Source organism: Helianthus annuus, chromosome 11 (genome assembly GCF_002127325.2).
Source record: "Helianthus annuus cultivar XRQ/B chromosome 11, HanXRQr2.0-SUNRISE, whole genome shotgun sequence".
Lineage (NCBI taxonomy): Eukaryota > Viridiplantae > Streptophyta > Magnoliopsida > Asterales > Asteraceae > Helianthus > Helianthus annuus.
Window position 1 is genome coordinate 73358300 of NC_035443.2, and position 72089 is coordinate 73430388.

The following is a 72089-nucleotide window of genomic DNA, read 5'->3' on the forward strand; positions in this document are numbered from 1 at the left end:
ATAACCATGTAAAAAGAGTTTGTATAAGATTTGTTGTTTGTAAATCAATGTCTTGTGAAAAGCGTGTTATTTGTATAAAATGCTCTATGTCTCAAATTGAAATGATTCAAATAACGCTACGATATGTAATACCATACAAACACTTATATATAGGAAGTACCAGCGGCGTATCCACCATGCTTGTATCATATTACACACGCCTCGTTACTTAATCACTTACTCAAACCAAACCATCAAGATGAAATGTTTAACAACGGTAGAAATGTTCATGTATAGTCAAATGTCTATTGTCAAATGTAATTCATGTCAACGGATGCAACTGGTTTACACGGTTCAATGGTTACAGACGGTTCATGAAATCAAAAGGGTAAGACGGTCCACATAGTCAAATGGTTACAACGGTTCAAAATGTAGTATAATGTGTTCATATGCTGGATGAGCATATGCAACAGAAATGCAATGTGAAACAATGTACTACGTATGCACACAATGGGCGTACGTAGCATGAAATGTATTGTAGAGTACAACGGTTCAAAATGTAGTGTAATGTGTTCATATGCTGGATGAGCATATGCAACAGTAATGCAATGTGAAACAATGTACTACGTATGCACACAATGGGCGTACGTAGCATGAAATGTATTGTAGAGTACAACGGTTCAAAATGTAGTGTAATGTGTTCATATGCTGGATGAGCATATGCAACAATAATGCAATGTGAAACAATGTACTACGTATGCACACAATGGGCGTACGTAGCATGAAATGTATTGTAGAGTACAACGGTTCAAAATGTAGTGTAATGTGTTCATATGCTGGATGAGCATATGCAACAGTAATGCAATGTGAAACAATGTACTACGTATGCACACAATGGGCGTACGTAGCATGAAATGTATAGCAATGTACTAAGTACGCACACAATGGGCATACATAGCATAAACACAATGAAATCATGTACTATATATGTACTATCGAACATAGTAGTATATGATGTGAAAACCGGAAAGCATAAAAGTAGCAAGTAGGCACATGTGTTTCACCCCAAAACAGTTTGGAAAACAGTAAAAGAGGGGTTCAATGTACTCACCTGAGATTGCTTTGAATTCCTTATATAATAACCAGATAATGCTAGAGGTCACGGGATATCAAACGGCACCTAATAGGTAGCTATATTAATATACCGGACCAAAATCGGAGGGTCGGATAGTATGCGGGTTCGTAAACCAAACGAGTATGGAGACTCGTGTAATATGGTTTAACAAAGCCTACATACTAAAATGAAACCTAACCTAAGTGCTTACGCCCCATCATGACCCGTTTAGGTAGCTTAGGCTACCCTAACGCGTCGTTTGCGTAGAACGCGTCTGGAACGCCTAACATCGTGACCACAAGGTATAACCTCAGAAGGTTATAGCTATGGTCACCTAATGTGTTTGGTCGGGTCCTAATGACCGACCAAATGGGTCGGGTTCGAAAGGATAAGCGATGGTTTAGATCGCTTACCTTACGACCCTATATAACCACTAAACTAAAAGTAACGAGCTAAGCATGTTAGAACATGCTTAACTAAGTTTAGAAAAAAGGTTTGACATCAAAACAAACGGCTTTGATGCTCACGAGTAGTTTGGTTACAAAATATGCAAGAATGCACATTTTGGCCGAAACTACGACTCGTCACTGAGCCTAGATAACGTGCTGATCAGTAGGTATAGTCACTACGGACTATAACCATCGTGATCACGCTCACGTTATGAAGTTCCATGAACTTCGCATCGACCATAAGCTGGTCAATGCAGAAAGTCAACAAAACGTTGACTTTCGGACTAAAAAAGAGATAAAAGAGCGAAAGAAGACTTACGGAAGGTCCCCGAGTGCTAATCTAGATCAAATAGCTCAGGTATGAAACAATGGTTCCAACTTAGAGCCTTAAGATCAGATTTTGTGGGTTTTTGGAACAAAGGGGGGGGGGGTATTTATAGGAAAAGTGGAACCGTTAGGATCGTTTATTGAATATCGTGCCGCGATCTCGAGCGTACACTTGTCAAAATATTGTGGTAAGTCAGATATTGGCTCTTGGCTCCTGATTGGGTGAAAGGGCATTGCCCCTTGATCGAACGAAAGGCCAAACTGCATTAAATGCAATATATTTTCTGTCTAACAGTCTCACGCGCCCCGTGTAAGGATTTGGTAAATCCTTACGCGCCCCGCCTGAAGTTCCCAGATCAGAATTTTCAATTTTGGTCCCTGCACTTCAGAAACGCGTAATTTGGCCCATTTTTGGCACGTTTAAGCCCCGTTAACCTCATTTCAAGGCTCTAAGATGAAGTTAAAGTGTAGGGGACTTGAAATATGCTCAAAAATATTCCGGATGTTGCTTCGTTTGGCCGTACGATCGCGATGTTCGCTTAATTACGACGGAATGCGCTTAAGCGCGAAAGACGATCCAAATGACGCGACGAATGGATTTTTCTTATGCCAAACACTAATGCATAATATTAGGATGCTTACATAAATTTTTGGATGTCCGGATGTATTCAGAACGTAAGTTATGCGCGAAAGTGTAAACTTGTGAACTTTTTGACACTTTTAGCCCCTGAATGATCCAAAAGTTTGTTTTAGCATACCAAACCCCTCAAAGCCTATTTCTAAGCTATGTAAAGGATATTTATGGTATGTTTAACTTATGGACATGTTCTGGAATGTTCGTTACATTTCAAATTGGCATACTTTCGCAGTTTGTCAAGTTTAGTCCCTGTAAGCGAATTAACTTGTTTTTGCTATACCAAAGCCTTCAAAACTTATTTCTAAGTTATGTAAAGGTTATTTAAGGTATGTTGAGTATATGTTGATGTTCCGGAGTATTTGTCGCATTAAACTGAGTACGTTTACGCACCAGTTTGCGTATAATGCTCTAGAAAGCAATGTAGAGTTTGAAATTGAACAATAATTGATATGTGCAAAACATACACATATTTATACAAGATCCGAAGTATGAAATACAATATTTCATCGGCTTGGTATTTGTTTGATGGTCGCGGTGACACAGGTGTCACATTCTGCTGAATGGAAATTCTGACCTAGTCCCCGTATAATACTTTTAGCAAAAGCTTGAAATATAGCGCAGCCCTCAACAAATTGATGAAATAATAAATTGATAGTCATTGCTGTTGAAACAAAAGATCCTCTAAAGGGGACACACCTAAAGTTGAACCGTCATCTCTCTGCTGAACGGAAGTTCTGACCTGAGCTCTCACGGTTTCGCATCTAACCCCTTACAGATATCATCTAGGTATACTCACCTGTAAGACTGAATATTGGGATCTGGATACGGGAGTATATTCAAGTAGTGGGTCACACGAATAAGTTTAAGTATCTAAGACATTAATATCGTATCTCGGATCAGTTGAACTTTGTGTGAAAATTTAAGTGGACAAATATGCTGACAATCTAGGTGAATTGTTTAGAGCTAAAATGAAATGAAGCTTAACGGTGTTGGTGATATGTCTCAAAAACTGATATGATCCTCTTACACAAACTCACAAAAATATTGTCTGTAAATATTTCTTTACTGCATTTCTTTTTTTTCAAAAATCCAAAAAGATTTTAGTGTGTTTTAGCATAAATTTTGAAAAATCCAAAAAGATTTTTGACAACTGGTGTTGAAGAGCTAATTTTCAAAATCTCATGTGCTAAACATGATGACATTTTTTGTGAGGGGGAGTGTGTGTTTGAAATCAAATGTTTTATTCAAATTAACAAGTGGTTCATCAAAGAAGATAGTTATTTTTGAGGGAGAGTCAGTGTTGGTGCTTACTGTTTCTCATTAAATTGTTATGTGTGAAAAACTTACTTTGAGGTAGAGATCATGCAGGTTTGAATATGAGCTGGGATAAAAGATCTTGAGCTGGAAATGAGCCAGGTTGATAGATCCTGAAGATTATGTTGGAAAGAGCATGAGCCAGGTTCCGATACCTGAGGATTAGAAAGTGAAAGCCAGACAACGATCCTGAAGCTGATGATGCTGATGAACTTAAGGAATGCCAGCATATCGCTAGGGGGAGTCTGAAGACATGCAAGAGAAGATAGATAGAGTAAAGCCCAGAGACTGATAGAGACTGAAGTTGCAAAGACTCGACACAGTCAGACTCGACACTGAAGGCTCGTCAACATCTGAGGGGTAGTCTGTTAGTGCATGCCTTTGTCGACTTCGTCTTGTATCGAGTCTTAGATTAGATTGTATAGATCAGGGCACGTAGATCGAGTAAATGTCAAGTTTTATGTTGAATTAGGTCTGATTTCGCTTGGAAAGTTAATTCCGCTTGAAATGACATCAGTCAGTTTCAAGCGGAATCACCATCTTCCTGATTTCGCTCCAACTGGTTCATATACGTTTTCGAGCGGAATTAAGGCTAGTATATATAGGCATGTCAAGCGAAATCGTAGAAACAGTTCTTGATTTCCATACCGAAGTGCTGCCGGTGTGAAGACTGATTGTAATTACTGTTAAATCAATATAATCAGTTTTTAAAGTGAAGTGCTTACTGTATCTAAGTCTATTTCTTGTTTTCCGCACCTGAAATAGATCAGAACCTCTCTGAACGACTCGTTCGGGTCAAATACACGATCCTACAAAACAAGATTTTGAAATTTGGGGGATTTGATGATACAAGTTAGGGTTCGATTTTAGGGTTTGTTTTGAAAGGTGAAATATTCTGATAAAAAGGTGGTTAACTTGGAGAGAGAATGTGTAGTGGGTGGGGTGGTGATGATGATGGCGGCAAATGTGGTGGGTGGTGGTGGTCTGAGAAGGTAGAGAGAGATAAGTGTGTGAAAGTGAGTTGTGTTTTTCTTTTTTATATATAAATAAAAACTAAATAATAAGATAAGATGGGAAAAGACATAATTGCCCCTCATGTGAGGGGCACATGACAATTATTTAATGTTGCAAATGGATGCCGCTTGGGGCGTTGTAACAACTCTCGCTAAAATTACTATTCTTTATCTTATTATGTCAGATAGGAAACCCTGATTGAAATGCCCAAGTAATATTGCATGACCCCTAAAATTTTCAGAACTATCAGAACTAGGATCAGGGCCCCTAAAACTCGGGTGGGGGGGGGTGTTCCCTAGTCGATATTATCCTTACAGTTTTCCGTAGAAATCGAATTTTATCGAATCGTCGACTCAGCTAAGCTACAAATACACGAGGCAACCCTATGCTAGAGGGGGTGCCCTCACGCCACGCGACAGGCCCTCACGCCACGCGAGGGAGCCCAATTTTCAGTATAAATAGAGGGGTGTGGCACTTGAAGTTTGGCGTTGGTTCGACGTAAAAACTCGTTTTCTACATTAAGATATCGTCTGTTTACTTCAAAACACACATACAGCACGAAATTCTGCCGTGATAACAGGGTAATAACTCGATCACTGCTATGATTTAATGTCCGATCGATAAAAACCAATCTGATGGATGTTTAAGTGCTGCCCGAATTTAACACATGAATTCAGTTTTCACTAGAATAGTATACATAATCCTAGTATTCATCCAGTCTTTACAAAATCAATAATCACCTACAATGGTGATTAAAATCTATAGAATCATCATACTAAATTTTAACAAGAATTCTTCTAGGGTTTTGTCTCTAAACATCATGTTACTTCTAATTTCACCCATGCATCAAGTAATCAAGCTGAATTTTCATTTTTCATATTTAACCTAGAATTTAAGATGCAACAAAATACCACAATTTTGCATACCTTTGGATCCCTGCAACGAGGTGATCACTAATTCATGTTTGAAACTTGATTTAGAGTAGATTAGAGGCTTCAATTTGTGAATTTTGTGAGGATTTTAGGGTTTGAAGGAAACCCCTGTCGCCCTCTCTTGTTCTGTTCGACCAGACACTCACGTATGTGGGTGTTTGGTGTGTTAATTTCTTATTTTAACATTCCACTTTCAATCTTTGCAAGTTTGGTCCCTTAGCTTTGTTTAATTTATAATCTAAGTGTTTTAACCTTATTATATGCCACTACAAGGCTCGTAGCTGACTGGATTATAATTCCCTAGTTAGCTGGTTTCTGTTTAATTAGTACTTTATAATTCAGATTTAGAGCTTTATAAATTCTGGGTTGTTACACGCGGATATGTATCTTTATTTTTCAGACACTTTAGTTTATTTGTTTTGTCTATGTTTGGATATTTAGTACTTTTATTCATGTATATTATGGTTTATTTGCGTTTAGACTGTCTACGCTTTCTGTTTTGTTTTGCTGTGCCTTGTGACAAACTTACAGATTTTGGCTAGCATGTCTTGGACCAGGGCACACCACAGAAGCAGCTTCGGAGTCTCGTTTCATCCATATCATCTTCAGGGGAGTGTTATTCTCCTTTTTCTCTTTATTTCGGGTCTCGCATTGGGGACAATGCGAAGTTCAAGTGTGGGGAGGGGGTTTAACATTTTGACCTTCACTTTGTTTGTCCTCTATGTATAAAAAAAATCAAATCAGTAAATTGTATATATTTTTAGCAAATAAACCGGTTAGTTGTTTTAGAAAGCTTTAGATATGATGAAAAACCCAACAAGCCGGATATTTTGAAAAAGATAACTAGAAAGCGTGACAAACAAAGAAAGACTGGCATGTTAATTTTCACGCTTTTACCCATTCCTTCCGTATGTGAGCATAATTGAGCCTTGAAATTGTTATATGTTTGTTCATTTCGGACTAGGAGTGAGCTGGATGTCACGTGTAGTTTAGAACTTGTCACTAGCATACTTGTTAAGACCATAAAACATGCGAAATTGTGTAGAAGTGATAGAGGCACTTAGGAAACCCCTCTGTGTTAGCCTTGTTCGTTGTGTTGTGTTTCCCCTAAACCCTACGTTACCCAGTAGGATTAACCATGTTGAGCCTTTCCCGTGTTTATCCTTTGTTCACCCCACCAAGTTCACCCACTTAGCCAAATTTAGCCTTTTTATTTTTAAACCCTTTGTGTTAAAACTCGGTTAGATCATAGTTTAACTAGCGTTTATTGTAGTTAGTGTTCATTGTACAAAGCTATTAGATAACATATTTGAAAAAAAATCAGAAAAACCAGAAAATTAAACACCCTAAAATAGGGTGAAGTCGACAAAAATCGAGCAGTTTTGAGTGCTAAAATGATGAAATCTTGTTGATGAGCTCGGTATCGTAAAAGTCGCCTTGTTAAAGCGTTAGTATGTATAGTTTTATTGTATTACGCTAGTTAAACGCTACTACCGAGTTTTAACCATTTCGTCACTTTGAAATTCCCTTTCCATACCCTTCACCCAAGCCTAACGTTACAACCCGTAAAGACCTCTTGATTTGCACTTTTTTTTCGCATGTTAGTTGGTGGAGATGAGATCTTGTGACAAGATTATGACATTACACGTTTCATTGTCGAGGCATTGAGTGTTTACACATACACATTTTATGTATGTTCCACAAAAATAAAACCGAGTGTATGTGAACATTGTGAGGCGTGTGAAGATTAGCGTGCTAAGTCAATCGGAGTGAAGTCACGGTTTTTTGGTTATCCATACATGTATTTGAATGTGTTTATTTGGTTTGAATCACTTGATGTTGCGTTACGAAAAACCGGCTAACCGTATGTTTGTATAATTAGTAGGTATTTTGTAAATATTTGTTCTCGTTAGGAGCTAGCTTTTATTGCATTTTAGTTTTAGCTTGCTTGAGGACAAGCAAGGTTCAAGTGTGGGGAGGTTTGATATTCACCAAAATACACATACCTTATTCCCCTATTTTGTCCCCATTTTATGTGTTTTCGGCCGTAAAACCGTGAATCGGATACTTAATCAGGTATACTTTTGTTTACAGGCCTAAAACAGCATGCCAAACAAGAAGATGATGAAAAAGAGGACTTTTTGGGCAAAACGACACCGCTGCGAACTTTCTGTGAAGAATTCTGACCTGGGCAAGTTGCACGGCCGTGCCACTCATGGCACCCCTGTGCGGATCCGACAACAGGGCCTATCCCAGCATTGCACAGCCAGTGCGATCCAAGGTGCAAGCCCATCTCGGCAACGCACGACCCTGCTATCGACTGAACGACCGTGCGGATACGATGACCCAGCTCAGTCCGGAACTGCACCACCAGTGCAGCTGCTCGTGCCATCCAAACCCGAAGATGCACGCTCGTGCCACCCATTGAATGGTCGTGCAGATCTGAAGACCGGTCAAAATCTGATGATGTCACAAGGCATGGTGAATAGTGATTTAAAAGTGAACGGTCGTACACTTTATTGGCACGACCGTGCGATCGCAAAATTTTATAAAAAATAGACAGAAACATTCTGTTCGATATTCTGGACATTTTGGGAGCTTCACAGGTGATTTTCAAGCTCCGGAGGCATTAGCTTTCACCCGGATTCAAGCCACATCGTGCCATTTAGCTCCGTTATCTTTCGGATTCTTAATCTAGTGCTTGTTTATGGTTTGATTCTCTAATCTTTCCATAATTTTGTTAATGTTTCAAGCATTTAGATTAATGTTTTATGTATTATTGTAAGCCTTTGGGCAAAAACACTAGAATCCCTTGCTTAATTAGAACCATTAGTATGTTAATTATGTTTGTAATGACACTTTGAAGCATTTTCTATGTTAATCTTTGATGATTAGTTTGCAACCTTGTTTATTGATGTTGGTTTCTTGATTATAAGTAATTATCTTGGATGATTGGTATATTGTTAGTTGAGATAATTGAAAGATGAAGCTTAATTAATCATGTATTAGTAGACTTTGAACTTGGTTAACTAGTTTAACTTGGTTAAAATGTGTGCACCATGATACTAGAAATGGTTAGTGGTTTAATAAGGGGTAATTATTGTTAATCAAGAAAGCTTTCCTTCACGTAAGGACCTTAACGGGTTAAATGGTGTCGTTATGAATTCTTGTCATAAATTGTTAACCTAGTTAGTAGTTTAGGCCAAAATTGCTATCTTGGTGAATTTATGTGCAAGATTTGTAAAATGAACTTGGTTGTGATTTAATCTAGTTTATGCTTGTCTCGGTGGTTACATTGTGTTTATCGGTGTCACTTTCCTTGATTAAGTGAGGTTAGAAAACTCCTAACGGATGACTAACGTATTTTTAAGAGATTTTCATAGACATTTATCAATTGCACGTTAAAGAACAATTTTAGGTGGTTAAAGTGTGTTTTATCATTTTAGCTTTCCGAATGATTGTCATGTTAGGATTCCCGAAAAGGATACTAATTGTCTTGAAAATGGAAAATTGACCAAATGTTTCAAGTGACAAAACCGACTTAGTTTGTATACTTTGATTGTGTATAAAGCAAGGCTATATAATTATTTTCTTATTTGGAGTCTATTATGTTTTTATGCATATTTGTTTATGCTTATTCTAGTTCTTATAAAACCACTCACTTATTTTTCTACCGGTGATTTAATGACAAAGGTCTAGTATTAATTCTCCGCCCACATCCTTGGATCGATACTTGGTTCTTACCGATACTTTACTACATATATGACGGGGTACACTTGCCCTTTCGTGTGTGTTTTAAATGTTGAAGTATAAATCATTTTTATAAATTTAAAACCGAATCGTGTTTTATATTCTTTGTAAAAACATGTATATACGCGCCCACGTCAATGGTAAATTGCATACATTGTTCATTATCATACTAGCATGTGTTAACCATATGTCAAACCAAAGTATACCGCAATCGTGCGCACCTTTGTCGCCGAAACGATAAGGTTGTAATTAGTTACTTAACAATACCACAAGAATACGGGCGGTCCATTAATCCTATAGCGTTATAATTGTTAAGGGAGGCTAGCAAAGTTAATGAGTATATTAAACACAAGTTTGAACATAGCATGTAATAACAAGAAGAGTTAACTTCCGTTTTGCTCCCAGTGGTTTGGTTGTTTTAACGGTTTTGCCCCAATCCTTTAGAAATAGGCATTTTACTCCCTGATCTATTTAACCCATCTCTATTTCACTCCACGCCCCAGACGGCATCCATTTGCGACGTTAAATAATTGTCATGTGCCCCTCACATGAGGGGCATTTCAGTCTTTCCCCATCCTCCCTTATTATTATTAATTATATGTATATATTTACAGTAACTAACAAAAGAAAAACATTCACTTCCATGTTTCATCCCTGCATCTTTCTCTCTATACTGTAACAACCACCACCCCACCATCAAACACCATCCTCAACCCACCGAACAACCACCACTCCCTCCCACCATCTCCACCCGACAACTACCACTACCACCTTGCACCACCTCCACCAACCACCACTACCATCACGTTGCACCAGCCACACCCGACCCCCACTACCCCCTCCACTTGATCGCCACCATCTTGCACCACCCCCACACACTCCGGCGGCCTCCTAACTGCTCGAAAATCCTTTAAAAGCAGATCTAAAACAAGATTTCAACGAACTCCACTGTCACCATCATCATCTGAGTTTGCAAAGTCGTCGGAGCTAGAGTTCTTGGCTTGAAAACCTAGGCGTCATCACTGTCTGAACTTAGATCCGAGTTCCTCTCTCTGGCTCTCCTATTTCTCTCACATTCGGTCCTCTCTCTCTCTCTCTCTCTGTATACACATTTGGTTGGTGTTTTTTCTCTCCTTCATTCTGTCACTGTCTGAACTTAGAAACATTTTATTGCATGCATCTGTCAACTTCGTCTTGTATCGAGTCTTAGATTAGATTGTATAGATCAGGGCACGTAGATCGAGTAAATGTCAAGTTTTATGTTGAATTAAGTCTGATTTCGCTTGGAAAGTTAATTCCGCTTGAAATGACATCAGCCAGTTTCAAGCGGAATCACCATCTTCCTGATTTCACTCCAACTGGTTCATATACGTTTTCGAGCAGAATTAAGGCTAGTATATATAGGCATGTAAAGCGAAATCATAGAAACAGTTCTTGATTTCCATACCGAAGTGATGCCGGTGTGAAGACTGATTGTAATTGCTGTTAAATCCATATAATCAGTGTTTAAAGTGAAGTGCTTGTTGTATCTAAGTCTATTTCTTGTTTTCCGCACCTGAAATAGATCAGAACCTCTCTGAACGACTCGTTCGGGTCAACTACACGATCCTACAAGTGGTATCAGAGCTCAGGAGGAGGAGTTCTGCAGACTACAGCTGAATTTGAGTGCATTTTCTTACTTCTACACCTTCTTACATCAATTCAGAAAGATTTCACGGTCAAAATCTGTCCAATTTCTCACAGATTGTGTAAAATTACCTATTAACAAACCCTTGAAAGTTTGAGACCAAAATTCGAAGTAAAAATGGACAAAAAGAACCCCCGAACTAATTCCGCTCGAACTGACAAATTTCTGTTTCCGCTCGAACTTGACCATTCAACTTGAACATTTCAAGCGAAACCTGCTATTTCGCTCATAAGAACACTGATTTCGCTCCAGAGTAACAAACTAGAGATTCCGCTTCAAAGTTTCTAGCTGATTCCGCTCCAGAGTGCCATATCAGAGATTCCGCTTCAGAAGTTTTTCTGATTCCGCTTCAAACTACAAAATCAGATTTCGCTTGAAGGTTATTTGGGTAATTCCGCTCGAGAGGTGGTTGTTGGTTTTTCGCTTGAAAGGTTGCTGTTTGGTAATTTTGCTTGAAAGTAACAGTTTTTGAAATACGTGTATTGAAAAATGGAGAACGAGTTCTACAACGTGTTTGCATCATCTTCGACTACTCCGGCTTCCATTGCTCAGAATATGAACTTGGAAAATGAGACCGGGACGTTACAAAAGCCCCCGAAACTGATGAGCATAGAAGAGTACCACGGGTGGAAAGACCGATTCGAAAACTGGGTTCAGGCAAACCATCTGAGGTCTTGGGAGTGTATTCTGAAGAAGTATGTTTTGCCACGTACTGATTTGCAGGTGATCAAAGAACTTTCGGAATTCAGTGACAAAGAGCATGACATGTACAAAGCTGAAAAGATGATGATCAGTCTGCTTCAGCAAGCCATCAAAGAAGACATCTTCATATTACTTCAACACGACAAAACTTCAAAATCAATTTGGGACGCTCTTCGAGTGAAGTTTGAGGGTAGTGAGAACATGATTAAGAGCAAGAAGGCGTTGCTCAAGAAAGAGTTTGATCTGTTCAGTAGTTTACCGGGAGAAGATACAAAGAAGTTAATTGAACGTTATTGCCACCTAGTTAGATCCATGTCGATGCTGAGCATTACAAAAGATCGTGAAGAGTGGGTAGACAAGTTAGCTGATGCTCTACCGCAAAAGGAATGGGGTACATACTTAATGATTCTAAAGAATACGGGTGTTTATGATGGGCTGACGATTTCTCAGTTCATTGAGAAGATTGAGAGTCAATATCTGGAACAACAAAAGATCGTGAGGATGAACAGTCCAAGTGGTCAACAGGATGTAAAGATGTATTACAAAAGCAGTGTTCCGGAAGCTGAAAGAAGCCCGAAAATACAAACTTCGTTTAGTGCTGGAGATTCTACTGAGAAAGTTGATCAAAATTCTAAAAGCAGTAGTGGATTTTCTTCGTATCCAAGTGTCAATCCAAAGAGCTCAAATTCAAGTTTCAGTTCTCAGAATACGAAAAGTGGAAGTGGTTATGTGATACAATGCAACATTGCCTTGAATCTTCCAGAGGGTCAAAGTTTTTCTGAAGAGGTTGCAAAGGATCATATGGCATTACTTGGTTCTGTGTTACTATCGTATGAAGGTTTGGTTGCAGGTCGGATCGGGAATCTTATGCTCACAAAGGAGGATTACGATCAGATAGACGCCGAAGAAATGGAGCTGATGGACATCAAATGGTGTCTAGCTAGTGTTCTCAGACGAGCTGAAAAATTCAAGCTTATTACTGGGAGAAATGACTTTCTTGATGAACATGTGTCTACTTTAGGTTTTGATAAATCTAAAGTTACTTGTTTTCGTTGCAGGGAGAAAGGTCATTTCAAGAGAGAATGCAAGAACAGAGAGGCAAATGATCAAAAGAATCCGTTCGGAAAAGATGACTACTACCGGAAAGCTATCTGTCAACAAGTTGGTCAGCAACAACAGCAAGAACCACAAGTGGCTCATGGTAGAAAAGTGATCGAGGATTCAAAGAGATCATGTTTGGTAGATTTTAACTCGAACAAATACATATCACTCGAAAGCAAAGTATGCTTAGTCAATCAGGATGACGAAAGATTACCTGAAGGCTTTAGCTGGGATATGTTTGTAGATGAAAAAGGAGAATTCAAAGCGTTTATTGCTAAGATTGTAAACGAACCTGATATGTTTGCCACATGGATGAGATCCATTGGTGAGACTGTGAAGAATGTGGAGGAAAAATCTGTTGAATCTGATGAAAGCTCACAGAGTGCAGATGAAAGTTCACAAAGTGATGCGAGTTCAGAAAAGGAAGTTGTCTTTGATCAAACACCATCTGATTCTGGTTCTTCGGATGATAATTCTGAAAAATCAATTGAGTTTGATCAGTCACCAACTGATGACAGTAGTGACGATGAGGAAGAGAAACATATTAATATTGCAAAATCTCATCTCTCTCCTGAAAGTTTTCATTTTTATTTTGCAGATCGCTTGGAGAAGCTGAAAGAGAAACAAGCTGTAAAAGAACAAAAGAAAATGAAGACTGAAAGTGTTGATGAAACAGAAAAGATGGTTGAAGATGTTGAAATTGAAAAGATGACTGAAACTGAGAGTGTTGCTGAGGTTTCTGAAACTGAGCAGGTAAATGAACCATAGAAGGTAACTGAAGCAGAAAAGGTGGTTGAAGTTGAGAAAATCATTGAAGTAGAAAAGATCATTGAAGTCATCAAGCCTTGCACAGAGTGTTTAGAACCATGCAAGGAATGTGCAGCAAAAGATGAGAAGTTGGCTGAGTATAAGAAGAAAAAGGAGCAGTTGCTATTCAATCTCAATTACGTGAAGGAATCTTACAATGTTTTGAATAGAACTGTAACTGGTCTTCAAAAGACAAATTCCGAGAGAGATGATGCTTTGACAATGATGAATGCTGTGATGATGTCGAAGCAGAAAGCTATAAACTTCTACATCGAAGAGAGTGCAAAGTGGAAACAAGAGTTGGAAAAGGAGAAAATTGATAATGAGAGGATCAGACGTTTATTGCAAAGTTATTCTAGTTCTGATTATCTTATTGATAGAATTTACCCAACTGTTGCAGGTTTTGAAGCATTCAAAGACGACAAGACAAAGAAGAAGGATACTAGTAAGAAACCAACTGTTAGCTATAACAAGTGTCCGCCTCCTATCTGGGAAGGGTATTCTTCCAGAAAACCAAATGAGGAGCAACTTGAAAAGGCTATCAATATAAAGTTAAAAACCGACACAACTGATGAATTACCAGAAAACATTGACGTCACTTTTACATCGTCTGACACTGATCATGAGTCTGAGTCAATCAAAAAGGTGGTCGATCAGGTGTTGGATACTGATGAGGAGTCTGAGTCAAAGTCTGAATCTGGAGGGTCAAGTTCGTCAGTCAACAGTCAAAAGTCGTTGGTTAAACGGGCATATATAAAGAGTTTTTGTTATCAAAAGCAAATTTGAATGACGAAACATTTGAAGTAGCATATACTTTAAATGATTCGGACAAATTATATTCAGACAAAGAGTTTCCAATAAGAAGTGTTAGATTTGAAATGATCAAAAAGGTTTTCAAAATGACAGAAATTAATATTTCTAAAATAAAAGATTTAAATCTTACTGGAAAACCTAAAAAATACACTTCAAGAGTTCAACAACGTTTAAACAAGAAAAAGGGTTACAATTCTGGTTCTGGTTTTCAAAAGAAACCAAACCACTACAAAAAGAAAGGTTTAGGTTTTACTCCACCAGAAAATTATAAAAATGAGAAAAATTCTAAAACAAAAACAGAATTTGTTTCAGGTGGAAGTGCTGAGGATGAACAGAAGAAACCATTCGGGAGACAATCAAACCAGGAGTTTCTTGCTGAGAAGAAGAGAAAAGGAACTGGAGTGTTTCATCCGAAAGAAACTCGAACCTGTTTCAAATGCAATGAAGTTGGTCACATTGCATGGAATTGTCCGATAAATGCTAAGACAAAACAGGGAGTTTCTGAAAAACTAAAAGAGAAAGTTGTTGATGTTGAACCACCAATCGAAAAATTTAAAATTTTTGAAAACTCAACTTATGAGGTTGGTGAGTGTTCTAAAAAGAATTTTTATAAAAGAAAAGCAAAGAACAACCAAGTGTGGGTTGTCAAGAAGGTTGATGAAAAAGTCGGCGATGAAACTGGTTCCACAAAGCCAGTAGAGCCACAGGTTGAGAAAAAGAAAGAAAAATCTGTGTATTCAGTGAATGATGATGAATTTCCATCACTGAAGTTTGAACAAGTTAAACAGAAAGTTGGTAAGTTGAGATCTCAGATCAGTTTTATTCTGAGAAAACCGAGTTTGATGTCGAGAAAACATTCAATGGGAATGTTAAGAAAATTTTTGGGAAAATGCTTGATGGGAAAGTTAAAGGGGTTAAAGATTTTTACGCAACAAAGAAAGCAACTTTTAACCCAACTGAACAAGAGCTTAAAGAGCTAAAAACACCCAAGGTTGGTCAGACTTGGGTGGAAATTCTTTTCCCTTGAACCTCTGACTATGCCGGAGATCCCAAGTTTGTATTGTGGATCAGGAATTGGCATCATTCTTGTTAAATAGGTTTTGTAAAAGATTTAAAAATTGTTGTAATTTTACAGGTTGAAGGACTTCGCCGGAGCTTCCAGGTTGATAAGTGTGAAGCAGGAATCGGCATCCTGATTGGTAAAAATGGTTTGTGTAGATGTTTATTCCTACATGTGGTTATATGTTTTGGATATACTTACAAGTGGTAAGAGATTGGATCTTACAAGTGATTCGTCAAGGTCATTAGTTTGAACTTGATGTAATCCTCATATAAGTGTTTGAATGAACAAGATGATGAACCAGTCCCTACAAGTGGTTAAAACAAACTTATTTTCCAGAAAAATCATTTTGATTAAAACAAACTTAAGTGTTTTGAAATCTGAATGAGAAAATGGTTTGTTGAAAAGGGGAGTTCTGATTGTTTATGCCAAAAGGATGGAGAATTGAGGCGATTAGATATCGGATGTCATTTTATTTGTATAGTTTGTTTTCAAAAATTTTTTAAGTGGGTCAAGAGCTCATTTTATTTTCAAATTTCGTTAAATGTATTTGCATTTTAGTGGGAGTAGAAAATTTCAGAAAATCCAAAAACATTAGAAAATTTGAAAAAGCCAAAAACATGATAAAAATAAAAAACGAGTTTTGTTGTCAAAAAGAGGAAATGATACTACATCAGTGGACTGTCACAACATACTAAAGAAGTGGAATGTGAAAATGTGATAAACAATCTCACTGATGATGTGCCAGTAGGTTTTTGCACATTTAGTAAATTGTGACGAGATATAAACCTAAAATTCAAACTTGCTTAATTCGTGGGTAACAACTTCTTGGATATATAGGTAACCCCTGAAATCTTGTTTGAAAGGTCCCTCTTTCTGAGATACTAGGTCTTTATACTCAGTGATATCTGGGGTATTATCCCGGGACTTCTGCTGAATGGAAATGCTGACCTAGTCCCCGTATAATACTTTTCGCAAAAGCTTGAAATATAGCGCAGCCCTCAACAAATTGATGAAATAATAAAATTGATAGTCATTGCTGTTGAAACAAAAGATCCTCTAAAGGGGACACACCTAAAGTTGAACCGTCATCTCTCTGCTGAACGGAAGTTCTGACCTGAGCTCTCACGGTTTCGCATCTAACCCTTTACAGATATCATCTAGGTATACTCACCTGTAAGACTGAATATTGGGATCTGGATACGGGAGTATATTCAAGTAGTGGGACACACGAATAAGTTTAAGTATCTAAGACATTAATATCGTATCTCGGATCAGTTGAACTTTGTGTGAAAATTTAAGTGGACAAATATGCTGACAATCTAGGTGAATTGTTTAGAGCTAAAATGAAATGAAGCTTAACGGTGTTGGTGATATGTCTCAAAAACTGATATGATCCTCTTACACAAACTCACAAAAATATTGTCTGTAAATATTTCTTTACTGCATTTCTTTATTTTCAAAAATCCAAAAAGATTTTAGTGTGTTTTAGCATAAATTTTGAAAAATCCAAAAAGATTTTTGACAACTGGTGTTGAAGAGCTAATTTTCAAAATCTCATGTGCTAAACATGATGACATTTTTTGTGAGGGGGAGTGTGTGTTTGAAATCAAATGTTTTATTCAAATTAACAAGTGGTTCATCAAAGAAGATAGTTATTTTTGAGGGAGAGTCAGTGATGGTGCTTACTGTTTCTCATTAAATTGTTATGTGTGAAAAACTTACTTTGAGGTAGAGATCATGCAGGTTTGAATATGAGCTGGGATAAAAGATCCTGAGCTGGAAATGAGCCAGGTTGATAGATCCTGAAGATTATGTTCGTACACACAGCACGAAATTCTGCCGTGATAACAGGGTAATAACTCGATCACTGCTACGATTTAATGTCCGATCGATAAAAACCAATCTGATGGATGTTTAAGTGCTGCCCGTATTTGGGCTATACTTTGTCATTCTTCGTGAAGGTTTTGAATCTCGTGAGTTGTCGTAAAAGTTGTATTAAGTTACTGACCTAGTTTTCGTGTGCATTGTTATTTGAATTAGGTTAACCGGGCTAAAATCAGTAGACTAAACGCTGCCGGTTTAAATCTGCAATGTGAGTCATTCTCTTTTTACCAAATTATTTCCAAAACCCTATTTATGTTTAAAGTTATAATTACAGGGATTAAGTCTTTGTAATCTTTAATTACTGCCAGTATGTGGGGTTTTGTATACATTACTTTATACTCGTCACCATTGGATATCGGGGTAGCCAATGGGTGATCTGACCATAGTCATAGACATTGTCAAGTGACAAATACCGATTTGGGGTAATTGGTTGATAGAAACATTGTAATCACCCTTAATACTGTATATTATAACAATGTGTCGTTTTGTGCAACTTGAATGACTCCCCAATATTTCATTGCTGATAAAACATTTTTAAAACATGTTTCTGGTGACCTACTGTAATCAAGGGAAAGTGCTACGGAGCACCAACAAGCTTGAAGTGGTGGCTCAATAAAATAAATAAACATGTTTTGTAAAATCAGGGATTTCCTCGTGAAATTCCCTTTATTGTAAATTACGGGGTTTGTCCAGAACTATGAAATAAAATAAATTGAGCATTTTCAAGTTTTAAAAAGATCCTGTTAAAAATTCCGCTGCCAACATAATAATTACCATGGGTTTCTGTCCCGCGGCTCCTGAAACGGGTAAAACCGGGCCGGGGGCCGTGACAGAAAAAGGTGGTATCAGAGCCACTGATTTAAGCCAAAGAAGTGTTCTGCTGACACTTAAATTCTAAAACTCCGTGTTAGGAAATACCTTATGTGATTATGTGTTTTTGTGTTATTTAACTATTTGTTAGTTTACAGTATGGGTACGTAAAAAATTTCGGACTTCTATCGTCAATTAGATAGTTCACCAAAAGATAAGGGAACCTCATTTCAAGAAAATTCCTCAAGATACTCAGCAGATACTGAGGAAGGAATATTTATTCGTAAGGCACAGTTTGAGAAACCACTTACCACTAAGAAAAGAAATTGGATTATTAGAAAAAGTCAAGAGAAAATAAAGAAGTCACAACCAAATGGAGTGATGATTAATAAGGAAACTCAGGAAATAGGCAGTAACCCACCATGGGAAAACGAATTAGATGAACAATGGGCAAATCTCTATATGTTAGCCACTACCGCAGTAAGTGTTAACTTTTAATTAAGTTAAACTGCGAAACCCGGACCAACCAATGAAATTAGATCTCAACCAGAAAAGTTTATAAATTATCTTATATCTCAACACCCTGACCCAGTACTAGCACCCATAATCATCTATGAGCCAGAAACTTTAAAGGAACTTTACCCATTAGATAAACAACTTAGTAAGAGAAGATAGAATAAACCTTATATAAAAGCATGCTGAACATAATATTCCTAGATAGACTAAAATAAATTATGAATGCACAACCCCTAGTATATTTTGAATTTCAGTTGTAATTTGTAATAGACATGTATATATATATATATATATATATATATAAGTCGCAATGTTTGCCATTTTTCTGTTTGTGCAGTTGTACCTGAATGGTTATACTAAATATTAGCCTGTAATAATTAATAATTGATAGATATTCAGATGGAACACGCTGTTAATGAACTGGTTAATGAAGTTAATCAATCAGAACACAATAATGAAGACCACTTTCTAAATCGGCAAGATATAGAAAATATTGTCGCTCAGGGAATAGCTAACGCTATCCCGGTAATCGTCGCTGCTGTTAAAAGTCCTGTTGAGCCTTCACAAGCCAACCCCAGTAAACGCACGTGCGACAATAATTTCAGTAATAGTATAAATGGAGGCAATAACAATGATAATAATGTGGTTCAAGCCCCGGTACTCAAGAAAATGAAAGTTGCAACACCTGGTTGCACTTACAAGGAATTTCCTGCCTGTAAACCAGCTGAATTTGCAGGCGATGAAGGGGCGACAGCCGCACTACATTGGTTAGAAAAAACTGAAGCAGTAATTAAAATAAGTAAATGCGCAGAGGAAGATAAAGTTATGTATGCTTCTCACCTTTTCAAGGAAGAGGCATTGGAATGGTGGAATACGGTATTGCAAGCCAAGGGAAGTGACATGGCCTATGCCATGAGTTGGGAAGAATTTAAGCAATTGGTGGAAAGGAAATTTTGCCCTGAATATGAAAAAGAACAAATGGCAAATAAATTCCTGAGCCACCGAATGGTGGATGTTGATTGTCGAGGGTATGCTTCGAAGTTTTTTGAATATGCTCGAATTGTGCCTACTCTGGCTTCGCTAGAACCGGTACTTATTTCTCGCTACATTTGGGGTTTAATTAGCGAGATTCGTGATATCGTCAAAGCTGCGAGACCCAGTACAATTGACGATGCAGTGGAGTTAGCCAACACTCTGACTGACGGGCTGGTGCGTACGCGAGAAGAAAATAGGAAAAAGGAGTTAGCCCAAAAGATTACCCGGGGATTTCGTGTGGCTAATAACAACTTTAAAAGAAAGGGAACTGGGCAATCTTCTACCCGCCGTTTTGCAGAAACTGCAAAAAGAAACATTTTGGAAAATGTAACGAAGTCTGCAATTTCTGCAAAGCTGTAAGGCACCGAGAGGAAGAATGCAGGAAGAAAACAAAGGTCTGCTACAATTGTGGAGAAGGTGGAAATTTTAGACCAGACTGCCCTAAACTGATCAAACAAGCTGACAACAAGGCTAAACCTGCAGAAGGATCTACCAAAAAGAATGCAAGAGCTTTTCAGCTGACAACCCAAGAAGCAGATCTGATTCCGGATGTGATAGCAGGTACGTTTCTAGTTCATGACGTTTATGCGAAAGTATTATTTGACTCTGGTGCAAACCAAAGTTTTATAAATACTTCATTCTGCCAAGCTCTTAAGCTACCTTTAACCAAACTTAGGCAGATTTATACAGTAGAAACAGCAGACGGTAACTCTGTTAACCTAGATCAAGTTTGGCAGGAAGGTAGGATAGAACTTTCAGGCCATAAATTTTCTGCAAACCTGTTACCTATGAATTTAGCTGGATTCGATGTTGTGTTAGGAATGGATTGGTTAGTAGCCAACCATGCGCGAATCCTCTTTGATAAGAATTCCATAGAAATTCATACACCCACAGGAGAAATAATTATGGTTACAGGGGATAAACCACGGAAGCCAATGAAATTTATTTCAGTAATGAATGTGGCCAGTTATTCAAGAAAACAAGGAATAACATATATAGTTTCGGTAGTTGTTAATACAAAAGGTAAAGAACTTAAGGACATTCCAGTAGTATCAGAATACCTGGATGTATTTCCAGAAGAACTACCAGGATTACCTCCGGATAGGGAAGTAGAATTTAGAATTCATCTAATTTCTGGAACTACACCGATAGCCAAGACACCTTATCGGTTAGCACCCACCGAAATGCTAGAATTGAAAAAGCAGTTAGTTGAATTATTAAGCAAAGGATTTGTACAACCTAGTTCATCCCCTTTGGGAGCATCAGTGTTGTTTGTCAAAAAGAAAGATGGTTCGATGAGAATGTGTATCGATTATAGGGAATTGAATAAGGTTACAATTAAGAATCGATACCCATTGCCTAGGATTGATGATCTTTTCGATCAACTTCAGGGAGCTAGATATTTTTCTAAGATAGATCTACGCTCCGGATATCATCAGTTGAAGGTACAAGAAGAAGACATACCTAAAACTGCTTTCAGAACTAGGTATGGTCACTACGAGTTTACAGTTATGCCTTTTGGACTTACAAATGCTCCGGCAGCATTTATGGACATGATGAATAGGATCTGTAAACCGTATTTGGATAAATTCGTAATTGTTTTCATCGACGGTATACTTATTTATTCCAAGAGTCAGGACGAGCATTGTGAGCATCTACATTCGAAAGTCTATTAAAACAATTGCATGTCAATATTCCTTTTATTGATGTCCTAACCCAAATGCCCGAATACTCTAAGTTTATGAGGGACTTCCTCACTCATAAAAAGAAAATTGAAACCTTTCAATTAGTTAACGTAGGCGAAGAATGCTCTGCCCTCGTACTCAACAAACTTCCCCAAAAGAAAATCGATCCTGGAAGCTTCACGATTCCCTACTCGATCGGGGACTCCCCCTTTCGTAATGCACTAGCCGACCTTGGGGCTAGCATTAACCTCATGCCTTCATCAATGTTTAAAAGACTCGGCCGAGGAACAACGAGTCCTACAAAAATGAGCATACAACTTGCTGATCGATCCGTCAAATTCCCGCAAGGTGTCATCGAAAACGTCCTAGTAAAGGTAAACAAATTTGTCTATCCGGCAGATTTTGTCATACTCGATATGGAAGAAGACACCGAAGTCCCCCTCATATTAGGGAGACCATTTCTCGCCACCGCACAAGCAGTGGTAGACATGAATAACGGAACACTCACCCTAAGGTACGGAGATGATGAAGTAAAATTCGGGGTTGGGAAGAGAATAGAGGACGACGACCCGATCAACTACATGAAGGTTATTGATTCGAGTTTGGATGCTGCTCTCCGACGGTGCAACATGGGAAGCCAAACATCCCACTCAGAAAATATATAACCTCACATTGGGTCTAGCCAAGGACCCTTATAAACGTGGCGCACCACGGAGGCATTCCGCGGAACTATCCTTAGTTTAGTTTAATCTTTTAGTTTTAATTTGCATGAATAAAACACACTCATGGTGGTAAAGGATGAAAAGGGGAACGAGAAACATGACCCCATGCACAAGAACAAGGCAACCCGACATCAATTTCTCCAATACAGAAGGTTCAACACGGGCCGTGTCCAACCAACACGGCCCCGTGCTGAACCCCCTGCAGAAAAACGCCCAGTTCAGGTAACTGGACACGGGCCGTGTTCACCAGACACGCCCCCGTGTCCAGGCTTCTGTTTCTTTTCTTTAATTTTCGTTACTGGCACCTGAACACGGGGCCGTGTCCGGTCCCCACGGGGCCGTGTCCGGACTGCCAGTAACATAAAATCTTTGCTTTTAACACCATATTACACATCTAATCAACCTAAAAATTTATTTTTGGGACACATTAAGGACAATGTGTAATTTAAGTGTGGGGGGATGCTAAAACCTTGAAATTTTGTAAGTCCTAAAAACAAGCCTTACACAAAACTCTATTGGAACCGCTAATCACCCCAAATTTTTTCAAAATTTTCAATTTTTCTTTACTTGTCTAAAGTTTAAGTTGGGAATTCTAAGATTAATAAGGTTATATTTTTACAAGTTTACAACCAATAGCGTCGTGATAAAAAGAACCAACATACGAAAATTACGAAACGGCATGACAAGCTTGAGTTAAAATTTGATTATATATACTTGATCACATAGAAAAACCCATTCCCACAAAAAGTGAGTTTTGAGCCTTTATTGAGCATACAAATACACATCTTTAGACTAAATGCTCATTTTTCGTTTCTTGTGTGAATAGCCGCTTGGTTCTTACGATTCTAGAACTTGCCACGACGATTCCTTCCCGGTCCTTACCAACTTAAACCCAAGTAAGTAAATGATGGAGGCATTAGGACTAAGCCTTTTTCTTTCAAAACCATTATTTTCAATTTTCTTTTCACCCACCTAAAAACTCCCCCTAGTTAACCCCTTTGAGCCTAAACCTTTCATTTCTTTACCCTAAAAACCCTTTTACCCACCAAAACCCTTTTTATTTTACCCTTTATTTTAGTAACAAGCTCGGTTTTCGTGTGACTAAAAAAAATGATGATGAAGTTTGAAATAAACAAACAAAGCTCTTAAAACAAAAAGCTTGTTTGGAGAAATACTTCACTAAAAAATAAAAAGTCACTAAAACAAAATGTTTTATGAAAACCGACGCTTTTTACGCTTTTCGCCCTTTTCTACTAACCACTAACCCATTCACCCACCTTTAGCCCAAGCCTTTACCCAAAAAGTCCTCTTGATATTTACAAAGGTAACAAGTTAAAAAGGAGGAGGATTGATTGCTTGGCAAGCTTATGGTAGGAATAAGTTCCATGCCGCTCTCGAGTGATTCACTAAAAATACACCTTCGGCCGAGTGTGAGTGATTTCTCACGTGAGGTATCACTACAAGAAAACTGGGTTTTTAGTACGCGCAAAAGCGTCCTAAAATGCTATTTTATAGGACCTTTCATTTAATAGGACCAACGGTAAAAGCGTTTCATGTAAAGGGGTCGTAATAAGTCCCGGAACTAAAAAAGCGTCCTAACATCTCAAATAAGATTATGAAACCAATTTTATGGTCGCGTAATATGTCTTTGAACAACCCAAATAGTGTCCTAATAAAAACATATTAGGACACTTTTACGATGTTCTAACATGTGCTTACATACTTTTAATCTTTTGATACACTTACAAGCGTCCTTAGAAATTAATTGATAGGACCCTTATGATGTAACATTATAGCTAATTTAGTACCAAGAAAAGGGTCCTAATATACCAAATAAGATTATGAAACCAATTTTATGATCGTAATAGCGTCCTAAAAAGAACATATTAGGACACTTTTACAATGTTCTAATATGTGATTACCTACTTTTAATCTTTTGATACACATACAAACGTTCTTAAAAATTAATTTATAGGACCCTTATGATGTAACGTTTTAGGCGTTTATTGGCACAAATTTTATGTCAATAAAAACTATTCTTAGTTACATATCGATACTAGTTTTAGTGGCACTTTAATTTTTGCCACAATATAAAAGACTTTTGTAGTACAAATTGTTTGTAAAAATTATTTCTAATAAAATATACATACTAAAATCATCATTTATTCATCATATAAAATAAAATATAATTGTAGAATGTAGAAATCATAATATCATAACTTCAATTGTAAGTTCAATACAAAGCATATCCCAAATGTTTACAAGAGAAGTCAAAACGTCCTTTCAGGTAGGAATTTTACTATAAAAATAGCTCTAAGCAATCCATGAATCTTGGTATCTCTATTCATCCCATGCTTCACATGTTGTCAACTGTGTCATCATCAACCATACAATCAAAGCTTGATAATTCAAAATATATGAAACTAGAAAAAGAATAGATGTATACATTAAGCTATAATATATAAATTAGCATAGAAACCATACGTAGTACCTTATCAAAAAAACCATGTGAGCAATTCTTTTGAGTTATATATATGTATTTTGAAAACTGAAAACATGTTCAGATGCGTCAAAATTGCCATGTAATGTCATTTGTAATTTAGAAAATAAGGAAAAACAAATACCAAATTCATGTTTGTTACATGAGGATTTAACCGCTAACTAGTGACTACAGAATACAACTAAGATAAATGACTAGTGACTACAAATAAGGAAAGACAAACACCAAATACCCGTCATTAGCTGATGAAGAGTTATTATTGATCAAGCTGTGAAGAGCTGTCATGCTTTTGATAATAGAAGAAAGGTGGATAACAAGCATCTGTTCACTGGTTTTCACTGCAGAGTATTTCAAACACCAAACGTATATTTTTATCCAACTCTTCATCACTATTCACCAATAAACGCAGCCATTATATATATATTTATATATAAAAATCCCATATCAGTTAAATCTACAAACATATGTTCAGATCTTACACAAATGGTTCGTCCTAAGAACATTATTAGGAATCGCATCACATTATATTATAAGCATATTTAAACAGCAACCATCATGAGCACCCCCCCCCCCCTCTTTAGAATTACACTTAACAATTTATATTATCGTCATTAGACCATATAACAGTTATCATCTTAATTCATCGAACACACAAGACGCATTTTCATTTCGTAATTCAAAATCACCGAGAATAATAATTAGCAACAATCGGGCAATAATCATCCTAACGCTCCTTCTTGAAATCATCCGATCAAAATTATCAACAAATATATGAGCAAGCCTAAGACTAACAGTTTGTTACAAAATAGATATATACTTTAATTAGCAAACATACTCTAACAATTTTACATTTAGGCTCATGACTAGAAGAAAAGCAAGACCACTCATATATTAGCCAAGAATTGCAAACAGTTAATCAACCCTATATTTTAGATTACCAGAGACTTATGTATATTAGACATGAAGCAAAAGAGAACACATTCTAAGACATCAAAAGAGTGAACACTGTATACATCTAAAGAACCTAAAAAATAAGGGAAAATCACGATCGAATACACACCTGCTGCTTGCACCCCTGCCACTATTGTTCTCGTCACCGGCGCCGCCAACTCGGGCCGGTGCTATGTGTCATCGGTAGCCGCCGGACACTGCTATTGTTCCGATGTGAGCCCACCGCCGTCAACTCTTACTCCTCCACTTTCTGTCTCTGACCGATCTCTCCCTATCTATCTGCTTCTATGTTCGCCACCGTGCGCCGCCATCGGCCGCTGGTGGTCGGCTCCTCCTACTTCACCACACTCTCTCCCTCTCGTCCTACCCTCTCACTAAGGGCTCAGGGGTGGGGGTGGACTGGTAATAGTAGAGAAGGAGGTTGGGTTATTTGCTGAACAGAAGGAGGGTTTGTGGTGAGTAGGTTTGGAGTGTGCTCGTCGGAGGAGAAGGGCGCCGGCCGGAATCCCGTTGAGATGAGGGAGAAGGCAGAGAGTGTGTGTGCGGCTAAATTAGAGTTTTAGGGTTTTCTAATGGTTTGAGAAAACAAGGGGTGAGGGTAAGGCGGTGCATGAGCCGAGCTGAGCTAGCGCAAGCTTGGACTTGGCTCGATTATAAACCGAGCTGGCTTGTTTTGGCTCGGATTTGAAACCGAGCTGAAAATCTAAGCTTTGGGGCTCGGCTGGGTTTTAGACCAAGCTTGCTCGGCTCGGTTTGGTTTGGCTCGTCACGAGCTGAGTCGAGCTAGGCTCACTTTCTAACCGAGTCGAGCCAGCTCAGCTCATTTTCAAACCGAGCCATATCGAGCAAGCTTTTTCCAAGCTAAATCTGAGCGAGCTCTGAGCCGCGAGCTGTTTGAACAGCCCTAGGTGAGGGTTTTTAAGGATTATTTATAGGATAGGGTTTTTGTGTAGGGGATTTGGGTGAGTTGAGTTGGGCTTGGGCCACGTGTTTGAATCCGTTAGGTGCCATGACTCGTTCAACAAACTGGTCCGTTTAACTTAACACTAAATTATAACGATAGATAAATAAATACACCCATATATATATATATATATATATATATATATATATAACGGTAGGTGCGTGTTACGTTAAATATATTTAGTTCGGGTTATCGGTCAAACGGTGCGTTTCTCCCGTCGCGGGTCATTTTTATTTAATAAATAATAATAATAGTAATAATATTAATAGAAGTAAAATAATTATTCAATAATACCCTTCTCTCGATGATTGGGATTAAGAGCACGGGTTGTCACAAATGTTCAATATATCAGAACCGACATAAAATTGCATTACTCGATTCAAGTTACCATGTCTAGAGTCTAACAGAAGGCATATTCATATTGGATACTGGTCGAGATTAAACAAAAAAATATCTTAATAAAATTCAAGACACGACTTACTAACAGTAGGGAATTGATATTGTGGTGTTTGTGTATATACTCGTGTTCAAAACATCCAATATTGAATTTCTCGTACCGAATTTTTTCGGTACCGGTACCTACTTTTTGTATCGGTACGTGCGGTATTGGTACCAATTCGGTACGGTATTAGTACCACTCACCACCACCACTCACCGACCACCTCCACTACTCACCACCACTCATCGGCCACCACCACCACTCACCGGCCACCACCACCACTCACCACCACCTCTCATCACCACCACCACCACTCACCACCACCACTCACCACTCACTGGCCACCACCACTACTCATTACCACAATCCCCGGCCACCACCACTACTCACCACCACCACTCACCACTCACCACCACCACTCACCGGCCACCACCACCACTCACCATCACCACCACTCACCGGCCACCACCACTACTCACCACCACCACCACCACTCACCGGCCACCACCACCACCACTCACCGGCCACCACCACCACTCACCACCACCTCTCACCACCACCACCACCACCACCACTCACCACCACCACTCACCGACCACCGCCACCGCCGGCCACCACCACCACCGGCCACCACCACCTCTCACCACCACCACCACCACTCACCGGCCACCACCACTCACTACCACCACCACCACCGGCCACTACCACCGGCCACCACCACTATCGGCCACCACCTCTCACCACCACCGTCGGCCACCACCACCGGCCACTACCACTACTCACCACCACCACCAGCCACCACCACCACTCACCACCACCACTCACCGGCCACCACCACCGGCCACCACCACTACTCACCACCACCACTCACCACCACCACTCACCGACCACCACCACTACTCACCACCACCACCACTCACCACCACCACTCACCGGCCACCACCACCGACCACCACCACCGGCCACTACCACTACTCACCACCACCACCACTCACCACCACCACCACTCACCACCACCACCACCACTCACCACCACCAACACCATCACTCACCGGCCACCACCACCATTCACCGGTCAATAACCTAGTGTTATTATAAAACTCTAGCGAATAAACGTCCTATAAAACTTATGTTTTACGACTCAAATATTAAGTGTCCTATTACGCTGTATTATAATAACACCATAATGATTAAGTGTCCTATAAAGGTTAAAGTTATAAGACCCTAGTGTCAAGTGTCCTATTAAGTTATGTTATAATAGAACTATAGCGAATAAGCGTCCTATAAAGCTGATGTTTTATGACTCAAATATTAGGTATCCTATTACAGTGTATTATAATAACACCACAATGATTAAGCGTCCTATAAAGGTTAAATTTATAAGACCCAAGTGTCAAGTGTCTTTTTAAGTTATATTATAATAAAACTCTAGCAAATAAGCGTCCTATAAAACTAATGTTTTATGACTTAAATATCAAGTGTCCTATTACGGTGTATTATAATAACACCACAATGATTAAGCGTCCTATAAAGTTTAAAGTTATAAGACCCAAGTGTCAAGTGTCCTATTAAGTTAAGTTCTAATATGACTTCGACTAGAAAGGGTCCTATAACACTGAACATTTATGACTTAACTACAATGTGTCCTATTAAGTTATGTTATCATAGGACCCCAGATGATCAAGTGTCCTAATACAGTACCACATAATGGGACACTAACAATTAAATGTCTTATAAAGTACTTTATTAGGATCTACATTTTAAGGGTCCTATTAAATTATATGATAATAGGACCCTAAAAAATCATCCATCCTATTAAATAGGTTTTCAGGACACCGGTTTAGTAGAGTATATTATAAAAGGACCCAAAAAGTTCATTAGTCCTATTAAATAGTTTTTTAGGACCCACTTTTACAAGCGTCCCACAAAAAAGCACTTGAAGTTTGGCGTTGGTTCGACGTAAAAACTCGTTTTCTACATTAAGATATCGTCTGTTTACTTCAAAACACACACACAGCACGAAATTCTGCCGTGATAACAGGGTAATAACTCGATCACTGCTACGATTTAATGTCCGATCGATAAAAACCAATCTGATGGATGTTTAAGTGCTGCCCGTATTTGGGCTATACTTTGTCATTCTTCGTGAAGGTTTTGAATCTCGTGAGTTGTCGTAAAAGTTGTATTAAGTTACTGACCTAGTTTTCGTGTGCATTGTTATTTGAATTAGGTTAACCGGGCTAAAATCAGTAGACTAAACGCTGCCGGTTTAAATCTGCAATGTGAGTCATTCTCTTTTTACCAAATTATTTCCAAAACCCTATTTATGTTTAAAGTTATAATTACAGGGATTAAGTCTTTGTAATCTTTAATTACTGCCAGTATGTGGGGTTTTGTATACATTACTTTATACTCGTCACCATTGGATATCGGGGTAGCCAATGGGTGATCTGACCATAGTCATAGACATTGTCAAGTGACAAATACCGATTTGGGGTAATTGGTTGATAGAAACATTGTAATCACCCTTAATACTGTATATTATAACAATGTGTCGTTTTGTGCAACTTGAATGACTCCCCAATATTTCATTGCTGATAAAACATTTTTAAAACATGTTTCTGGTGACCTACTGTAATCAAGGGAAAGTGCTACGGAGCACCAACAAGCTTGAAGTGGTGGCTCAATAAAATAAATAAACATGTTTTGTAAAATCAGGGATTTCCTCGTGAAATTCCCTTTATTGTAAATTACGGGGTTTGTCCAGAACTATGAAATAAAATAAATTGAGCATTTTCAAGTTTTAAAAAGATCCTGTTAAAAATTCCGCTGCCAACATAATAATTACCATGGGTTTCTGTCCCGCGGCTCCTGAAACGGGTAAAACCGGGCCGGGGGCCGTGACAGAAAAAGGTGGTATCAGAGCCACTGATTTAAGCCAAAGAAGTGTTCTGCTGACACTTAAATTCTAAAACTCCGTGTTAGGAAATACCTTATGTGATTATGTGTTTTTGTGTTATTTAACTATTTGTTAGTTTACAGTATGGGTACGTAAAAAATTTCGGACTTCTATCGTCAATTAGATAGTTCACCAAAAGATAAGGGAACCTCATTTCAAGAAAATTCCTCAAGATACTCAGCAGATACTGAGGAAGGAATATTTATTCGTAAGGCACAGTTTGAGAAACCACTTACCACTAAGAAAAGAAATTGGATTATTAGAAAAAGTCAAGAGAAAATAAAGAAGTCACAACCAAATGGAGTGATGATTAATAAGGAAACTCAGGAAATAGGCAGTAACCCACCATGGGAAAATGAATTAGATGAACAATGGGCAAATCTCTATATGTTAGCCACTACCGCAGTAAGTGTTAACTTTTAATTAAGTTAAACTGCGAAACCCGGACCAACCAATGAAATTAGATCTCAACCAGAAAAGTTTATAAATTATCTTATATCTCAACACCCTGACCCAGTACTAGCACCCATAATCATCTATGAGCCAGAAACTTTAAAGGAACTTTACCCATTAGATAAACAACTTAGTAAGAGAAGATAGAATAAACCTTATATAAAAGCATGCTGAACATAATATTCCTAGATAGACTAAAATAAATTATGAATGCACAACCCCTAGTATATTTTGAATTTCAGTTGTAATTTGTAATAGACATGTATATATATATATATATATATATAAGTCGCAATGTTTGCCATTTTTCTGTTTGTGCAGTTGTACCTGAATGGTTATACTAAATATTAGCCTGTAATAATTAATAATTGATAGATATTCAGATGGAACACGCTGTTAATGAACTGGTTAATGAAGTTAATCAATCAGAACACAATAATGAAGACCACTTTCTAAATCGGCAAGATATAGAAAATATTGTCGCTCAGGGAATAGCTAACGCTATCCCGGTAATCGTCGCTGCTGTTAAAAGTCCTGTTGAGCCTTCACAAGCCAACCCCAGTAAACGCACGTGCGACAATAATTTCAGTAATAGTATAAATGGAGGCAATAACAATGATAATAATGTGGTTCAAGCCCCGGTACTCAAGAAAATGAAAGTTGCAACACCTGGTTGCACTTACAAGGAATTTCCTGCCTGTAAACCAGCTGAATTTGCAGGCGATGAAGGGGCGACAGCCGCACTACATTGGTTAGAAAAAACTGAAGCAGTAATTAAAATAAGTAAATGCGCAGAGGAAGATAAAGTTATGTATGCTTCTCACCTTTTCAAGGAAGAGGCATTGGAATGGTGGAATACGGTATTGCAAGCCAAGGGAAGTGACATGGCCTATGCCATGAGTTGGGAAGAATTTAAGCAATTGGTGGAAAGGAATTTTTGCCCTGAATATGAAAAAGAACAAATGGCAAATAAATTCCTGAGCCACCGAATGGTGGATGTTGATTGTCGAGGGTATGCTTCGAAGTTTTTTGAATATGCTTGAATTGTGCCTACTCTGGCTTCGCTAGAACCGGTACTTATTTCTCGCTACATTTGGGGTTTAATTAGCGAGATTCGTGATATCGTCAAAGCTGCGAGACCCAGTACAATTGACGATGCAGTGGAGTTAGCCAACACTCTGACTGACGGGCTGGTGCGTACGCGAGAAGAAAATAGGAAAAAGGAGTTAGCCCAAAAGATTACCCGGGGATTTCGTGTGGCTAATAACAACTTTAAAAGAAAGGGAACTGGGCAATCTTCTACCCGCCGTTTTGCAGAAACTGCAAAAAGAAACATTTTGGAAAATGTAACGAAGTCTGCAATTTCTGCAAAGCTGTAAGGCACCGAGAGGAAGAATGCAGGAAGAAAACAAAGGTCTGCTACAATTGTGGAGAAGGTGGAAATTTTAGACCAGACTGCCCTAAACTGATCAAACCAGCTGACAACAAGGCTAAACCTGCAGAAGGATCTACCAAAAAGAATGCAAGAGCTTTTCAGCTGACAACCCAAGAAGCAGATCTGATTCCGGATGTGATAGCAGGTACGTTTCTAGTTCATGACGTTTATGCGAAAGTATTATTTGACTCTGGTGCAAACCAAAGTTTTATAAATACTTCATTCTGCCAAGCTCTTAAGCTACCTTTAACCAAACTTAGGCAGATTTATACAGTAGAAACAGCAGACGGTAACTCTGTTAACCTAGATCAAGTTTGGCAGGAAGGTAGGATAGAACTTTCAGGCCATAAATTTTCTGCAAACCTGTTACCTATGAATTTAGCTGGATTCGATGTTGTGTTAGGAATGGATTGGTTAGTAGCCAACCATGCGCGAATCCTCTTTGATAAGAATTCCATAGAAATTCATACACCCACAGGAGAAATAATTATGGTTACAGGGGATAAACCACGGAAGCCAATGAAATTTATTTCAGTAATGAATGTGGCCAGTTATTCAAGAAAACAAGGAATAACATATATAGTTTCGGTAGTTGTTAATACAAAAGGTAAAGAACTTAAGGACATTCCAGTAGTATCAGAATACCTGGATGTATTTCCAGAAGAACTACCAGGATTACCTCCGGATAGGGAAGTAGAATTTAGAATTCATCTAATTTCTGGAACTACACCGATAGCCAAGACACCTTATCGGTTAGCACCCACCGAAATGCTAGAATTGAAAAAGCAGTTAGTTGAATTATTAAGCAAAGGATTTGTACAACCTAGTTCATCCCCTTTGGGAGCATCAGTGTTGTTTGTCAAAAAGAAAGATGGTTCGATGAGAATGTGTATCGATTATAGGGAATTGAATAAGGTTACAATTAAGAATCGATACCCATTGCCTAGGATTGATGATCTTTTCGATCAACTTCAGGGAGCTAGATATTTTTCTAAGATAGATCTACGCTCCGGATATCATCAGTTGAAGGTACAAGAAGAAGACATACCTAAAACTGCTTTCAGAACTAGGTATGGTCACTACGAGTTTACAGTTATGCCTTTTGGACTTACAAATGCTCCGGCAGCATTTATGGACATGATGAATAGGATCTGTAAACCGTATTTGGATAAATTCGTAATTGTTTTCATCGACGGTATACTTATTTATTCCAAGAGTCAGGACGAGCATTGTGAGCATCTACATTCGAAAGTCTATTAAAACAATTGCATGTCAATATTCCTTTTATTGATGTCCTAACCCAAATGCCCGAATACTCTAAGTTTATGAGGGACTTCCTCACTCATAAAAAGAAAATTGAAACCTTTCAATTAGTTAACGTAGGCGAAGAATGCTCTGCCCTCGTACTCAACAAACTTCCCCAAAAGAAAATCGATCCTGGAAGCTTCACGATTCCCTGCTCGATCGGGGACTCCCCCTTTCGTAATGCACTAGCCGACCTTGGGGCTAGCATTAACCTCATGCCTTCATCAATGTTTAAAAGACTCGGCCGAGGAACAACGAGTCCTACAAAAATGAGCATACAACTTGCTGATCGATCCGTCAAATTCCCGCAAGGTGTCATCGAAAACGTCCTAGTAAAGGTAAACAAATTTGTCTATCCGGCAGATTTTGTCATACTCGATATGGAAGAAGACACCGAAGTCCCCCTCATATTAGGGAGACCATTTCTCGCCACCGCACAAGCAGTGGTAGACATGAATAACAGAACACTCACCCTAAGGTACGGAGATGATGAAGTAAAATTCGGGGTTGGGAAGAGAATAGAGGACGACGACCCGATCAACTACATGAAGGTTATTGATTCGAGTTTGGATGCTGCTCTCCGACGGTGCAACATGGGAAGCCAAACATCCCACTCAGAAAATATATAACCTCACATTGGGTCTAGCCAAGGACCCTTATAAACGTGGCGCACCACGGAGGCATTCCGCGGAACTATCCTTAGTTTAGTTTAATCTTTTAGTTTTAATTTGCAGGAATAAAACACACTCATGGTGGTAAAGGATGAAAAGGGGAACGAGAAACATGACCCCATGCACAAGAACAAGGCAACCCGACATCAATTTCTCCAATACAGAAGGTTCAACACGGGCCGTGTCCAACCAACACGGCCCCGTGCTGAACCCCCTGCAGAAAAACGCCCAGTTCAGGTAACTGGACACGGGCCGTGTTCACCAGACACGCCCCCGTGTCCAGGCTTCTGTTTCTTTTCTTTAATTTTCGTTACTGGCACCTGAACACGGGGCCGTGTCCGGTCCCCACGGGGCCGTGTCCGGACTGCCAGTAACATAAAATCTTTGCTTTTAACACCATATTACACATCTAATCAACCTAAAAATTTATTTTTGGGACACATTAAGGACAATGTGTAATTTAAGTGTGGGGGGATGCTAAAACCTTGAAATTTTGTAAGTCTTAAAAACAAGCCTTACACAAAACTCTATTGGAACCGCTAATCACCCCAAATTTTTTCAAAATTTTCAATTTTTCTTTACTTGTCTAAAGTTTAAGTTGGGAATTCTAAGATTAATAAGGTTATATTTTTACAAGTTTACAACCAATAGCGTCGTGATAAAAAGAACCAACATACGAAAATTACGAAACGGCATGACAAGCTTGAGTTAAAATTTGATTATATATACTTGATCACATAGAAAAACCCATTCCCACAAAAAGTGAGTTTTGAGCCTTTATTGAGCATACAAATACACATCTTTAGACTAAATGCTCATTTTTCGTTTCTTGTGTGAATAGCCGCTTGGTTCTTACGACTCTAGAACTTGCCACGACGATTCCTTCCCGGTCCTTACCAACTTAAACCCAAGTAAGTAAATGATGGAGGCATTAGGACTAACCCTTTTTCTTTCAAAACCATTATTTTCAATTTTCTTTTCACCCACCTAAAAACTCCCCCTAGTTAACCCCTTTGAGCCTAAACCTTTCATTTCTTTACCCTAAAAACCCTTTTACCCACCAAAACCCTTTTTATTTTACCCTTTATTTTAGTAACAAGCTCGGTTTTCGTGTGACTAAAAAAAATGATGATGAAGTTTGAAATAAACAAACAAAGCTCTTAAAACAAAAAGCTTGTTTGAAGAAATACTTCACTAAAAAATAAAAAGTCACTAAAACAAAATGTTTTATGAAAACCGACGCTTTTTACGCTTTTCGCCCTTTTCTACTAACCACTAACCCATTCACCCACCTTTAGCCCAAGCCTTTACCCAAAAAGTCCTCTTGATATTTACAAAGGTAACAAGTTAAAAAGGAGGAGGATTGATTGCTTGGCAAGCTTATGGTAGGAATAAGTTCCATGCCGCTCTCGAGTGATTCACTAAAAATACACCTTCGGCCGAGTGTGAGTGATTTCTCACGTGAGGTATGTGAACTTGTATATAAATGGAATTTTAAAAAAAGGCATGTTATGCCCAAATAAGTAATTTATCTTATGAAACGTTCTAAATAAATCATAACGAATAGGATTGTAAATAAATAAAAATAAAAGCCAAAAAAATCTTGGATTCCCGACACTCTATGACAAGCCAAAACCTTCTCTTCTAGCCATTCCATTTGGGAGTGTAAGCCACATATTAAAGAGTTTTGCTTGAGGACAAGCAAAAGTACAAGTGTGGGGGAATTTGATGTGTGTAAAATGCAACATATAAAATACATCAAATAAGGCATAAAACTAACCCTTTTTAAGTACTAATGTTGGAAAAAGAGTGCTTTTGTCTTCCTTTTGTATTTTCAGGATTAAATGAGCTCAAATTCACAAAAGAAGCAAAAAGACAGCTAAATCTAACATAAATACAAGAAAAGGAACATAAGTGGATTGCCCGACCCCTCAACGGCATCCTCCCAAGCAAAATAGAGAAGACAGAAGACTGAACACGCCCGTGCTCAGCCAGCACGGGGCCGTGCCCAAGAAGCAGCAGAAAAGACAAACCTATAGAAGCTTCTATTGCCCACCACGGGGCCGTGTCCAGCGGACACGGGGGCGTGGCGAAAGTACAGCAGGCGCATTAATTGTAATTGCGAATTACAATTAATGAAGAGAGAGAGTGTGTCAGACAGGCACGGGGGCGTGTCCAGCGGACACGGGGCCGTGTCCAGCCTTCTGTTCAGCCTATAAATAGGAGTGTTTGGTTTCATTGCAACTCATCCCTTGGCACACCACCTCTCTCACACTTCATCCACCACCCACCACCACCATAACACCATCATCCTCCACCATCATCCATTGTCCATCATAGAGTGTGTGAGTCGTCTCGGGATCCAAGATTGATCGTAAGAGTTCTTGACAATCAAGGCCATGTTTGCCTAAGTCTCTTACATCACTTGGTGAAGACAAGTGTTTAGTATAATACTTTTTATTTTTAATCTTTTGCACTTTTTATTTGGTTTTGTATTAATGACTTTAATAACTAGTTGCTTATGTTGAAGGTGATCTTTCCTTATCGTTTGTCCGTGGGGTCTTGGCATTATTTTACTGTCTATATAAAATAAAAGATTTTCACCATTCATATCTCCACAGTCTATATGGAGGTATGTTGGCTACCTGGTCGGGGGTTAAGGGAACGGTTTGGTAAGGTCTTGCCCTTGTTCAGCGTTTAGAGGTCCTGCAAGGGACCTGGGTCAAATTTAGTAGGATCTCCTTCAATGCCCATAGGTATTGGATGGCGGGGATCCAAACTCTTTGACCCCCTCATAAGTTAACTACTATTAATATTATAACCCGGCTATTTAGGACTGTATCCCTGCTGACTCAGACTACTTAGTCGAGGGTAACGTCACCGCCAAAAGCGGGGCCTACCATAATTTGCATTAATAACTTAATTCATTATCTTCCAATAATCCAACCCTTTAGGATTGTATCCTTGCTGACTCAAACTACTGGGTTGAGGGTAACGTCGCCTTCAAAAGAGGGGCCTACTACAATAACTAAGATAATCTCTTAAACAAGTGAAAAAGTGCGAAAATAATCAAAGGTTATACTAATACACGAGTCGGATCCAAGTGATTCATCTTGTCTATCTGTTTTTATTTTATTTTTATTTTTTAGCATTTAGTTAGTTTTTATTTTCTTAGTTTAAAAATCTTTTCTAACATTTTGATTTGATTAGATGTTGAGGATAAACCGGTACTAAAAGCTCTTGTGTCCTTGGACGACCTCGGTATCTTACCAACACTATACTACGTCCACGATGGGTGCACTTGCCCATATGTGTGTTTAGTGTTAGTAAATATCGTGTTTTATAAATTTAAAACTTGGCTAAAAGTGTAAAAAGGGCTTAAAATATACATCAAAAATATAACACACTTCACGCACATCAAGATGCGATCACCAAATGGAGGGTTCCGCAATCAGCTACGGAAGTTAGAAGTTTTCTAGGATTAGTTGGGTACTATAGGCGTTTTATTAAGTATTTTTCCAAGATAGTTGTACCCTTAACTAAGCTAACCTGTAAAGCCGTAAAGTTTGAATGGGGACCCAGGCAGGAGGAGGCCTTTAGGATTTTAAAGCAAAAGTTAACAAACGCCCCAATTCTAGCCCTGCCAGAAGGAACAGAAGATTTTGAAGTCTATTGTGATGCTTCTAAACTAGGATTAGGATGTGTGTTAATGCAACGCAAGAAGGTAATTGCGTATGCCTCAAGGCAATTGAAAAAGCACGAAGACAACTATACGACTCATGACTTAGAATTAGGAGCGATAATTTTTGCCCTTAAAATTTGGAGACACTATCTGTATGGAAGCAAGTTTACCGTTTATACAGATCATAAAAGCTTAAGGTACATATTTGGGCAAAAAGAATTAAACATGAGGCAAAGAAGATGGATGGAAATTTTAAGTGACTACGACTGTGATATTCAATATCACGAAGGAAAAGCAAATGTAGTTGCAGATGCCCTAAGTCGTAAGTATCATGAAAAGCAAAAGCGAGTTCGTGCTCTTAGATTAAATCTACAGTTAGATTTAATGGAACAACTGAAAAATATCCAAGAAACAAGAATCAAGGATGATGCTGAAGGAATGAAAGGGAGAATAAAGGAATTGGAGCAAGGAGCTGATGGAATTTGGAGATTCCACAAGAAAAGGATTTGGGTACCTAAGCAAGGAAACTTAAAAAATAAGATTTTAGAGGAGGCCTATAAATCTAGGTATACCATGCACCCTGGTAATAATAAGATGTACCAAGATTTAAGAAACAACTTCTGGTGGACATGAATGAAAAAGGACATAGCTAGATATGTATCTAAGTGTCTAACTTGTTCACAAGTTAAGGCAAAACACCAGAAACTTTCAGGGTTACTCCAACAATTAGAAATGCCTGTTTGGAAATGGCAACTACTAACAATGGATTTTGTTACTAAGTTACCTAAAACTAGGAAAGGTAATGATGCGATTGGGTAATTGTGGATCGATTAACCAAATCAGCTAATTTTCTACCCATGAAAGAAACCTTTAGCATGGAAAGGTTAGCAAAATTATATGTAGACGAAGTAGTATCCTTACATGGAGTTCCACTCTCCATTGTATCGGATAGAGATAGTCGTTTTACTTCACATTTCTGGACAAGTTTCCAAAAAGCCACGGGGACGCGATTAAATTTAAGTACAGCTTACCATCCCCAAACAGAAGGGCAAAGTGAAAGGACGATTCAAACCCTGGAAGACATGCTCAGGGCATGTGTAATAGATTTTGGTGGAAACTGGGACAACCATTTACCTTTAATTGAATTCTCCTATAATAATAGTTACCATTCAAGCATCGAAGTTGCCCCGTTCGAAGCACTATATGGAATACAGCTAAGCTACAAATACACGAGGCAACCCTATGCTAGAAGGGGAGCCCTCGCACCACGCGACAGGCCCTCGCGCCACGCGAGGGAGCCCAATTTTCAGTATAAATAGAGGGGTGTGGCACTTAAAGTTTGGCGTTGGTTCGACGTAAAAACTCGTTTTCTTCGTTAAGATATCATCTGTTTACTTCAAAACACACACACACAGCACGAAATTCTACCGCGATAACAGGGTAATAACTCGATCACTGCTACGATTTAATGTCCGATCGATAAAAACCAATCCGATGGATGTTTAAGTGCTGCCCGTATTTGGGCAATACTTTGTCATTCATCGTGAAGGTTTTGAATCTCGTGAGTTGTCGTAAAAGTTGTATTAAGTTACTGACCTAGTTTTTGTGTGCATTGTTATTTGAATTAGGTTAACCAGCCTAAAATCAGTAGGCTAAACGCTGCCCGTTTAAATCTGCAATGTGAGTCATTATCTTTTTACCAAATTATTTCCAAAACCCTATTTATGTTTAAAGTTATAATTACAGGGATTAAGTCTTTGTAATCTTTAATTACTGCCGGTATGTGGGGTTTTGTATACATTACTTGATACTCGTCACCATTGGACATCGGGGTAGCCAATGGGTGATCTGACCATAGTCACAGACATTGTCAAGTGACAAATACCGATTTGGGGTAATTGGTTGATAGAAACATTGTAATCACCCTTAACACTGTATATTATAACAATGTGTCGTTTTGTGCAACTTGAACGACTCGCCAGTATTTCCTTGCTGATAAAACCTTTTTAAAACATGTTTCAGGTGACCTACTGTAATCAAGGGAAAGTGCTTCGGAGCACCAACAAGCTTGAAGTAGTGGCTCAATAAAATAAATAAACATGTTTTGTAAAATCAAGGATTTCCTCGTGAAATTCCCTTTATTGTAAATTACGGGGTTTGTCCAGAACTATGAAATAAAATAAATTGAGCATTTTCAAGTTTTAAAAAGATCCTGTTAAAAATTCCGCTGCCAACATAATGATTACCACGGGTTTCTGTCCCGCGGCTCCTAAAACGGGTAAAACCGAGCCGGGGGCCATGACAGGCGTGGAGTGAAATAGAGATAAGTTAAATAGATCAGGGAGTAAAATGGCTATTTTTAAAGGATTGGTGCAAAACCATTAAAACGACCAAACCACAAGGAGCAAAACGGATGTTAACTCTAACAAAAATATAACAAGTATCATGTGTTTAACGGATAGAGTGTTAATGAGAATAAGTTTAATCGTGAATATGTGATTTGTATATTGTGTACATATTGCACCCAAAGTGTATAAAACGGTAAATGAGATCGAGTATACTCACGATTTGCGTAGTAATTTCCACGAACATGAGTTAATGCGCTGAGTGATTAGAGGACCGCCGAGTTATCTTACATGGATGAACGAGGTATGAGTTTGATGAAGTTCGGATTTGGAATGCAAAATGCAAGATGTTTATCTAATATCAAAATACATACAACTTATCTTTGACGAAATTCCCGAATTTGGACACCATAGTGTAGTGTTCTTCATAGGCGTAAGTCTGCCTATTGGAAGTCCAAGTTTCAAGGAGTTCAATCAAAATAATTTTACCATGTTCCTCATAACATCAAACCATGGATTGGTTAGTGTCTTAGATTTGGTTAATTTGTAGTTATATATATACATATGTATATATATATATATAGAAACAGGATCAGGAGAGAACGCCTCAAAGTGTGAGAACGGTGAGAACAATTCTCAGCCACAAGATCTTAGGGGTTTGTGGCTGAGATTGATGGATTGATGCGGTGGCATTTTTGTAACTAATAGGGGTCTTGGAACTACCAGAAGGGGTAATATAGGAATATCCAAACAAAGGTGCACATGCTAATTACATGCCATTTTCCCCCATCATATTTAAACGAAAATAACTTTTTTATACGTGATTATTTTTCAAAAAAAAATTACACCATAAAACTCATCGTTTTTTATCTTTCCAACGAGTATACTATTGATATACTTTTCGAAAAAAAAATTAACTGGGTTTTATGGCGTTTTTCTGAACTGAGTGTTTTATGGCGTTTTAGACGAGTTATTTTCATTGCGTTTTTCTGAACTAGGTGTTTTTATGGCGTTTTAACTAGATATTTTCTTGGCGTTTTTCTGAACTGAGTGTTTTATGGCTTTTTCAACTAAGTTTTTTCATGACGTTTTTCTGAACTGGGTATTTTATGGCGTTTTTACAGTACAAATTATGAATTTTCTGAGCTCAAAAAATTTTAATTTAGGCGGTTAGACACATAAACCGCACAAAAATCAGCACAAATAAACTTACACGCACATTTTTTGAGCTATATGGCTCAAAAAATTGGTTTTTTTGAGCTGTTGTAAATTATAGCTAAAAAATAGCTTTTTTGTCATGGCGTTTTAACTGGCTAGCTCAAAAAAATGGTTTTTTTGAGTTGTTGTAATTTATAGCTCAAAAATAGCTTTTTTTGTTATGGCATTTTAACTGGGAGAGCTGGCTCAAAAAAAATGGGTTTTTTGAGCTGTTGTAAATTATAGCTCAAAAAAATAGCTTTTGAGTGTTTTATGGCGTTCAAAAAATGGTTTTTTGAGCTGTTGTAAATTATAGCTTAAAAAATAGTTTTTGAGTGTTTTATGGCGTTTTAACTCGGTATTTTTAATGGCGTTTTTTTTTCTGAATTGGGTGTTTTTATTGCGTTTTATTTGAACACCCAGTTCATGTGAGTGGGTTTTTTTGACAATATTACCCCTTAGTGTAATTTAACATCAATGCCACATGTCACCACCAAAATCGTTCTCACCGTTCTCACACTTTTCACCGTTCTCTCTAAATCCTGACCATATATATATATATATATATATATATATAGTTGTTAGTAGTCCAAGTGTTAGTTAATCAAGTATGGTCATGCATGCGTTGGATGAATCCATTAACCCGAATGTTCACCAATACACAAATCATCACAATGATGATTCGGATGGTCATGGAACATAAGAACATAAGAATATAAAATTACTATATCTAAAACAACCAAGTGAGCTAGCTAGATGCGTGCATCCCAAACATGAAAAGTGTTTGGGGACGTGATGTAGCCTTGTTACTTTGTTGGAAATTGCTTTAAGATATAGTAATATGAAGATAAAGTAACTAATAAAGAAATTGAGGTAGTGGACTCATAGTTGGAAAGCCAAGTCTTCCATTTGTTCACACTTTGCCAAGAACACAAGTCTTATAATGTTTTGAGGATTGAAGGCTTGGATTTGCTCTCAACACTTTGAAGATTGTTTGAACCTTTTTGGACAGTAGCTAAGTGAGGTTTTTAGGCCTTTAATCTTTGGAAATCCACCATGCATAAGCCCCACAACCATGAGTATGATTACGAGCAACGTTGATGCAAGAATCCCACGAGATGAAACAAGAAACAAACATAATGTAAAAGTTTTGTGAAAACAAAATTTATAACCTACTTTGGACATCAAATATGGAGTTGTACCACATTGTTTCACCATGGTGAACATTGGGTAACAATCCTTGATGTTATCCAAGTGGTTTGTAGCAAGAAAAGCATGAGAAAGAAGGAAGAAAGATGTTCAAACTCACTGATTTGAACAAAACTACAATCTGCCAAGAACTTGAAGAAATGGAGATAATTTGATGCTTTGGAAGTGTTTAAAGTGTTTGGAAAGTGTGTAGGAGTGTATGATGGCTCCTATTTATAATGAGGTTGATTAGGGTCAGTGTTAAATGAGTTAGGAGGTGATTAGAGGAATCAAAGTATATCTGAGTATTGTAAGAGTGTAGTGCACATATGATTAGTACTTCCAAGTATTTCGAGTCTTGGTTTTGCGTATAAACACGTATTCAACAATTGGTTGTTATATGAGTGAGGAGGTGATTGGAGGTAAAAAGAGGTGGAAAATGGACCAACCCATGAGCTGGCGGTAACCTGCTGCGGATTGACCTCTCCCACACGTCGCTGGGGAAGACCTGGATTCTCCCGCGTGGCGCTTGGGAGTCTAGTCTGAAAATGTTCATTTTCGGCCCATGAACTTTGTAATTATGTTATTTTATGTTGTAAACTTGCATTTTAGTTCATTTTTAGGTAATCAAAGTGTATCCAAGTATTGTAAGAGTGTTGTGCACATATGATTAGTATTTCCAAGTATTTCGAGTCTCAGTTTTGCGTATAAACACGTATTCAATGATTAATTGCGTATAACACAAGTATAACATGTATGAGTATAAAATGAACTTTCCATTATGATTAAAGTCTCGGGTTACAAAATTGTAAATGAAATACGAATATGATACGATTACAAGTTTTTAAAAGTGGAAATGTGAATCCAACATTCTAAATAAGGAAAGTCTAGAAATGCGAAGCGTTACAATTATTGTCATTTCCCATTTTCCATGTGTATTTATATTAATTATTATGCTTATATAACCCACATTACCTACCCCACCTCCACCTTACTCTTATCTCTCTCTAAACTTTGAAATCACCGCCGCTGCCACCATGGCTTCTAGCCACCGCCACGGCGCCACACACCACCGGCAACCACCGCTACGCCTACATAACTACCACCGGCCAGATCCAGGACTACTCCTCCCCACCAACCCCCACTCTTTCTTGTCTTCAATCTGAATTCCAAATCCTACCATCGGATTTATGTGGCTCACTAATCGGCTAATCAGTTGCCGGATTTTGGGATTCCGGTGGTGAATCGGTTGTGAGGGTGGTGTATTGTGGGAGATGGTGGAATGATGAAGGTTTGATCTTTACTTCGTCAATGGTTTCTAAACCTCTAAGTATGTTGAATCTGCTGTTACGTAGACGTAACACAACATCTCTAAGCATAAGCCACATGATATATGTCAGATACTGTTTGGATTGTTCCACAACACTTTGACGGATACGATCTGTAATTTGAGGAGGAAATGATAGTGACGTCATCCACTCGATGTTACACGAGAGCGAAGATAACTTAGCGACATATCCTTGAAGTTCATGAACCACAATGATGTCGTCACAGTGGCTACCGGAAAGTGTGGGGTGTTAACCAATGATGGAGATGAGAACATTTTGATTTGTTTGTGGTTTATATAAAAAAATAAATAATAACTTAAATAACATTAGGTGTTGGTGCATATTTTGTATGTCTGCCACTGTGCGAATAGGCTAGATAGAGCGTGTGTTGAATATTGTATAGAATAGTATAAGTTGGACAAGGTATTGTATGAAACAATGTCCATCCCCAGACGGATGGAGTCCATCCGGATGGATGGACAACATGTCAGTCCAAACCCCATCCGAATAGGTGTTATAATGTTAAAGTCCAACCGGACAGATGGAGTCCATCCGGACGGATGAACATAGGCTCATTCGGACGGATAGGCGTTGCCTATAAATAGGGATGTGGGGTTCCCATTTGGACAAGCTTTTGGTTCCCTATGGGGAGATGCTGTCCAACTGGTTTCACGGGTATGTTACTTTCATATATCAATAGAAACCAGATTATAAGTGATTGTTCGGTGTCGTTTCTATCTTCTACTCATTTCTTATCACCGAACCGATCATCTCGGGACCAAAGCTTCGTCAAACTCGACGTTTCTTGGACTATCAAATGGTATCAGAGCTACAGTACTGATTCAATCAATCTGACAGTTGATTGAATCACTTACGCTCAATAATTTTGGATGTGTAGTGAGTTTTGACGTTAAACATCGGATAAACATCAAATTGAAGGTCAATTCACGGATATAATTTGAAAATTGAAGACATCATTTGATTCGGAATTGATTTTCGCACAACCCTGTGAAATTTCATCATGAAATTCGTAGAAATAAAGATTTTGGATTGAAAAATGTGTTTCAGAATGTTCTTGAGATGTTCAAACAGATTCGGACTGATGGCCATATACACATCCGGACGGATGGGGACATTCAGGGTTATGAAGTCTACGCGTTTCAAAATCAGTCCATTCGACGGATGGACCTACTCCATTCAGACGGATGGACTAATGCCAAAATCAGTCTATTGGAAAGGCATTTTTTGATCGCAATGATGAGGTGAGTCTCTAGAAAAAATTTAGTGATTGAAAAATTTTTCGAGTTTTTAACGACCAAGCTGGGTTGTTCGGGGACACCGACTGGGGCTTTAGCGAATAGATTTGATGATGTGATCATAGATTGTGGAAATTAGTGGGGTAGTCATGATACTGGTGCAGAACGTTTATCATCTGGGTTATCTGACTATTTATGGGCCATAACGTAAAATCTGCAATGATGAAAAACTAACGTTTGGGGAAAAATTGTCACATTTTCAGCATAGTCAGGTTTTTCAGAGAACAGAAAGAACTGGATTGCTTAATTTGAGGGGGAATTCAGTGATAAGACGTCAGAATTTTCAAAAATGAGGGGGAATAAAAATTTCAGATAAAATTCTAGCATTTTTGAAATTCGTGACACTGTAACAGTATTCGTGTGGTTCTGACTTCAGGATTGTCTGGAGATGCATAGGATCTGGATTCGTAATTTTGTGATTATAGGAAGTTCAGACTCTACAGATCAGGGTTAGATTGACATCTTAGGGTTTGAGTGGAATGAAGATGTTTGTTGGTTAAGTTGCTGCCAGAACTAGCGGAGAAGACTATACATCTATTATCGTGACTGAAGAGGAAGAATGTGAATCTGAACGTGAATGAATATTTCTGAGTTCTAAACGCGTTACCAGATGATTCGTTATCAGATGAAGATTTGCTGATTGTGGAGAATACTGTTTACATGGATCAATCATTCAAAAGGTGCTTAAAAGTGATCACGGAAAACAGGATTTCAGATTTTCAGGGGTAATCACAGATTTGACATTAACCAGTCGGGTATTTGAAGTTTATATCAATTGCTGGTTGAGTTTTTGTACATACTCAGATCAAGCAAGAGGATGCAAGATCGATGGTGCTGAAATGTCATATCAAAAACTGGACTCGGATGTGGTTAAAGCTAAAAAAGAGATTGCTGCATTGATTAGTTTCAAGTTGGTGATTGTTCGTGAAAATTGCAGTTTAGCAAATCAGAGGAGGAGTCGTGAACTGTGCAAACAAAGACCTGAAGATTCATTTCAGGGGGAATTTGTGCATAACACTGTCAAAAGCAAACCTGGGTCATCAATCAAGGGGGAATCTATTGAAGATTTCAAGATGCCTGATTGAAGTTGCAGAAAGTTGAAGTTGCAGAATATTCAAACACAGCTCAAGGTTTTCAATGTGACGATTCAACAGTGACAACCAAGGGGGAATCTGTTGGTGCATATTTTGTATATCTGCCACTATGCGAATAGGCTAGATAGGGGGTGTGTTGAATATTGTATAGAATAGGATAAGTTGGACAAGGTATTGTATGAAACAATGTCCATCCTCGGACGGATGGACAACAGGTCAGTCCAAACCCCATCCGAATAGGTGTTATAATGTTAAAGTCCATCCGGACGGACATAGGCTCATTCGGACGGATAGGCGTTGCCTATAAATAGGGATGTGGGGTTCCCATTTGGACAAGCTTTTGGTTCCCTATGGGGAGATGTTGTCCAACTGGTTTCACGGGTATGTAACTTTCATATATCAATATAAACCAGATTATAAGTGATTGTTCAGTGTCGTTTCTATCTTCTAGTCATTTCTTATCACCGAACCGATCATCTCGGGACCAAAACTCCGTCAAACTCGACGTTTCCTTGATAGATCTCCGTCAAACTCGACGTTTCCTGGACTATCATTAAGTGAATATTAAAAGAAGATGGTAAACCCCTCATGTGCATCACATGTGAGGGCATGTAACTGAGTTTTTGGATGACGTTAGTGGTAAAGGTTATAGGGTGTACCAAAACATGAACATAAAGGTTGGGTTTGGCCGATTTCATAGTGAAAGGTTTGATGTGTAGTTTAGGTATAACATAAAGGTTGATTTTGCAATTTTGTCTATAATCTAATGTATAAATAAAAAGATACGTTATAATATACTTGGGTGTATCATTCTGCCATACGCATATCACTCGAAAAAGGGTGGTTAAGAGAAATTATGAGGCACTTCCTTAGATACTAGATTGCGACCTGTTTGGAAAGTCAGCCAGTCTTAGGTCTAGATTAGTGTATTTTAAGATCCCAGTAGCCAAATTCAATTATCCAATTTCGAGAGCTGTGTTGAGTTAACATGATTCTTGCCTAGGTAGCTATTTTCTCATCATCTGAATTCACCTAAATTCGTATTATGTTTGCTCTGCTTTCGTATATGTTTTCTTAGTTAATTTTAGTAGTTAATAGAAATCTGAAAACCCACTAAACACTACCCGACTAGGACTTGATAGAGGTTTAGTATAGAGAGTCACGCCATTGTGTCCTTGGATTGATACTCGGTTTTACCGACTTTACTAAATAACAACTGGTGCACTACCGATTATGTCTAATTAAGTTAGTCTGACCATTTTAATTTGGTGTTTTATAAATTAATTAAACATTTTACACATCAAGTTTTTGGCGCCGTTGCGAGGAGACACATAGCGCTTTCGAGGACGACCCAAGTCGGGGATTTTAGTCACCTTATTGCTTTCTTAGATTAGTTTGTTTTTCTTTAGTTAAAAATTAAAAATCGAAAAAAAATATAAAACCTGAAAATACCGAAAAAATTAGTTTAGTTTCCTTTCTAGTCTTCTAGTGATTCGTGTCATTTGCTTCTCAGCTTATGCATACTCATTCTTTGGGCACACCTCAGATTCCCCATTCTCTGAGCCCAAATCCGATTTCCATCGTCGCCTAAGCCAACTAAAATTTAGGGTCCCCAAATGACTTAGACATTGCTGCCCGTAGAACTGTTGCTGGTATGATAAATGTCACCCCGGCCCACATCCGGTCCAGTATCACTCAACCCGCTGTTGAAGCCAATAACTTGACCATCCCACCCCTTCTGATTAACACCATGGCTCAGACTGTCCAGTTTCATGGACTTCGTGATGAGGACCCACATTCATGGACTTCGTGATGAGGACCCACAAACTCACTCACTAAATTCTCTAATGTAGGTGACACTTTCAAGCTTAATGGTGTTACTGAAAGCGCCATCAAGTGTTGCCTATTTCCATTCTCTCTGACTGGTTAGGCCGCTGCTTGGTTGGAATCCATCCCACATGGATCCATTACAACCTGGACTGACCTTCACACGAAATTCTTACATTCCTCCAACTAAGATTGCTCGCCTTGGGAGCCTGATCTACGCTTTTACCGAGCAGCCGAGGGAATCTTTTTATGAGACATGGGACCATTTCAAGGCACTTCTCAATTAGTGTCCTTACCATGGCGTGGAGGATTGTAGAGAAATTATACAATAGAGTTTCTGAAGCAACCAAACGCCTCCTTGATACCATAGTCGGTGGTAACATGATGAATACCAAAACCGCCGAGGAGTGTTTAGATATGATAGATGACTTAGCCATTCGTACATATACCAAGCTCAACTTTGGGGGTGTTCCTATTGCCTCTAGAGGAATCCATACTATAGATGTTAGCACTGTTTTAGCGGCCCATGTAGAGTCTTTAACGAAGGTGATGAAGGATATGCATGTTAAGACGTGTTTTAGGTGTGAGGTGTAGGGGAGGACATGATACATTAGATTGCACCTTATGTTCTACTGAGGATGTGAGTTTTTTCCAAAATTCAGTCAAGGTCAGAGTTACAACTCTGGATGGCAGCCACGCCAGAACTCGAATAGGAGGAGCGGGAATCCCCCTGAATTTCAGCCCTGCTAGAGTTTGTTCCAAGGCCCTGGTGAAGGACAAAGTGGAGGTGAGGTTCAACCTGATATTAGTGAGTTCGTAAAGAGGTTCAATTGCTAGAATCTAATGTCCTTCAGGGTGAGAATAGATATCAGGAGCAACAGATTAAGAATCAGGAGTTTGACCTGATGTTTAGGAACAAAGGTGCAATTCTCCATAACTTAGAAAGAATCGTAGGTGAGATGGCTAGTAGACTTACAGATAGACCTCCTGGTACATTCCCTAGCACCACCCAGGTTAACCCAAATACTCATGTGAACATTGTGTTCACTATAAGGGGTAGGAGCACGAGTGTTGTTGATAATGGGCTTAAGTTAGAAAAGGTGATAGAGCCGAAGAAGGTAGTTAAGGAAGTTGTTGAACTATCACCGGTAGTAGAAGAAGTGCCAATTGAGTATTTCTATGTATCATATACTATATTGAGTGCCAATACTTTATCGATACCATGATGAATGAAACATGTACAAACTAAATAAAATCGGTACTACTTTTAGTATTATCGGAGCTGGTATCGATATTCGTTTTATTGTTTTCGATAGGTCTAATACACTAATTATATTTATTGTGTTACACGACTTTCACACTACTTTTTTTGTAATGAAATCGCCATAAATAATTTTTTTATCGTCAAGTATAATATACGAGTGCATGTATCATAACTAAATAACTAACTAACTAACGTACATAAATAATTTTTTTATCATAAAGTATAATATATGAGTGCATGTATCATAACTGACTAACGTAAGTTACAACAACGGTTGTCGGTATTGTACCAGTAACAAAACAAATAAAAATAGGGTGTTTTTTTTTTTGTTTGAATTTCAATATGAATAGCAGAAAAAGGTTGTCCCACCTCCAAATCCTGAGATAGTGATTTCCCGGCCACCACCCCCACCGGAAACCTCGCCGACGCTGCAACCGTCTGACTCCGGCAACCCATGGGACAGTTACTTATCCAACACTCAACCACCATAAGCATTATTACTATTATATTGCATCTTCAACCGTCCAATTGGTTTCAGCGCAAAATGAGCCGATTTCTGGTCTTCGTAAACCTAACCCACCATCACTCCTCTTTCTTTCTTTCTTTCAGTCAACCCATTCCTCCTTCCTTCCTGCGTATATAAACTATTCCATTCCATTTCAGATCCCTAAATTCTCTCATCTTCACGTTTAGCATGCTTCACATTCACGTTTTTACTTTGAGTTGGATCTCAAGCAAAACCCTCCACTTTTCACCCTTTTTCTGCCCCAATTTCAGCCCCCTTTACATTTAATCACACTTTTACAACCTTCATCTTCAGAGAAATCATTATTATTATGTCTATTGTTCAATTAGCGTTTTGTTAGATTATAGTAATTGGGGATTTTTTTTGTTTTGTTTAGTTGAAGTGAAATAGGATTTAAAATGAGGGTTTCTTGCTTTCCAAAGTTTAGATTAGGGAGAATTTTAGGTATGATGCAGATTGTTCTTGGAGTGTTAGTCATAATCGTAAGTGTTTCCAGCTTATTTAGGTTTTATTCGGCTGGATTCTTCATGCATAATGAGGATATATGCAAGCAGTTTTATGGGGTTAAGGATGTTTATGAAGGGTTTGATGTAATGTCGCTTACTGCGCGTGTCAACGAGGTGCTCGATAAAATGCTTAGCTTACAGGAAAAGCTCGAATCGACTGTACAAGGGTTGGAAAAGACTAAAGATTTGGCGATAAAGAATGTTTCGATGTTGGAGTATAAAAGGTTTATAGAAGAAGAGGTGATTCAGCCTCTGTATAGCGCTCATATCTCTCTTAGGCAGATTCGGTTACCCACTGTTGAAAATGGGACGACAAATGAGGATCCGTTTATCAACACGTTTGTTACGGAGGAAATTAGGAAGTATATAACCCCGAAGGAGAATCGTGTAGGGAAGAAGAATATATATGGGAGTGAGAAGATATATAATAGTATAGGGCATGGGTGTGTGTCGGTTAAGAAAGAGCTTCAAGTGTATATGGATTATGATATCGGGTCGTTTTGTAAAGATGATTGGAATGTAGCGCAGAGTCTTATGATCAAGGGTTGTGACCCGTTGCCAAGGAGACGGTGTCTCACTCGGGCTTCGAAGCTGTATCAAAAGCCTTACCCGATTAATGAATCTTTATGGAGGATACCTGATGGAAGAAACGTGCGGTGGAGCAACTATGCTTGTAGGAACTTTGAGTGCTTATCGAGCAAGAATCCTAAACGGGGTTACTCGAAATGCACAGATTGTTTTGAGATGGAGAAGGAAAAGCTTAAATGGGTCACAAACACGTCGTTTCCAACTGATATCTTGATCAAAGACGCGTTAAGTGTCAAGCCTGGGGAGATCAGGATAGGGCTCGATTTTGGTATAGGCACGGGGACGTTTGCTGCAAGAATGAGAGAGCATAATGTGACGATTGTGACGACGGCTTTAAACATTGGAGCCCCGTTTAACGAAATGATAGCGCTTAGAGGTCTGATTCCTCTGTATGTGACCTTGAACCAAAGGTTACCGTTTTTTGATAACACAATGGATTTGATTCACACAACAGGGTTTATGGATGGGTGGATTGATCTGCAGTTGATGGATTTCATTTTGTTTGATTGGGACCGGATCTTGCGGCCGGGCGGGTTGTTGTGGGTCGATCGGTTCTTCTGCAACCGGAAGGATTTGGATGATTATATGTACATGTTTCTGCAGTTCAGGTACAAGAAACACAGATGGGCCATTTCTCCCAAGTCTAAAGATGAAGTTTTCCTTTCTGCTTTGTTGGAGAAACCTCCAAGATCCTTATAAGTTGTGATCGCAATGTTTTCAGGACTGGACCAGACCGGTCGGACAGAAACCGTGAACATTATGTACTAATGGTGACTTTTTTTAGTCATAAGTAGCAGCTGTGTTGTTCTTTTGAATTTGGTAAAATTTGTAATATTTTTGTTTTTTTAAATTTAAATTAATACAGTTAATATTATTATATCAAAAGTGTCTGGTAGTCATCCAACATGTGTAAGAAGAGTCATACCTAATTTATTTATTTTTGGTTGAGTTCTCACAACGGTTGACTGAGAAAGAATTTATATTTCAATTCACAATGGTTGCTAAAAAGATTTAGATATTTATTATGAAAAATAATATATTTCAATTCCCAATGGTTGCTAAAACGATTTAGATATTTATTATGAAAAACAAAACAATCTCACAAATAAAAGTAATTAGTTAAAACAATTTAGGTGGTAAAATATTACAGCAAAGCAGTATGAGTAAAAGTAACAATTAATAAAATGGCATTCGAGAGTGGGTGCCCGAGAGTGCTCGAGATTGATTTATTCATCGTAGAAAAAGGCATTCGAAACAGAATTAATGGTTCAGTTATGTATTTTTTCCGATACAAGTAACAATTATGCGTTAGCCAAAACTTTCTTTCTAGAATAACATCATGAAATACTATTCAAGTTTCAATATTACATTAGAGTAAATTACGTTTTTGGCCCCTGTGGTTATATCAGTTTTACTATATTAGCCCAAAATAAGATTTTTTAACATATATGCCCCCATGGTCTCTGTAACTAACTATTTTGGCCCCTAAGTCTAACTCAACCCCAAACTATGGTTAATTATTAGACACATGACATGCACATGATGGGTATAACGGTAATTTATCACTTCTCCTTCTTCCTGATTTCATTTTAACCCACACCTGCAGATAATTTTGGGATGAAAACAAAATGTGATAAAAAATCGTAATCAATCCAACCAAAACTGAGTTTACAAAGCCGAAACAAGAATGAGGAATCAGATTGCCTTTGCTGATCAACAAAATTAGCGAAAGTTATGAAAGTGAGATCTTTTAGCACAAACAAAACAGAAAGCCAGATGAGAGAATAAAATAGGTAGTACAGCAAGCGTAGAAATAATACTAATATTAAATTGATTTTGTTTCTTAATCATAAATACAAGAAAACCAGTTTCACCATGGGTAAAAAAACCTAACAGGTGACGGAACCCATCACCTTCAACCATCATAATCTTCAATCAGAACTGAATCGGTCCCAGAACCCACACATCAGCCAAAACATATACTGAATCAGAACTAACATCATTTTTGACTCGCGACTGCCATCACCACCTCCGCCTCCGTGAACGGCGGCGCTGTCGCCGGAAACATTGCCGGAGATGGTCGGCTCCCCTTCTCCCCTTCGTTCTCTCTGATGCTTCTCTCTTTGCAGCTCTCTCTCTCTCTCTAAAACCTTCAAGGTGTGTGTGTAACAGTGGTGCAGCCGGAAAAACGGCCTGACCCGACCCGATTCGTCACTGGAATCTGTTGCCGGCTTCGCCGGAAGCGTCAGGAGATCCGGGGGGTGTGGGGTGTAGAAAAAAATAGGAAGTTGGGGCTAGGGTTTTGATAAAGTGAATTGGGGAAGGAAAGAGATGAAGTTTTGTTCAAGAAAGATATGGGTTTTCTTTATAAAATGAATAAAAAGGGAGGAAAATTACCATTATACCCATCATGTGCATCTCATGTGTCTAATAATTAACCAGAGTTTGGGGTTGAGTTAGACTCAGGGGCCAAAATAGTTAGTTATAGGGATCATGGGGACACATATGTTAAAAAATCTTATTTTGAGCTAATATAGTAAAACTGATATAACCACAGGGGCCAAAAACGTAATTTACTCATTACATTATTACCCCATAAAGTAATTCATAATTATCTTAACCATAAGTTGTATTATTTTTCCACTGAAAGAACTATAATTATTTACCTTTACTTCAAGTAAAAAAATAATCAGTAAATATTGATCAATTTTTATATTTGTTTTAAATTAGGTCACTTCACTTGTAAAAAATAAAATTTTGTTGACTCTTTTATTTTTTGGAATGGCGACTTACTTGTATTTGGTCACCGCACTCCCCAATTGGAGAGCCACGTTGCTTCACTCGCTGGCTTCTTGTGTTTGGCCACTGCACTCCCCAATTGGAGAGCCTCATTGCTCCATTCCGACCAGACTATGTTGTCTTAATCGGGTTCGCGCTTGCTTCAGAGTTTGGCTAGGGCGTTCCTGTAGGAATCCATTCGTGCAAAATAAATAAAAATTCTTTATTAACTTGAATTACAAGAACTAAACAGAATGAAAATAAAAATACTTTACAAATACAACTGAAATAAATGAAAAACTAAGAACAAAAATCCGAACAGAAACACTGTTCTTAGCTGAGGATCGTGTTAGACATGGGTCCCTTAAAACAAATTTCGTGTCTCCCAGGAGAACACGTTTGTTTCCAGGATACAACAGCCCGAAGCAGTTGCACTGCCGGTCTTGACTCCAACCCGAAGGTGTACCTGAAGCTTGAAGAAGAAAGATTGCTGTAGAGAGAGATTGTAGAGATGTGTGTTTTCGATATGTTTGATTCTGCAGCTGGGTTATCTATTTATACTGTAGATGTAAGATCGAAACTGAAAAACGAATTTAATGGGAGAATTAAACTGCATTAAACGTCTTCAATGCACTTTAATTCATCATTAAATTCTCAGTCAAACACATTGATTCGTCAGTTTCAAATGCTGAAGTGTAACTGCACTGGCATTAACTGCTGGAAGCTTCTGTGCACGTGCCCTTGCGCGTGCAAGTTTGCACGCCCCTGTGCGCATGCGCCATTTTGGCTCACTACCATGCGCGCGTGCGCCATACTGGCTCAGTCCCATGCGCACCTGCGCGCGTGCGCCACGTCACATGTAAGCCTCTACGAGCACGCCACACAGTCACGCCGTTTTGGCTCACTTTGGTGCGCTGCGCACGTCACCTCAGTGCCCATGCTCCATGCGCCATTGCGCGCGAACCCACCAGGGTCATGCGCCTGCATGCCACATCACCAACCACTTGGTCCTTGCAACCCTTGTGCTCCACCACGCGCACGCGGTCAAAAATACAAAGGCGGCTCTCAAGCGGCTCGCGGCCGAAGTGCAAAGTGCGCCATCAAAGCGCCACATTGCGCCTCATCGCCCACGCCACGCGCGCGCGTGCGAGTTAGGGTGCTCCGCACCCTTCGCGAGTACACTTAGTGAGTGCTTCCATGAAACAATAAGGATGGAGAGTTCCCACTTAAATACCCTTTTAAGTTTCATCTCTCCTCCTATGTGGGACAAGGTGCCACTTTCCCACTTTTTTCAGCATTCAAGTTTCAAACACCAAACTTTGAGCATCGATATCTCATTCATCTTAGCTCCGTTTTGGACGTGGTTTAGTTCGTTGCGAAGCTCTTCCAACATAGAACACAAACCCACAAATAAATATATAAAACCCGCTCATTTTCTTATATTTATTTCTAGTCCAAAATAGGATAAAATCATTTTCCTATAATTATGAAAAATGCTATTTTCACAAATTTCCAACAATCCCCCACATGAATAGAAATCGATCTATCAAGTTTCATTGATACACGTTCAACAGTTGAGTATTGCAAGATAGGTAGGTGTAATATTTGAACCTTTTTTTGTGAAGCATACTTAGCCTCCTAGGGTCTTGTAGACGCGGTGTCTTTGAACAATCCCCCATTTATGTAAGCGACAATATACATTCACACAATACTCTCCCTAGTCGAGTGAAGTCCTCATGGTTGTGTCCGTTTACGGTCATGGAACATGTTCCTGGTTCTGCGAGAGCTATAGGATTTGCGCCTCCCCACAAATCCATTTGAAGTGACCCCACTTCTCTCTAACATAGGTGATTCCTCTGAATCATTAAAAGCATCATGGTTAATTTTGGATTTCCTCAAAATCCTTAACCTCAACATGCTTAACCTTTCCTTTATGTCACTGATTGGAATGGACTAGGAAGTGTACAACTCCCTTTATTAATTTTTGGGGCACCCCCACAGTGACTCCCTTTGGGTATATGATTAAGTTTGCCTATTGAACCTAGATCTTGGGATCTTCAGTCAACTAGGTTAGGTTTCCCTCATTCCCTTCTTCTACGGGCTTTAGTCCCATTCCTTTTGACGACTTATACACCTTATCTTTGCTTAAGCCTTTTGTTAATGGGTCAGCAATGTTCTCCTTTGACCTAACATAGTCAACTGAGATAACACTCGTTGAGATAAGTTGTCGTACCGTGTTGTGTCTACGTCAAATGTTCCTTGATCTGCCATTGTACATCGCGCTTTGTGCTCTAACAAGCGCTAATTAATTGTCACAATGTATGCAGATCGCCGTCAACGGCTTTGGCCATCTTGGAATATCTTCCACAAATTGACGTAGCCACTCCGCCTCTTCCCCGCTTTTATCCAAAGCGACGAATTCGGATTCCATCGTGGATCTAGCTATAACAGTTTGCTTGGAAGACTTCCAAGCTATAGCCACTGCCGCAAGTGTAAACACATATCCACTTGTCGACCTATGGTCTTTTATATCTGATATCATGTTCGCGTCAGTGTATCCTTCGATCACTGCTGGATCACGGGTATAATGCAATCCATACTCTCTTGTGTATCTTATGTATCTAAGCACCCTCGTGATAGCTTTCCAATGTTCCGCGTACGGATTACTGGTGTATCTACTCAACCTGCTCACAGCATACGCTAAGTCGGGTCTAGTACATGTTATTAGATACATGAGACTACCAATGATCCTTGAGTACTCTAACTGAGCAACACCCTCGCCTCTATTCTTCCTTAGGCGTTGGGTATTATCAATTGGAGTTCAAACTATACTCGTATCGTCCGAATTGAATTTCCCAAGGATCTTATCCACGTAGTGAGATTGACTCAACACAAGACCATTTTGGGTTCTAGTGATTTTTACTCCAAGAATCACATCCGCAAGACCCATGTCTTTTATGTCAAACCTCGATTTCAACATGTCTTTTGTTGAGTTGATCATGTTATCATCAATCCCAATGATAAGCATATCATCTACATAAAGACATAAGATTACATAACCTCTTGGTGTGTCTTTAAAATAAACACACTTGTCGCACTCATTTATTTTGAAACCGTTGTCAATCATGACATGATCAAACTTTTGGTGCCATTGTTTTGGAGCTTGCTTCAAGCCATACAAAGACTTGACCAATTTACATACTTTGCCCTCGTTTCCCGGGGAAAAAAATCCTCAGGTTGTTCCATGTAAATTTCTTCTTCTAAATCGCCATTTAGAAATGCGGTCTTTACATCCATTTGGTGAACTTCCAAATTTCTTAGAGCCGTAATTGCAAGAACCAATCGTATAGAGGTTATTCGTGTTACAGGCGAGTAAGTATCAAAGTAGTCTAGACCTTCCTTTTGTCTAAATCCTTTGATCACTAACCTTGCCTTGTATTTATCAATACTTCCGTCAGTTTTCATCTTCCTTTTGAATATCCAACGATATCCAAGTGGTTTACAACCAGGTGGAAGATCTACTAACTCCCAAATATGATTTTGTAATATAGAATTAATTTCATTCTTAATTGCTTCTTGCCATTGAGGTCCTTCTGCGGAGGTAACCGCCTCGCGGTAGGTATTGGGCTCACCCTCAACCATATAGCTCATGAAGTCTAGACCAAAGGATTTTTCAACCCTTTGTCGTTTACTTCGTCTAAGCTCACCCTCCTCGACCTCAGGTCGTTCATGAGTTTCATCTACCCTTGTAGACGAACTAGGACATGCTTCATCAGCCACTGTTGATGAAGCGTATGTGTTTGTCCTAACATAGGAAACACATTCTCAAAATATGAGACGATATTGGAATTTGCTTCTATGATAGTGTGTTTGTGTACATCGGGATTCTTGGACTCATGTACAAGAAAACGATGTGCACTACTTTGATGTGCATGTCCTATGAAAATGCAATCAACAGATTTGGGTCCTATCCTAAGAGCCTTAGGAAGTGGTACAATCACCTTAGCTAGTCACCTCCACACTTTCAAGTATTTGTATGAAGGCTTCCTTTTTCTCCATAAATCATATGGAGTTTCGTCCCTATTTTTCAAAGGTATCTTGTTCAAAAGATAGTTTGCAGAGAGAATGGCGTCCCCCCACATTTCTCGGTTCACTCCCGAGCTTATCAACATGGCGTTCATCATCTCTTTTAATGTGCGGTTCTTTCGTTCCACCACGCCATTTGATTGTGGAGAATAAGGAGGTGTACACTCATGTATAATGCCACTTTTTGCACATAAATCCGCAAAAGGTGCAACATATTCACCTCCTCGGTCGCTTCTCACAGCTTTTATCTTCTTTTTAAGTTGATTCTTAACTTCATTTTTGTACAAGATAAACTTTTCTATTGCTTCGTCTTTACTCTTTAGTAAATACACATAGCAACATTTAGTACAGTCATCAATAAACGTGATGAAGTACTTATTTCCTCCATGCGTGGGAACCGCTTTTAAATCACACACATCGGTATGAATTAAATCAAGGGGTTCGGTTATTCGTTCAACCGATTTAAACGATGATCTCGTTAGTTTGGATTCAACACATGTCTCGCATTTGTGATCGGACTCGATATGGAATGTTAGTATCAAATTTAATTTAATTAAACGTCGTAATGAATTAAAATTTACATGTCCTAGTCTACCATGCCAAACATTAGAAGACTCAATTATGTAAGTAGAAATAGAATTTTCATTCATATTTTTGTTTTGGTTCACAACCATTACATTCATTTTAAACATTCCATTTAGGGCATAGCCCTTTCCGATAAAAGTACCCCGTCTAGACAAGAGAAAATTGTCTGATTCAAACACTAGACGAAATCCAAACTTGTTGAGCATCCATCCCGTTACGAGATTCTTCCGTATCTCTGGGACATAAAGCACTTTGGTCAAGGTAAGCTATAACAACCCTAAAATAAACCGACACCCTCGAAATATTTTTGACACCCTAAAAATATATTAAAATATCCCAATATGTCATAAAATATACCTCGTATGCGAAAACCGAGCCCAAAATGCATTAAAACATCAAAAAATAAATAAAAACAAAATTTATTGGGCTGTCGCGGTGCGCGACGCCCCTAGCCAACACCGTCGCGGACCGCGACGACCCTGGCCACCCGCCCTCCTCCGGAAGCCGCCACGTGGCAACACGTGGCGAAGCTAGACTGATGAAGCAACAAAGCTAGGCCCTACGCACCCTAGCCGCGGGCCGCGAAGGCCCCTGCCTTCTTTCGTCGCGGGGAACGACGAACCTGTCGACCAGCCCTATAAAGGGAGGCCTTCAGCCTTCAGTTTTCATTCGTTCAAATCTTCGATCTCTCTCCCAATTTCTTAATTGTAGGCATTATACTCGGGTATAATACCCCCTAAAAAAACGAAGTTCTGCTCCGTTGTAAGTATCATAACCCCTGGATACGTATTAGATACTCTGCCCGATTGATCTAGGGTTCCGTAACGGCTGTCGTGGTTCTGCCCGACGTAGTCGTTGAAATGCCGTCTCAGGGAGGGTATTACTAATGTTAAAATGGGTTATTATACTAACACGTGTGCATTTGTGTAAATTATAGATAATTCTTAGGAAATTCTTACAAAAAACCTAAAACATCAATGTGAGTAATCTCCTTTTTGCAAACAGTTTTTACAAAACCTTAACCATTTTACAATGCAATTTAGCAGTGATTGAGTCTTTGTAATTCTACGATTACTGCCGGTATGTTGGGGTTTTGTATTCAAAATGTGGAACACGTTACCATTGGACGAAGAGTTAGCCAATGTGTAATATGACCCACCAGTCAGGATTGACAGTACTGAATGAGTAATTGGGTAGATATAAATATTGTAATCGCTCTCAATATTGTTTAAATTAATAAAACTTTTCTTGATTGAACTGGGATTCACTCACCAATATTTCCCACTGACAAAATGTTTTTAAACGCGTTTCAGGTAACACAATGTGAAAGCCAATTAGAAGCCAGCTGGACAGCACTAAAGGCTTGGAAAAGTGGCTATAAAAGTTACCTAAATAAAAGAAGGCGTTTATTTCAATAAAATGGGATTTATACCTATAAATCACTTTGTAATAAAAACTTGGGTTTTATCCCAATGTGTTTATTTATATAAAATGTGGTATTTAACTCTGATAAAATATTTCCTAACTATGGTCCTGATGTAATTTCCGCTGCCAAATTTATAAACACCAATACCACCAACACTGTTGTTCGCGGCCCCCCGTTCCCGGGATAGATAGGGGCGGGGGTTGCGACTAGGGGTGTTCACGGTTCGGTTTCAAACCGTGAAACCGCCCAAACCGTTCATTGGTTTGGTTTCACGGTCGGTTTTTTAGTTATCTTTTGGTCGGTCGGTTTCAGTATTTTCAAACCGTAGCAAACGGTTTGGTTTACGGTTTATAGCAAAAACCAACCGTAATAAACCAAACCGGACCGTGAGATTTTATTTTATTATTTTTTAATATTTCATATATTATATATAGACATAAATAAATTTAAATCTAAATTTAACTTTATAAATAAGCAATTAATAATGTAAACTAAAATTGAGCCAATAACTTTCAATTTAAAAAATTCCAACAGCATACATGTCAGCCCATATTAGAACTTTGAAAATTCCAAGTTTCTAACTCTAATAAAAACGTTCGTAGCTTGTTTTATTTTTTTCATTTTTTTTTTGGTCTTATTTTTCATTTTTAGCTCATAAGCTCAATTAGCCCAAACCGTGAAATTAAACCGGAACCAAACCGTTACTAACGGTTCGGTTTGGTTCGGTTTAAGAATTCAACGGTTCGGTTTCGGTTTTCAATTATCAAAAACCGTGACTAACGGTTTGGTTCATGGTTTGACCCAAAAACCGTCCAAACCGGACCATGAACACCCCTAGTTGCGACAGAAGGTGGTATCAGAGCTAAGCCACTGATTCAGCCACAGAAGTGTTCTGCTGACACCAAAATTCAAACTGTCAGGAAATAAATTACGGAACTACGTGCATAATTGTATATTATTGTTATGTGTTATTTAACTATTTGTTAGTTTACAGTATGAGCGACCAAGGACCATCTGACGCGTACCGTCAATTGTCTAGTTCGCCTAGAAGCGAAGGAGCCTCTTCACAGCCTGCCCTCTCAGGCTACTCTGCTGATACTGAAGAAGGAATATTCGTGTTTAAGGCTTAGTCCGAAGAGCCATTCCCTCAGAAAAAGAGAGGATGGTTCAGTAGGGGAGCACATGAGCGTAGAAAGCGTATGTACAAGAATTCAGGACATTTGGTGAGGAAATTTTAGAGAGTAGCGAGAGAATGCGACAGGTGTGAGAGCGACTCGTATGGAAATACGACGAGCGCAATATGGATTTTTGGATGAATCCATATCCTTGAAAATGATTGTGGAGATGGTAGAAGTAATAATAATAATAATATAATATAATAATATATAATATGTGTGTTTGAAAAAAAAAACTACGGATGCCTACTACTATTAGTGTAATTTTTATTTCAGTTGGTATTGTAATTTTAATTCCCAACGTTGGTTTGTAGTAGATGCATATTATATTATAAGAAAAAGTAAAGTCGCGATGCTCGACGTTTTTGATCAACCTGCATGTTGTGTGATTGGTTGCATTAAATATTATTGTGAGATATTAATATGTGGTAAATGTTTAAAATTCAGATGGACAACAAAGTGAACCAGGAAAACCAGAATGATAATATTCAGAATGACAATAACCCGATTAATGAGAATCCAAACAACAATAACAATGGAAACCAAGTGGATAATAGTGTCATCCAACACATAGTGGCACAAGGAATAATAGATGCGATGTCATTTATTATCCAAACTGTTAAGGAAGCTGATAATAAAAGTAAACATAGCAGTAAGCGACCAACTGAACCTGAACACAGCGTGAACAATGGACCTGTACTTCAAGTGCCCATTCCCAAAAGAAGAAGAATCATGCATTATGTTTGTTCTTATAAAGAATTCTGGTCTTGTAAACCAATAGAATTCTCGGGCAATGAAGGACCCATTGCAACTCTACGCTGGATAGAAAAGACTGAGGCTGTTTTAAAAATAAGCAAATGTGCGGAAGAAGATAAGATAATGTTTGCTTCCAACCTGTTTAAGAACTTAGCCTTAGAATGGTGGAACACTATCCTCCAATCTAGAGGAAGTGATAGGGTTTACAACATGGAATGGGAGGAATTTAAAAATATGGTAGAAAGGAAATTCTGCCTTCCCAATGAAAAGGAACAGATAGCGAATAAATTTCTGAACCTTAGAATGACTAGGGTAGATAGTAAGGGTTATACTACCACATTCTTTGAATATTCTAGAATAGTACCAACCCTTGCATCACCTGAACTAGTATTAATCTTTCGTTATATTTGGGGATTAATCGGGGAAATTAGACATGTAGTTAAGGCAGCTAGACCTCAAACCATAGAAGAAGCTGTAGAACTAGCAAATGCCTTGACTGATGAGTTAGTATGTACACGGGAGGAGGATCAAAGGAGGAACGTAGCTCAAAGGCTTACCCAGGAATTCCGTTCTAGAAATTCCAACCGTGGGAAAAACGTAGGTTCCACATCTGCACCTTATTGCAAGTATTGCAAAAGGAAGCATTCTGGAAGATGCTCCATATATTGCAATTTTTGCAAAATATCGGGACACAAGGAAGAAGACTGCAGGAAGAAAGCCAACAACAGGATATGCTACAACTGCAGAGAACAAGGTCATATCAAGCCAAACTGTCCGAAGTTAGCTCCAGCTACAAACAACAAGAACACTAAAAATTCTGGAGCATTTGTTCTAACTGCAGATGAAGCCAAGATGATTCCGGACGTGATAACCGGTACGTTTTTAGTTAATGATATTTTTGCTAAAGTATTATTTGACTCTGGTGCGAACCAAAGTTTTATTAATACTTCATTTTGCAAACTTCTAAATCAATCATTAACTAAACTCCCACAAGAATGTCTAGTAGAGACAGCCAATGGGGAAACCATTAAGATTTCTGAAGTCTTGCAGGGAGCAAGAATAGAGTTTTTAAATCAAAAATTTATGGCAAACCTTTACCCAATGAATCTGGCAGGATTTGATGTCGTTTTAGGAATGGATTGGTTAATAGCCAATAAAGCCAATATTTTATGTGATCAAAAGTCAATCCAAGTAAATTCACCAAAAGGTGAAAAGATCACAATTAAAGGAGATAAGCCATCTAGATCCACAAAATTCATCTTTGTGATGAAAATAGCAAGTTGTATCAGAAAAGGATCTATAGTGTATTTGATTTCTATAATCACTAACACTAAAGGAAAAGAATTAAAGGATATTCCAGTAGTATCCCAGTTTTCAGATGTCTTTCCAAAAGAATTACCAGGACTACCGTCGGACAGAGAAGTTGAATTCAGAATCCAACTACTACCAGGAACGGCACTGATTACCAAAGCACCTTACCGTTTGGCACACGCATAAATGAAGGAACTGAAGAAACAGTTAGATGAATTGTTGGAGAAAGGATTCATACAGCCAAGCTCATCTCCATGGGGAGCACCGATTTTATTCGTAAAAAAGAAGGACGGATCGATGCGTATGTGCATTGACTACCGTGAATTGAACAAGGTCACGATTAAGAATCGGTATCCATTACCAAGGATCGATGATCTGTTCGATCAACTGAAAGGAGCTCGATTTTTCTCTAAAATTGATTTAAGGTCAAGATATCATCAATTAAAGGTACAGGAAGAGGACATTCCTAAAACCGCATTCAGAACAAGGTATGGCCATTATGAATTTACTATCATGCCATTTGGTTTAACCAATGCCCCAGCTGCATTTATGGACATGATGAACCGAATATGTAAGCCATATTTGGATAAATTCATAATTGTCTTCATAGATGATATTCTTATTTATTCTAAGAGTAAAGAGGATCATGCAAAGTATTTGCACGCACTTTTAAGTCTATTAAGGAAGGAAAAGCTTTATGCTAAGTTTTCAAAGTGCGAATTTTGGTTAGAACAGGTACAATTTCTTGGACACTTAGTCGATCATGAAGGAATTCATGTGGATCCCACAAAGATCGAGGCAATTACCAAATGGAAAACCCCTGAGTCACCAACCGAGGTTAGAAGTTTCTTAGGATTAGCCGGTTATTATAGAAGATTTATTCGAGATTTTTCTAGAATAGTCATTCCCTTAACTAAGCTAACTTGTAAATCCATTAAGTTTGAATGGGGACCAAAACAAGAAGAAGCATTTAGAATTCTTAAACAAAGATTAACCCATGCACCCATACTAGCGTTACCAGAAGGAACTAAAGACTTTGTAGTCTATTGTGACGCTTCTAAGTTAGGTTATGGATGTGTATTGATGCAACGTCAAAAAGTTATAGCTTATGCATCTAGACATCTTAAGAATCATGAAGAGAATTATTCAACCCATGATCTAGAATTAGGAGCCATAATTTTTGCCCTTAAGATTTGGAGACATTACCTTTATGGTAGTAAGTTTACCATTTTCACTGATCATAAGAGTTTAAGGTATCTTTTCGGGCAAAAGGAGCTAAATATGAGACAAAGATGCTGGATGGAAATTATTGGTGATTATGATTGTAATATCCAGTACCATGCAGGAAAGGAAAATGTAGTGGTTGATGCGTTAAGCCGAAAGTATCATGAAAAGCCAAAAAGGGTATGTTCTCTTACAAGTAGATTTAAATGATCAGATTAGAAAAGCACAAGAATCAGTAATCAAGGATGATACTGAAAAATTAAAAGGAATGATTAAGGAATTAGAACAAGAAACAGATGGAATTTGGAGATTCCATAAGAAAAGAATGTGGATACCTAAATTAGGAAACTTACGCCACCGTATATTAGAAGAAGCCCATAAGTCCAAATATACGATGCATCCAGGAAGTGATAAGATGTATCAAGATTTAAGAAAGAATTTTTGGTGGATAGGAATGAAAAAGGATATAGCAGCTTATGTTTCTAAGTGTTTAACCTGTTCACAAGTCAAAGCTGAACATCAGAAATCCTCAGGATTACTGCAACAATTAGAAATGCCCGTATGGAAATAGGAGTTGATAACAATGGATTTTGTTACCAAATTACCCAAAACAAGGTAAGGTAAGGTAATGATACAATCTGGGTGATTGTAGATAGGCTAACTAAATCAACTCATTTTCTACCAATGAAGGAAACTTTCAGTATGGAACAATTAGCTAAATTGTATGTAAATGAAATAGTTTCATTACATGGAATTCCTTTATCAATTGTTTCTGATAGGGATAGTCGTTTTACCTCTCATTTTTGGACAAGTTTCCAAAAAGCAATGGGAACCAAGTTGAATCTAAGCACAGCCTATCATCCTCAAACGGACGGACAAAGCGAAAGGACAATTCAGACAACGGAAGATATGCTTAGAGCTTGTGTAATTGATTTTGGAGGTAATTGGGACGATCACTTACCTTTAATAGAATTTTCTTATAATAACAGTTATCACACCAGTATCAATGCTGCACCATTCAAAGCACTTTATGGACGAAAGTGCCGAACCCTAGTCTGTTGGGCAGAAATTGGGGAAAAGCAACTATCTGGACCTGAGATAGTACAGGAGACAACCGACAAGATCATTCAAGTCAAGGAATGACTGAAAGCAGCACGTGATCGACAAAAGAGCTATGCAGATAACAGACGCAAGCCGTTGGAATTTCAGGTAGGAGATAAAGTGTTGTTGAAAGTCTCTCCTTGGAAAGGAGTGGTAAGATTCATCAAGAGAGGAAAGCTAAGTCCCAGGTATGTTGGACCTTTTGAGATTATTAGAAGAATAAGACATGTAGCCTATCAGCTACAATTGCCAGAGGAAATGGAAGGAATACATGATGTATTTCATGTATCTAATCTCAAGAAATGCTTAGCTGATGAATCATTGATGGTACCTCTTAAGGATATAGAGGTAAATGAACAACTTAAGTTTGTAGAGAGGCCTCTACAGATTGAAGACAGGAAAGTTAAGAATCTCAAGCACAAGAGATTAGTTCTAGTCAAAGTGAAATGGGACTCCAAAAGAGGACCAGAATACACATGGGAACTTGAATCAGAAATGCAAAGGAAATATCCACACTTGTTCCAGTAGACCTCGAGGATGAGCTCTAAAACAAGGTAGGGAGGATATAGCAACCCTAAAATAAACCGACACCTTGGAAATATTTTTGACACCCTAAAAATATATTAAAATATCCCAATATGTCTTAAAATATACCCCGTATGCGAAAACCGACCCCAAAATGCATTAAAACATCAAAAAATAAATAAAAACAAAATTTATTGGGCTGTCGTGGGGCGCGACGCCCCTAGCCAACACCGTCGCGGGCCGCGACGACCCTGGCCACCCGCCCTCCTCCGGAAGCCGCCACGTGGCAACACGTGGCGAAGGTAGACTGGTGACGCAGCAAAGCTAGGCCCTACGCACCCTAGTCGCGGGCCGCGAAGGCCCCTGCCTTCCTTCGTCGCGGGGCGCGACGAACCTGTCGACCAGCCCTATAAAGGGAGGCCTTCGGCCTTCAGTTTTCATTCGTTCAAATCTTCGATCTCTCTCTCAATTTCTTAATTGTAGGCATTATACTCGGGTATAACACCCCTAAATAACGAAATTCTGCTCCGTTGTAAGTATCATAACCCCTGGATACGTATTAGATACTCTGCCCGATTGATCTAGGGTTCCGTAACGGCTGTTGTGGTTCTGCCCGACGTAGTCATTGGAATGCCGTCTCGGGGAGGGTATTACTAATGTTAAAATGGGTTATTATACTAACACGTGTGCATTCGTGTAAATTATAGATAATTCTCAGGAATTCCTTTCAGAAAACCTAAAACAGCAATGTGAGTAATATCCTTTTTGCAAACAGTTTTTACAAAACCTTAACCATTTTACAATGCAATTTAGCAGTGATTGAGTCTTTGTAATTCTACGATTACTGCCAGTATGTTGGGGTTTTGTATACAAAATGTGGAACACGTTACCATTGGACGAAGAGTTAGCCAATGTGTAATATGACCCAACAATCAGGATTGACAGTACTGAATGAGTAATTGGGTAGATATAAACATTGTAATCGCTCTCAATACTGTTTAAATTAATAAAACTTTTCTTGATTGAACTGAGATTCACTCACCAGTATTTCCCACTGACAAAATGTTTTTAAACGCGTTTCAGGTAACACAATGTGAAAGCCAATTAGAAGCCAGCTGGACAGCACTGAAGGCTTGGAAAAGTGGCTATAAAAGTTACTTAAATTAAAGAAGGCGTTTATTTCAATAAAATGGGATTTATCCCTATAAATCAGTTTGTAATGAAAACTTGGGTTTTATCCCAATTTGTTTATTTATATAAAATGTGGTATTTTACTCTGATAAAATATTTCCTAACTACGGTCCTGATGTAATTTCCGCTGCCAAATTTATAAACACCGACACCACCAACACTGTTGTTCGCGGCCGCCCGTTCCCAGGACAGATAGGGGGCGGGGGTTGCGACATAAGCTCCTTGCCAGACGTCATCTTCAGGATGACAGTGCCTTCCCCCTTGATGCTTGCGGTAGCTTTATTTCCCATATAAAGCTTTTCTTCACCCGACGCTTCCTTGAATGTAGAGAAAAGAGCCTTGTCTCCACAAACATGGCGGGTTGCACCCGTGTCAACGAACCATCCTTTTGGGTTTTCACCCATCGCGTTGACTTCTTCAATCATAGCCGCTTCCTCGGTTATCATCGCAATCAAAGGCATACCATCCTCATCAACCATATGCGCACGCTCACGCTTAGGTTTCTTGCATTGGTTAGCACGGTGCCCCGTCTCATTATAATTGTAACAAGTACCTTGGAAAGGCGCAGACTTCTTTTTTACAGCCCCCTTTTTCGGTCCAATGTTGTTAACCTTTGCTTTCCCTTTGTTGTCCTTTTTACCCTTTGCCCTTATTGCCCTTTTTAGGATTCCCTAACTTCCACCATGTTTGCCTTAGCCGAAGGTTGCAAAATGGTGCCTTTTTGGGCCACCCTGTTGTCCTCTTCTATACGAAGACGGACGACAAGTTCCTCAATTGTCTTTTCCTTTCGCTTGTGTTTAAGATAATTCTTAAAATCCAACCAAGCAGGAGGTAATTTTTCGATCATGGCTGCCACTTGAAAAGTCTCGCTAAGTACCATTCCCTCAGCATGGATGTCGTGTAGTATAATTTGCAACTCTTGGACTTGGTTCATAACAGTCTTGTTATCAACCATTTTGTAGTCCAAGAAACGGGCGACAACAAATTTCTTTGTTCCCGCATCCTCCGTTTTGTACTTATTATCCAAAGACTCTCATAATTCTTTGGAAGTCTTGATATTATAGTACACATTATACAAGGCATCCGAGAGACTGTTGAGTATATAGCCTTGACATATGAAATCCGAGTGCTTCCAAGCCTCTACCGCGCTTAGAGCTTGAGCGTCGGTCTTCCCTTCCGCAAGTTGGGGAGCGGTTTCAGTCAAGAACCTCGCAAGGTTCATGGTGGTCAAATAGAAGAACATCTTCTGTTGCCACCTTTTGAAGTGGAGACCCGAGAACTTCTCGGGTCGTTCAGCATGATTCGCCACTGTGGACGCTCCCACAGTGTTGGCAGGGGTACCGACAACAACGTTGGTGCTGCTGGTGTTTATGTTTTCAGTGGACATTCTGAAAAGTTCCAAGAAAACAAGTTAATAAACTGTTTTCAAAATAATAAATACGCTAATTTTTTTATGAGTGCGAAAAAACCAGCCGTGTAGCTTCTAAGTCCATCTTTGAAGATTACAACAGTAGGATTTTTAGAACTCAGCGACAGAAAGGAGTAGAAGCAGAGTTCTGTTTTGACAAAGTCGCTACTTTGAATCAAAACAGAGAAAAAAAATCTGTTTTTTAAAAACACAACTGTATGAATTCAAAACTGGTTCGAATTCACAGCAGAATATGTTTGTGATTCTATACGAACGGTGTTTTAAAAAAAATTGTTTTAAGATTGTAGGAATCCGTTCGAGCAAAATAAATAAAAATTCTTTATTAACTTGAATTACAAGAACTAAACATAATGAAAATAAAAATACTTTACAAATACAACTGAAATAAATGAAAAACTAAGAACAAAAATCCGAACAAAAACACTGTTCTTAGCTGAGGATCGTGTTAGACACGGGTCCCTTAAAACAAATTTCATGTCTCCCAGGAGAACACGTTTGTTTCCAGAATACAACAGCCCAAAGCAGTTGCACTGCCGGTCTTGACTCCAACCCGAAGGTGTACCTGAAGCTTGAAGAAGAAAGATTGTTGTAGAGAGAGATTGTAGAGATGTGTTTTTTCGATATGTTTGATTCTGCAGCTGGGTCATCTATTTATACTGCAGATGTAAGATCGAAACTAAAAAACGAATTTAATGGAGAATTAAAATGCGTTAAACGTCTTCAATGCACTTCAATTCATCATTAAATTCTCAGTCAAACGCATTAATTCGTCAGTTTCAAATGCTGAAGTGTAACTGCACTGGCATTAACTGCTGGAAGCTTCTGTGCGCGCGCCCTTGTACGTGCCAGTTTGCACGCCCCTGCGTGCATGCGCCATTTTGTCTCACTGTCATGCGCGCGTGCGCCATACTGGCTCAGTCCCATGCGCACCTACGCGCGTGCGCCACGTCACATGTAAGCCTCTACGAGCACACCACACAGTCGCGCCGTTTTGGCTCACTTTGGTGCGCTGCGCACGTCACCTCAGTGCCCATGCTGTGACAACTCGGACTTTAGACTTGCTTTGATGTAACGTTACGTGCTTACGAGAACTGAATTATATGATTTAATGAATGTTTTGTTTTATGTGTATTATGTGTGCATGTATGTATTGAACCGCACAACACTAGACAACCCGAATCGCATAACACCTTTCGGACCACACAAGCCTATTGGGCTCTACACCTTGCATTCGGATTAGTAAGCACCGAGTTGGGCTCGGCCCACTCCACTTGCACGCGAACAAACACCCATCTAGGGGTTGTTCTCTCATTCTAGTTACAACACATCAAAACACACAACAACCCTAGACACACTCTCTCTCTCTCTCGTTTTGCTTGGAAATCCGACGGCACTCATTCAACCGATTCCTACATCTCGGTTAGTGTTTGTATTGTTTTGCTTATTGTATGATTACATGCTTAGACTTGAATGATTAGGGTTGATGATTTGATGAACTATATGATCTACGTATGGATGTTCTTGTAAATCGGCTATCATGAATTGATTTTATGTGATGATGATAAACTAGGGCTAATCCGATTAGGGTTCATGTTAGTAAAATTAATGAGAATAGAATACATGGTTGTTGATGATGTTTAACGGTGATGTCTTTGTTGATCGGCCACATGATTATGTAATCGGAAATTTGTGTGATGATGTTAATCCGTTGTTATGATTTTGTTTCGGATTGGTAACTTATTGGTGTTCATTGATCGACTCCATGTTTGTTAGAATCGGATGTGTTTATGTGTTTTGGATAAGTGTTCTTGATTTTGGATTATTGATATTCAAACGGATTCATGATGAAAAAGCCTGTTTGATCGACATTAGATTAATCACATGTTGGAAATTATGTTGATTGGTTGAGGTAAACTAGGAAACTAATGATAGATTGTAACCGAATGCATGATATCCGGGTGTTTAAACTGATCGCACAAGCAGCACAACACGGGACCAAGGTTGCGAGTCCGGATTGCGACTCGAGACCACAGCAGCACGAGCCGAAACCTTGGTTGCGAGTCCTGTTGCGACTCGTAACCGGACCATGACGAGCCGAGACCACCTGTTGCGACTCGTAACCAGCTGTTGGAACTCGTAACCCCCTGTTGCGACTCGAGATCGCCGGTTGCGACTCGAGACCAGTTATGCACGTACACTGTTTTGGGCCTACACTGTCACGGGCCCAATCATTCTGGGCCAAACATTTTGGACTTATGCAATTGACTGTCATACGTTATGTATTTGGGCCGTGTATACCATTGGACTTTTATTGGGCCGATATGTTATTTGGGTGAATGTTATTTGGGCTGATTGTCTTTCGGGCTTAGACATTGGATCGCACAAGTTTAATATGTGGTATATAAATTGGGCCGGGTTATGTTGGGCCAAGATTAGAACGCACAAGTTATGCTCTTGACTGCTAAGTGTTACCATGTTCTATAGGTGCTCGAAACATGTTAACTTGTATGTTTTATACGTGCATTACGTGAAGTCAAAACTTGACTTGTACAAAAACCGTGATAGGACGTGGTTGACCATTTACTTGCTACCTGTACTCTTTGTGTATCTGTCGAGCAAACCAAGGTGAGTTCACACAGCCAAGGCATGGGATTCCCGGGTGGGAATTGGGTTGGAATGATTTGATATGGAATGATTACTCGTACTTACGCAATCACTAGACTATAGACCATCGTCCTCAGGATAGTCAGGACACGTTACGTAAATCCTGCGTAACCCAGTAATTGCCAATTGTCTCCCGGGTCGGGAGGACACGTTACGTAAATCCTGTGTAACCCAATACCTTCTACTGTCTTCCGGGTCGGAAGGACACGCTGTGTAAATCCTGCGCAGCCCCCACACGTACCACTGTCCTCGGGGAAGGGCACGTCACGTAAATCCTGCATGACCCTGTACGTATTCCTGTTCTCGGATTAAGAAGAACACATGGTTGGAAATAGTCTAGTAAGTACCATAATGGGAAGCCCCGTTATAAAGGATAAACGTGAGAATCCCTCACCAATAGAATATTCTTGCTTGGGAAGCCTTATTAGATGAACTTACGCATGATTATTACGAACTTACTTTCTGTGAACTCGCTCAACTAGTTGTTGACTATTTGCTGCATGCCTTGCAGGACCTTTGGTACATTATGGAGCTTGCACAGGGAGGAGCGGGTCGTTGTGGGATATGGATCATGAACGATATTTGAACTTATAACTATTTTGGAGTTTACACTACTATGCTTCCGCTACTTAAACAATGTTTGGTTTTGAAACATCAATCATGTCATGATGAACTACCTTAATTACTTTTATTATTATTAAATGCTATGTTTGATATGATTGATGGCTTGATCCTGGTCATGTCACGCCTCCAAGCGGTGGTACTCCGCGGGTGGATTTTGGGGATGTGACAGATTGGTATCAGAGCCATTGGTTATAGAGAACTTGGTTTTAATATGGGAAAACGTTTTTATTAAAACCAGACTATAACCAGTACAGTGCTCTTAACGATCCACAACGACGCTTCGCTCCACGTGCAAGACTCGACATCCTAGGTAATAAGGCTTATGTTTATTGCCT

The 72089-nt window shown here is 38.8% G+C and overlaps 1 protein-coding gene, 1 long non-coding RNA gene and 1 pseudogene across 2 annotated transcripts; 2 read left to right on the forward strand and 1 right to left on the reverse strand.

The window, feature by feature from the left end:
• Nucleotides 1–24627: 24627 nt before the first annotated feature.
• LOC110892092 lies at nt 24628–26072 on the reverse strand. Its single transcript, XR_002565825.2, has 3 exons — nt 25902–26072; nt 25074–25179; nt 24628–24711 (listed from the first exon to the last, which is right to left on the reverse strand). It is a non-coding gene; the product is annotated as an uncharacterized LOC110892092 (long non-coding RNA).
• Nucleotides 26073–27565: 1493 nt separating this feature from the next.
• Nucleotides 27566–46159, forward strand: LOC110888392 (annotated as a pseudogene).
• Nucleotides 46160–49556: 3397 nt separating this feature from the next.
• On the forward strand, nt 49557–51778 carry LOC110890471. The gene has a single exon (XM_022138083.2). It carries the CDS (start codon nt 50184–50186, stop codon nt 51576–51578), a length of 1395 nt encoding a protein of 464 aa, XP_021993775.1. The 5' UTR covers nt 49557–50183; the 3' UTR covers nt 51579–51778.
• Nucleotides 51779–72089: the final 20311 nt, after the last annotated feature.

Excerpts from the sequence above, each read along its gene's own strand:
- LOC110890471 (XM_022138083.2), top strand. The coding sequence starts at position 50,184 with ATGAGGGTTTCTTGCTTTCCAAAGTTTAGATTAGGGAGAATTTTAGGT.